At 41.7% G+C, this 72,089-nt stretch overlaps 1 long non-coding RNA gene across 2 annotated transcripts; it reads right to left on the minus strand.

Annotated features, from left to right (window-relative positions):
* Positions 1–38,361: 38,361 nt before the first annotated feature.
* On the minus strand, positions 38,362–54,277 carry LOC128853531 (uncharacterized). 2 transcript variants are annotated; one of them, XR_008452128.1, is made up of 5 exons: positions 51,396–54,277; positions 47,917–48,082; positions 43,101–43,285; positions 40,667–40,733; positions 38,362–38,851 (listed from the first exon to the last, which is right to left on the minus strand). It is a non-coding gene; the product is annotated as an uncharacterized LOC128853531 (long non-coding RNA). The 2 variants fall into 2 exon arrangements; XR_008452126.1 differs by having other exon boundaries at positions 40,296–40,733.
* Positions 54,278–72,089: the final 17,812 nt, after the last annotated feature.

Raw genomic sequence — 72,089 nt, forward strand, 5'->3', positions numbered from 1 at the left:
ACAGTATAGCATCATGGAATCGATCCTAATGATTTACTATTCATATCATCATAGTTCATAGGAATCTTAATCAAGGACCGGGACATCACCAGGTCGAGTATTGAATCGTTAAGAAAAAAAGATGGGGTCTGTGCTATAGAGCTTAGCACGAAAGCAGAAGCAAAATGAAATTACAAAGGAGGTGAAGAGAAAGGAAAGTAGAAGGAAAAGATGGAACAGCAGCATTTGGCAGATCAGAAATGAGCCCAGCACAGGGGCAGTCCACAGCAAAGATTTTCTAAGAGCATCCTGGAGGCTTTTCATGATGATTTTGACAGAAGACAACGGAGCAGTGGCTCAGGTGTTTGTGATGTGCCCATCTCATATCCAAGGAGTGGTGGGAGTAAACAGACAAAAGTACTTGTCTAAAAATCTATCAAGCAGGCAAACAAGGCTCATATTAAGGGCTAGCTAAAGGCAGAAATTACATCTGGTTAGTGAGTGATACACTGGAGGCCCTTGAGAAAAGAGGGAAGGGGCTTCTGCTGAATGTGCCAGAGCAAGGGAAGTGGGGCAGAAGCAGCAGCTGCAGAGCCAAAGCCACCCATGAGGAACGGATGCTCATAGCAGTGTTCAAGCTGGCTACAAGTTGGATGAGGCGATGTTTGTCAGGGCCAGAAAGAAAAGGAGGTGGGAGTAGCTAAGATTTGAAATGCCAGAAGCCTGCACAGGAATTTTAGCTGAAAGGAGATGAAAGGCCACAACGTAAAGATGGTATCCAGAAAAAAATAAAATCTCTGAGCATGTGAGAAGAAATCTGAGCCAAAGATACCTCCTAGGGGTGCCTGTGGGACAGGCATATGCTCCTGAGGCCAAGCAGTATGTCCCAGAGCTGTCAGCTGAGGAGCTCTGTTCCCACCATACTGGGCTTCAGCTGGAGGTGAAGCATCTTTCGAGTGGTGTAAGGGAAACAGACCACTGAGACAAGTGGAGTAGGGAAGCAGATCGGTAACTCACCAGGGATAGTAAAAGGGAATTTGAATTCATGCTTGTAGGTGAGAGAGCATGAAGACACAGAAGAGGAGCAGGAGAGACAAGCAGCTGGAAAAGTTCTTGGAAAGAGATGGGTGATAAGAAACATGTGCAGAAGGAAGACACAAGCAAGGAGGAGAAGCCAAAAAGCCACCAGTGCAGACGATGGCTTCATGAGTGCTTGGTCAGTGAAAGACTCAGGTGCTTTCTCCCAGGCTGTGCATATTTTCTTGTCATTGCACAAGCTGGTCTGCAGAGGTCTCTTGCTGTTCTCTGACTTTCTTCCTCTGACTTTAGCAACAAACACCGAAGAGACTGAGGAGAGGCTAGGATGTCTTGCATCATCTTCCAGTGTTCAGAACAAGAGAATTACTGAAACCCAGAAGAAATAGAGGTGCTGAAAGCTGCCAATATCAGGAAACCGTTCAGACAGATGCAACTGTATAGTACAAAGAGTTGGGACAGAAGAGGCAGTATAGCAACAGAGGGTTTCCTTGATCTAGTTAACATGTGATTTGCACAGCCACAGGGCTCATCATCACCCTACTCCCTCAATTTCAATTTTCATAGACAGCATAGTTAGTCCTTCATCATCCTGTCAGTTTGATCCAGATGGCAGGGACTCAGAGCAAAACAGTTATTCACCAGGAGATTGATTGGAAAAGGACAATCCCTGTCTAAGAACAACAGATACATTCAATGGAGAGCGTAACAATGGAGAGTGTAACATGTCTAAGAGCAGTAAGAGACTCGTGTAAGATGATAATGGTCCTTTGATTTTGGGTCTTCTTATGTCTACATTTAGTGTACAGCTTCCATAGGTGAAATTAATGCAATTTTTTTGTTTACCATAGGTTGTTGGTCTTCAAAAAGCATGGGTATGCCTCATCTGAACAATGCCTTTGCTAAAGCCAATTAAAAGTATTTCCCCGTTACTCTTTCTGTTAGTTCTTTCAGTCTGTAGGCTGAGAGACAGCAAGACACAGATGCTTTCCTGAGACTCCTCTGGATATGCAAGCTTCAATTCAATATGTGGTACCAACTTGAATTTTGGCCTGACCTGTCTGAGTGGCAGAGGTTGCTGATGAAAGTGAAACCCTTGCCTATCTATCTCGCCTCTGACACTGCAGCAGGCTATAACTCACACCTTAAATTGCCAATGAATTAACTTGGCAGTGAAAGACCAGGGGGATGATGCGATTGAGAGCAGCCCTGCAGAGAAGGACTTTGGGGTGCTGGTTGATGAGAAGCTCAACACAAGCCATCTATGTGTGCTCGCAGCCCAGAAGGCCAACTGTATCCTGGGCTGCATCAAAAGAAGCGTGGCCAGCTGGTAGAGGGAGGTGATTCTGCCCCTCTATTCCTCTCTTGTGAGACCCAACCTGGAGAATTGTGTCCAGTTCTGGAATCCTCAACTTAAGAATTATATGGAACTGTTGGAACGAGTCCAGAGAAGGGCTGAAAAGATGATCAGAGGGCTGGAGTACCTCCCATATGAAGACAGACTGAGATAGTTAGGGTTGTTCATCTTGGAGAAGAGAAGGCTCTGAGGAAACCTTATGGCTATCTTCCAGTACCTGAAGGGGCTACAAGAAAGCTGGGGAGGGACTTCTTATAAAGGCTGTAGTGACAGGGCTAGGGGCAGTGGCTATAAACTGGACTGGGGCAGGTTTAGACTAGACATAAGGAAGAATTTCTTCACCATGAGAGTGGTGAGGCACTGGCACAGGTTGCCCAGGGAAGTTGTGGCTGCCCCATCCCTGGAGGTGTTCAAGGCCAGGTTGGATGGGGCCTCGGGCAGCCTGGTCTGGTGGGAGGTGTCCCTGCCCATGACAGGGGGGATGGAGCCGTCTTTAAGGTCCCTTCCAACCCAAACTATTCTGTGATTCTATGCTTCTGTGAGCAAACCGTGCCAGTGCTTCACCACCCTCCTGGTGAAGAATTTCTTCCTAATGTCTAATCTAAATCTTCCCCTCTCCAATTCAAAGCCGTCCCCCCCTCGTCCTATCACTCCACGTCCTTGTAAAAAGTCCCTCCCCAGCTTTCCTGCAGCCCCTTCAGGTACTGGAAAGCTGCCGTAAGCTCTTCCCGGAGCCTTCTCTTCTCCGAGCTGCAGCACCCCAGCTCCCAGCCTGTGCTCAGGGCATATCTCCCGTTCCCGGCTGGAGCTGCGGGAGCGGCCGCCCGGGGGAGCGCAGGCACCGCCGAGCGCAGCGCGGGCTCCGCGGGCAGCAGCCGGCACAGCCCCAGCCGGCGCTTCCGAACCCCATTCAGAACGAAACGTTTCCCCCTTCTCCCCCGTGCGTTACGTAAATTTAAACTTTTCCATTATCGAAGCTCTCGGATATTCTGAGCGAGGAGTTACAAAATGTGTTTACTTACAAATTTGGAAGAAGCGACAAGACGCAATGCAGTGAATTTGTCATCTGCTCATGACTAGCAGATGGTCCTCCTTCTTTGCAAGCGAACTGCGTGAGTCACATCTTGCCTGGTTCATAGAATCGAACCTAGGAACCTCTTTGGCACCAAAGTGGACCGTGTCGCCAGTCGCTAATCGTGCCGCCTGCCTACACGGCAAATGGATTCGCCTGCGCTGGGCAGATTTCACTGTGCCTTTTGCAAAGGTTCCTTATCCCTCCTTCTTCCACATTAGATTAATTTGGGCACCACTCCTGTCTACAGAGACCGCTTCACGTGGCAGTGCAAAGGGAACTTTAAATGGGAACACGTTACATTAACATTTTACAGATGATCTGAAAGAGATAAAAGTGAGTTATGCTAAAACAGACTCGTTTTTTTTTAGCACTGGATGAAGCCAAAGTGGGAAAAAAGCCTTTTGAAACCCTTTTGCCTGGAATCAGAGCTACCACAAACAGTGCTGTGAAAACGCAGTTCCCTGCACCAAAGCACAGCACGTTGAAAGTGGCTCTGAACTGTGCTGATAGTCAGCAATGAAAAAAATACAAAATAGTGCAACTCTGCATTGGTTCAGCAGCCCGTGCACAGCTTGCAAGGTTGGAGTTGCTCGTCGTGATAGACAGACAAGGCTCAATTTATTGCAGGTACATTAGAGAGTTTTTTGACAAGGATAAAGTCACGTAACGCCCTCTCCTGCTCTCACTCTCTGTGTCTTGAGACAATTATCTGACCAGCAATACACAGGTTGATTTCTCTTTTTATTTTTTTCCTCTATTATAACGCATTCCTTGTTGTCTTATCGTGTAAAGCTGCACAGATAATTGGTGTTCCTCTGTAGTTTGGGGGGGGGATTTGTTTTTTTTTTTTGTTTGTTTGTTTTTTTGTTTTTATTTTTTAGTGGAATCTTCACAACAGAACAAGAGGAAGCAAGTTTAAGTGATAAAAAAATGAAATGCTAAGACTGATAGGGAAAATTCAGGGAAGATATCAACCTAAAAATGTTTTGAAATGCTTTTCTTGCAAAGTGGCTATGATTCAAGTTGACAGCCTCTTTTAAAATGAATTTATTCCAAAGCTGTCACTTATTTATACATGGTATGATACTTGTTGCTCTTTGCTGGATGCAAGACTTACACTCACTCACACCAGCAATGTGTAAGTTATGTGCTTCTGCCAGATGCTCACATGTTTGTACAATGTGAGGCACTTGAATTGAGCTTGACTGTCTTTAGGTAGCAGAATGCATGTGAATACTGTAAGGAAACAGTTCTGGTTTTCCTTGCTTTTCCTCTTCTTTGGAAATTTTTTCTTGCCTGGCTTTCATAGAAGAGCACTCCAGATAAAGGCACTTTTTCTTTTCATAGGTATTACCAGAAAAACAATGTTCTTGTTTCTGTAACAAATGCTGAAATCCATGGAGCACAGTGAGGAAACTCTCAATGATTTAATAATAAAACATAGCCTAGCACAAGCACGTGTGATTTGAAGTGCCAGGAGCTGGAACCAATCTGTGAGCACCATTGTTACCTGCTAGCATCCCACGGTGCTTTAGATGCTTGCCACAGCAGAAGGAACATGCTATGGATGAATACTAAGCTCTGTTTCTGTGCCTCAGGAGAGGAGAGCTTGGAGGTGTGGAGGTGTGTCTCTAAAATCAACAGAGCCACACACTAGCCCTGGGTCTTCTGTCCTGCTCCAGAAACGTCCCTCTCCACCCCCAGTAGCTTTCAACTTGCTACAGAGTAAAACGCTGGCAAATGCAGCTCATGGTTTTGCAGCTCCTCTGCTACATGGTATTAGAAAATGAAAGTTTATGGGGACCAGCAAAGTCCTTGAAATTAAATAAGGGTCTTTGGAAGCCATTATTTTTGGCTTCCCAGCTCTAGCAGCTGAGATTTGCTGGATCCCTGTGTGCCTCAGCCCCCAGCAGAGCGCAGTTGTAGTCCATCGTTTCCGTTTCTTCCAAAGTCTTAGTCTTCTGCCTCAGAGGTCAGATGCTGCCCTGTGAAATCACCTCCATGCAATGAGATAGAGTGAATATGGGCTGATTATTCTGCCTCAGTTCCTCATCAGTGGCCATGAGGGTGCTGCTGCTAAATTACCTTTCAGCACATGGGCATGAGGAAGGGAGCAGAACTGAGGGTTGGCTTGTACTGGAAACTTGAGGGAGGTTCTTTCAGAGGTGGATCATCTTCACGTTTGGGAAGGGTGGCATTCATGGGAGTCTGCAAGGACTCTAGTGCATCCAACCAGAAATAGAAGAGTCTTCTGAAGTGCCAAGAATACGCTTGTCCTCTTGGTTCCTGACAAGAGCTTCCTCTCTCCTCTCATTGCTGCCAATAAATCCAGGATTAGGAAGCTGACAGCTGCCTACACACTCTGGAGGTATGCAGTGACCACATCCAAAATTTACAGCCTGCAATATTGCTGTAGGTGGGAATATAAACTACTTTGACGGGGGTTTTAGGCTTGGGATTCCCCATGGATGCTGACAGTGACATACCTATCCTGATGTATTGTCCCTTCACAGCCAGACACACTGACAGGGAGGACCGGCAGTCCACTGTGCTCCGTGCCACCGCAGAGTCCCAGGGATGGACATTGACCTGTGCTAAGTCCCAGCCGCTCTAGCAAGGTGCACGTTACTTGTGCATGATGCATTTTGAGTCTGGCTTTTTCTCCACAGTCACCATTTGCCTCAGGTTAGTACTGTATTTTTTTTGCTCTGTCAAAATCCTAAAGCCCTGCCAGGGTGCCCTTCTAAGCAGGCTCATTTTCTAACTAGGATACTTCCTTTAGGGCCTCAGTAGCTTACTCTGTAGAAGGGCCTGCACAGACAGGCTGAGCCCTGAACTAACCTTTCTTCACAGAGCTCTGTTTGCCTGTGGACCTTATGCAATGCTTGTGGGACCAAGTGGAATAAAATGTCATGAAAGACTGGTGTTACCTTGCAGCTGCAGTTGCACCTCTGCCCTTGCTGCAGCATCCTCACTTGCTCACTGAACCTGGGAGTTTGAGGGAGAGCCTTACCAGCCCATATACAGCTGCCACTTGGGATTCCACTTGTAGGCATGGACAGGAGTTGAAAAACACTGTTTACTTCCATGCACTGATAGAACTCTGTGCTTTGCAGCTTTTGAGACCTTTAGCCTGTGCATAAATCCCATGGGTGATGAAGCCTTTCACCTCCGTTCTCCACATTCTGTACTGAAAAGTGACGGACTAGGAGAAAACAAAAGTGCAAGAATTCAACACAAGTGAACAGACAAGGATCTGTAAAGAGGATGCAGATGGGAAGCAGGACATATGCTTTCTAAAACATGAGCACCACAATCACCAGCCACCTGCTGTCAGAACTAGCTGTTGGCTTGTGCCTTGCTGACAACGCATACTGCTTGCCACTGGTCACTGCCACTTCAGCAGATTTGGTGACCTCATGTTCATGGAAGAGAAGGGGGCAAGGAGGGATTCCAGAAGTGTTTGTGGGACACCCAAATAAGCTAATATGAAGTCTGTAAGGGGAAAGTCAATTCAACAGAAATTGTGGATGAAAAGAAGTGGCATGGTGAGCTCACACAGACCTGGCAATTTTTGGCTTCTACAGTGTCTGAGATCCCAGTCTCAAAATCTTAAGTAAAATTGTAACCTGGGAGGATGAAGTGGTAAAGGCACTGACCAGTCTCACTTGTGTCTCCGTTGTTGCTGTTGGAAACATAGAGTTACAACGGTGAAATTTAGATGGTGTGAAGGGTTGCTAGCCAGCCAGCTGTGGGGTTTCACATCTGAGTTGAAACTCTTGTAGTGGAAAAGTTTCTCATTGCTTTGAGGTCCCTTTTGAGTCTGCTGGGATGAATACAAAATATGATTAATTCCTGAAAATAACTGCTGCATCTCCTTTGGAAACATTATGGGTAAGTGGGAGGTTCTGAGATATGTAGTCTGCAACTCTCAATGCAACTTTAAATGAGATACCCGAAGAAGGCAAAATCAGCTGCCACTGGAAAACCCATCACCTCGGTGCCAGATGGTTGGGAAAGCACAGAAAACCAGATTCAAAATCAACACAAATACCTTGTTATTTAGCTTAAAGCTAGCTCTGCGAGTGCCACACAAACCCACTACCCACTGAAACCAGATAAGCCTATAAATGAAATATTGAAGAATAACTTGCTGTTAGATAACTATAACAGAAAGTACATATCTCCTGATTCCACTAACCTGTGATAGTAGCCAATCTGTATAGATTCTCCATGCTGCAGCTTCCAGCATAAAAGAATGAGTAGTATTAACCTATTTCAAAAAGACCTTTCCAAGATCAGCTATTTTATGTTTAACGAGTCTTTTGTATATCTCAGGTGAAGAAAACACAATAGAAAAGTAAATGTTATCAGAAACAGAATAGTGTTTTTTGATTTCCAGACCTGTCTTAGCCTCAAGCAAAGGTGAAGTTTGTACAGCATTATTAATGTGACTAACCACGACTGAAGGCACATGTTTCCTAGACTGGAAGAACTGCTAAATCTCCAAATTTTGCCCAGTCATGTCACTGAAAGTGATACCATACACCTGAAGATGATTGCTACATCCAAATGTTTATTTTTCTGATGATACGAGTTGACCTAGTTTTACCTACCAAAGAAGGTACATGCTGTTCCTATTCAAATGTTCTGAGACCATCTTGGATGCATTAGCTCTCCTTCTTTCAAACCTGTTCAAAGTGAAATTATGTTCCGGGTCCAGCCTGGCATGGAGTTGAGTTCAATACCTCATGCTCCTCTTTCCGGTAGCATTTGAATGTGTGGCTGGGTGTCTGAAGAAATACGATTTCTCCCAACAAATAATCCAAGCATTTGACTTTTTCTGGGAAGAAGATATGACAAGAACATGGATATCATCCAGGACACATAAGGGAGAGCCACTGGCTCTGCTGCATGACAGGCCTGCTGCTGAGAATTCCCGCAACAGGAAGGAGCATGAGATTGTGGTACCAGTGCTCAGGGATTAATCCAGCATCTACTGCTGTGCTCTGACTGCTGAATAGCTGCTTGCAGCTATATCCAACTCTTTTTAGTATCCAGAAAAGACAACTGAAGTTTTTCTAAAGACAATCAAGCCTCTGGTCTCAGGGGACAGAAGACACATTTTCATTGTTAATTAGTATATTTGCCTTGCTGTGTGTGTCTTATAAAGCTGCAGAGGACGAATGTAGCTGGAGGCTTTTCCAAAATTCCTATTATTTGGGGTAGTTAGGTTCTGAAATAAATCTGAAAACCTTGGGGGGATGGAGGTTGTGTTTGAACCTTAAACCCATGATTGTGCCTCCCTGCTCCTTGGGCTCTAGCTACACAGCCCAACAAACATACCTTGGGCTCCCCAGATTTTCTCCTAAAGCAGCAGCATGTATTTAACTCCAAGACACAGTGATAAAGGTCCATGGGGCTTGTAACTTCTTCCTTAACTTTCTGACTATTGATGTTTTCTAACAAGAAATCCAACCTGTGACAAGTGCAAAAGAGAATTGAAATGGAAGACAATTCAAGTACCTGTGATTAGCCAATGGCTGTGAGCATTTATGAAACCTCCCAGCAGTGGTGATGAACTGCTGATTCTAGAGGAGCAGCTGCCCTCTTCCTCGATGTCTTTAATCCTTACAGTCCCAGCTGCTGTGGTTCAAGTGTTGGAAAACCCCACCCTCTTTCTGGCATCTGATCAAAATCAATATTTCAGAGGGAAACACAGAAGAGTAAAGGAGTTAAACAAAAGTTCAGATAAGCATAACAAATACTAGAAAGATGAGATCCTCCAAGCAAAGTGCTCTAGAAAGCACTCATGTTAATCTGGGCAAGGCTCTCATGAATTGCTGTGTGCAGGAAGAGCTGTTCTTGGACTCATAAGGAGGTAAGGGATTTATTTCCTCAGCTGCATGGAGTCATGATGCAAGATATCATTAAGTAAGAATAATTAGAGTCTGGGCTTTTAGCATACAAGATTTGTGTGTTTCCCTGTGTTTCTAGTCCTTTCCAAAAAGTCCTTTCCTAAGTGTAGTCAGGATTTCTACTCACATATCATTTCACTACATAATCGTTACAAGTAATCTCTTTGTGTCTATGTGATAAGTGGCTGTGTTGCTTTCCATTTGAGCATCTCTGGATGAGCTTGGTAATTAACACTTTGGTATGATAACACAATAAAAATTAAAGCGTATTTTGATTTTAACAGTTCAGCGGTGATCCACCAGTGTGGATTTCATTTACCTGGCAGTACCTTGGCTCCAGTTAAGACAAATCACAGGAAAAATGATGGTAAAATCCATAGTCACTTCAAGACATTTGGTTTCATGGCTGCAATGACAATATGAAGAACTTGCACTAACATACTGAACTGAATTTTCAGTGTGTGGGAAGCAAGTGTGTGAAGGGTCTGATGATTAACTTTCTGGAACCAGTTGCTTTCCTGCAACACCACAGTCATTACTTCAGGCAAAACCAAATTGCTCCATGACGTTTTGTTGCTTCATCAGCAGAAAAAACTGTTCAGCTTAATCTTCTGCCAAGCTTGATCCTTCTCTTCTTTTCAGTGCATATGGAGGGTCCCCAGGAGGCACGTGGAGGGTCTGCACTGGCTTTGTGTAAGAAATCAGAACAAAAGTGAGAGGAGTGCAAAGAGATCCCAAGTGGCCAGCTGAGGTTCTTGTGTTGGACAGTCTGTTTCATTGAAGCATTTGAGATCTACTGAAGTGCTTAGTTTTGCAGAACAACAAATGAATATCTGTTGTTTTCAGAGCTCCTGTCTTGATCTCTTGTAAAACTGAGTGTTATTCAGAACTGGACCATAGCCTGTCACTGCTAATTCTGATAGGGAATAGTTTAAATTCAATACTATTCCTTAAAGAAAACACAGATGCCTTACTGTGTGACCCAGTGTCAGAGATCCAAGGAAATTTAAACAGATGCAATGAAATTTCCAAAACTTAAAGAAAATGGCTGTCCCCTACTAGGTAAAGCCAAGTTAGAACACGGGCACTGCCACAGCGGCAGTGGGACGAAATTTGATTTGGATCCTACAACATCTAGCTTTTCCGACCCACCTTTTTACCCAATAATGACTGGGCTGACACTTATTTAGGTCTACAGTTGATGTCACTTCTACAGAACTCATTATCCTTTTAGCAGAACAATTGTCAAACACTTTCTGTTAATTTTTCTGTATCAGGAAGATATAATCATTAATGGGGGTGATTTATACAAAGGCACTTATTGGTGAGCTAGAAGAGCATAGAACTTCTTTCCTGACCAGCAATGTCAAACACATCATCTCATAAAGGAGGAATAATATCACTGTTCTAAGACAACTATTTTTAAGCTTGGTTGCTTTACTACCTTTCCTGGGGAACTAGTAGCTTGCGCTAATATAGTTTCATTAAACATTAATCCTCCACTGCAGTTTGGAGGGGTTTACTTCTGACTGTAAGGAGACAGGAGTTTACATCAGACAGCTAATGAGCTGAATGTCTGCACATGCTTGAGTGTAATAACTCATAACTGAGCTAAGATGTGCTCTGTTGTTGGTGTGCTGTGTGCTGCTTTGGTAAGCTTTTGGTAAGCTCTCTTGCTGGCAGTGCTCTCAAGCTCCACCCCAACAGGCACCGTAGAAGCTTTTTGGCTTTTTATCTTATTTGAGGTCATGGGTTGCCCTGCTAGTGTTCTCCATGGCACCTCATAGGGTAAGCCTACCTCTCCTGTATGCAAACAGAAGACACTAACACTGGGCTTGGGAGCATGGAAGGAGCGCCCTGGGAGTGGAAGGCAGAAGAAAGAACCCCTGTAGGAAGACAGATGTGGCACAGTGTGACAAGTGAGGTGGTGCGGAGCAGTCGTGGAAGTCCAGGGAACCACAGAAATGGGAAATCAAAGGAGGAAAAGGGCAGGATCAGTAATCACTTCAAGCAGATGAAGGTGCTGAAGAAGACTGCCCTTTACCTGAGTAATTCTGTGTCAAGGCACGATCCCAGCTACGCATCTTGAGGTCTGCTACAAAACCATAATTGCATATTTTTCCCAAAAGTGCTGTCCATTGCAATGATTGCAATGGTCCAGGATAATTAATTGCAACTATTATAAAAATGGTATGATTCTGTAACTCATCTGTAATCTTTAAATTCTGGCCATTCCAAATCCTTGCTGATTTCATCAGTTACATGCTCAGAAACATTTTTAACACACTGAAAAGAATGATAAAATCTATAAATCAGGTGTTTAAAGCCCCATAATCATGATATCTTGAAAGAAATTCAACATCCTAGGCAGAGAGCCAGGCTTTGATTTTACATAAAAATGTTCTTCTGTATTCTGCATGTGCTAAAGGATTAGATGTTCCTGACGTTCTAGGCATGTGCACTGTAGGTTTTACAATGATGATAAAATGCAAATTTTGCCCATTAGTCTTCCTGTTGACATGGAGGATAACACCGTAACTGTGTGTGGAGTGGGGGGTGTAGTGTGTGTGTTTAAAAATATTTTTTTTAAAATGACGAGGAATAGAGTATAGAGCAGCATGACTTTTCCAGAGTTTTTTTTCAATATTCATATACTGAATTATATTAAAAATATACCTAATTTTAAGTTATTTATAAATGCAATGTTTAGTATGCACTATGGACATGTAGCCTGTAGCTCATCAAGATGTAGTGAACATATCAACATATTGAGTGTTAGGTAACGAATAAATTTTGTAGGATCAGAAAAAGAGAAGCACCAAACAAAATAAAGTATACAAGTCAAATAACAGGAAAGGCATAACATCTATAATAGTTATGACTGATTTTCCATTGCCCTACGTCTTTAGTAGCAATTATATCGGAGGTCTTGTGGAGATGGTTATAAAATGCTGTTAAAAGAAAATGCTAAATGGAATAGGCACTTCGCACTGAAGACCTGCTTTGGGTTTGAGTCACTCATGGTGAATTAAGCTCTGGAGTCACAGTTGGATGAAGCTGCAAGGTGCAGCAAAATGCATTCAGATTTTAGTGAATCAAGGCAAGAAAACTGACTTTTGTGAGCTGATATTGCTGAAGTAGCCAGCCATAGGACAGCAGAATTCCAGAAGTCCCCTGACATTAAATAGTTCGCACCTGAACTGTTTTTTACAGGACACAATGCTGTCTTTCCAGTGGGGTTTTCATCATTGCTGGCAAGTGCTTTCTTAAAACCTCAGCCCTGAATATTCTGAAAGGCGATGTGCAAACAAAATCAATCCCGTTCCAGCAGTCTTAGTTCTCTGCCCTCACCTGTGGCTTTATCAAAAACTAACCAAGGCTTTAAAATCAGAGATTTTTAACCAGGGTTTAAAAAGATATTGTGAACTTCTGTCAGACAAACCAGAGGAGCCCCCAGAGCACTCTGCCCATCTGCCTGAAACCAGAGTTAAGCTCCACATGGTGAACTCCATCTGTACATGTATGGTTGAGACCCTATTTTCCTCCATGAAATGGTGTCTACTTGCTTCAGATTGAGATTTAGACCACTTTTAGTGAGAAGGTTCCTGCCGTGATGCTGGCTAAAGGGAAATCCGAAACAGAAGTGTTTCTCATAGATAGATTCTTCACTTTATGCAAAATGTGTTGTGACACATTATCTCTTCAACATGTAGCAAAGTGTACTTTGCAGCGATTGAAGAAATTCAGTTAAATCTAGCCTGTACTTGTGTTCTGGTTTGTTATTTATAGCAAGTGTGGGAGTGTGTTGGCCTCTTCTGACAGCATATCATGGCCATCTTAAATTCTGAAAGCACTTCTTAGTTGCCGCAGTAAATGTTTAAGAAGTTTACTCTTAGAGAGTGCTTTGGAGACCAATCTATTCATGGCACATTAAAAAAATTAGACCATGAAATGTGTGTGGAACGAACTCCTATGTATTTACAATGGGTGGGGTTTTGGGAAGTGCACTACCCCCTGTGCATGCTGCTAAGACATTGCCTCAATGGTGATGCCATGCAGATGTGTTTGCCCATGGTATTTCAAGAAAAAGGTGTTTAATTAACAGCCTAAGTGATTTAGGAAGCCAAATCCCAGGTTGTCATGGAGAGCACTTTATATGGTATGAATGGGAGTTTCTGCAGTAAGCATAGTCAGACACAAAAGAGTTAACTTTGCTTCAATAAGAAGACATGGAAATAATTCTTTTTCTTACTAATTAAATATGAAACTGACTAACTGTATGCAAGTGTAATTTTCTTATCTTATTAGCCATATTCATTTCTGAAGTGAATAACTACCAGCACTGGTACAGTATATGGGCAGAATAATAGTTGTACTGATTTTTACTCTAATCTCTGAATACAATTAGCATAATTTAAACCATTATAAGCTACAGCAGATAGAAATCACATTATAGAGACTGTAGGTGGAGAAGTGGGTGGTCACATGCAGAGGCAAAACTGGAAGAACACTTAAAATACAACCGAATAATAAGCATGCAGGGGAATGTAAAGCTACATGGAATTGAAAGGCACGTTATTTCTAGTGATGGGGGAAGAAAAGTGGATAATCAAGAGCAAGGTTCAAGGACTTCTCCTACTGCAGGGCCTGATCTCAAGAAATGTTCTATACCCCATTATACGTGCATTGTGTTCACTCAAGTCTTCTTTATGTCAATAGGGTTTTCAGGCAAGTGCCCTGTACACTTCAGGCAATGCAGGTCACAGGAGCTGTTTGGGGTGGCAGAAAGCGGTCAGCCACGGAGCAACCATGGGAGCTGATAAGGTGAAAAAGCAGAGAACATGGAGATAACAATTACACATAGAAGGAAAGTTGGCCCTACTCATGAGCATTTTTATTTATTTGTCCTTAGGAAATAACTCTGTGTTTTCTTTTTTAAGGCATTTTTTTATGTGAGTGGTTTTGATACAGGTAGTAGAGGACAACACCACCTCCCTTTCCCTTGCTAGGAAGTCATAGGTGCAGGACTTTATACAACTATTTGATGAGGCATAAACCCCAAATTGCATTTTCTGTCAGAAGAAATGGCCCAGTGGAGATGTACAGATCGCATCTTGTCTGACCGTGTGAAGAGGTGAAGAAGCCAACAGGTGATGGAGGAAGATAGGTCAGATGAGGAAACAGAGAGAGATACTTGGAACCACAAGTGTGAAGTGTGTATTTGAGTGGGCTGTGTGTGAGAGAGGGGAAAAGAAAAGACAAAGGATGGGCTGGAAATCATGAATTGTAAGCTAGGACTGACAGAATAAACAAAGGCAATGAAAGCAGGAAGAAAGTGCCAGCCATGGCAAGAAGAGATGGGGAAAAGTCGGCAAAGAAGGTGAGACCTGAGGGGAGTGAGAAGAAGGTGCTGCTGCCGTCGCCTGAACCCAAACCTAGGACAATGACACCATCTTATTCCCTACTGTCAGCAAATACTCGTAAAACCACCAACAAGCAATTATATATCACCTGATGCTGCAGCTGCTCCATGGAAAAAGAGGAAGAGATTACAATGAAAAACCCAGGAAAAGAACATCTTGAGCTCTTTCTGCTTTTAAAGACATGCCTACTTTCTTCATTTTCATCCTGTAGTAGTTTCTGCAGTGTTTTTGGAGAAAAAAAAAATTTAGCCCAGAAATCTAGCCTCTTTAACCAGTGATAATCTGAAGTTGGCCATAATTAAATTTCTCTCTGTGTCCCGCTTTTAATAGTTGCAAGAAATTCAATAAGATTTGGTCCTTAGCACAGGCATGTCTGAAATGTTACCAAAGGCTCAGCTGTGCTGAGCTGATATAACATATATTAATCATTAGGTAAATCTAATTTATATCCTGACAATTTATCCAGAGCATGTTGTTTGAAATGAACTAGAAATGTTCTTCATGATGTCATGACTGCAAGTATACTCTGGCCAGGCTTTACCGTTGAAAGACCACAACATGACTTTGACATATTTTTCACATCAAATTTATTGGTTTCCTATCAGAAAGACATTTCTGATGTACAGAACATGGACCTCACTCCTAAGTGGCCGTTCCATTATTGTTGTGCTCTCTGCTCTTTGAAGTATCTTCCAACAACAACAAAAAAAGAAACAATGTCCAAATGAAATTCTCTGCTACATGGCACTTGCAAAACCAGCCTTTCAGCTGGGGGAATGTCAGACTGGAAGTCCAGAGACTTGGATGGTGGCCCTAAGTTGCCCAGAGAGCTCCTTTCATACAGAGGTGAAAACATTCTGCTTTACAGATCAGCCCAACCTGCATTTTTATGATGAAATAGGGAAAGTTAAACTGAGCTATGGAGTGTACTCTGGTTGGGGGATGAGGGTGGAGATTGGCCAGAAGATCTGTAGAATCACAATTTAGATCAAGTTATATCACCTACAGAAATATGTTCACTGTGCAGTGTTTGTAGATGAGCAATACATATAACGATACATATCTATTGTGCTTTTATACTTCGGGCAACAGTGACAGATGATGATATCCCATGAGGATATTTTCAAGATCTGTTTCTGTTTATAAAATTAATGTGAGGTGTATTTAATGCACCAAGAAAAAGAGTTGCGATTGCACTGAAGCACTCTGTTGCAAGAATTTCGGCAAATCCAGTTCAGTAACTAATGAGTAGACATTTTTTTCCAGTTTTTCCTGTAAGTTTTGTGTTTTATAGATTTTTTATGAGATTAACCTCTTTAATGCAAGTGCCTATAAAACAGGTAGTGACATCTGTCTGAAAGAGACACACAAATATTTGTATTTTGTGTCAATGTATATTTATCACTCTCTAGTTCTGCTGTTTAATTTGGGAAAAAAAGTTACGAAAGAATATGAAATGATAACAAGGACAACTCTTGCCCAGCCCAAACTCTTAAGAAATAGCAGCAGTCCTGCAGCATTACATTTGTCTCTCAGTGCCAGGGCTTTATGTTTAACAAGCTTTCCCCAGCTCCCACACCCAGATGAATTCACTGGAATGCAGAGGAAAGCAGGAGCCCATCTGACTCATTAGGAGACTGACACACAATTATCATCAATTAAAAATGCCTTCTGGAGCCACTGTGTGAATTTAGGTGTGCTGAAATAAATGAAACCATCAGGATCTCCCTAAGCAGGACTTAAGCTTAGCGTTGTGCTCAGGACAAATGTAGATTTGATTAATCTGCAAAAATAATTTGTTGATGTGCTGATTAACATGCAAAAGGACCTTTAAAGAAGCAATGCCCAAAGAAGTTTTACATCTTGCACTTCACCATCTGTGACTTGCAAGCAATATACCCAAAGAAAAGCTCCTCTACATAGGGGATGTATTGGAAAAAAGACATATTGTAACAAAATATTTTGTTGATGTCAAATTATTTGCTCTCTTTCCATTCACCAGCCACCAGTGAGGGAAAAAATGAAGACAAGGAATTGTGACGACAAATGTTTTACAGATAGATTCCAGTTTCACTATATCCCAATTAAGATGGGTTTTAAACACTTACCTTTCTTATACCGAGATCCTTCTCAGAATCTCTTCTTAGGCTTAACTTGTTAGGTTTAGAATAAGCTATTCTAAAGACTCTGAGCAGCTTTTGAGCCAAACCAACAGAATTAATGTGCCTCTGTCATAAATGTGCCTTGAAATATTTTATCTCAACATGAACTTTTCCCATTCGTCTAATATTTTAACAAGCACTTTTGAATGTTTAAGTACCGTTGATTAAGCTTTTTATTACAACCTTTGAAAAAATACTATTGATCAATTAAACGTACATGTATACATAACTATACAAGCATTTTAAAATTATATACAATAAAATTAGTGTGTGCCTACACTATACTTATTTGTATTCACTAGTCAAGAGAAGCAGCTGGTCCTACCTTTGTTTGTAAAAAGGATAATACTTAGTTATCTAGGATTATTGTACTGTTTCTTCTTCAGTAAAAAAAAACCAAACCCACAAACTAACCATGGGCACTTCAGAGCAGGAAATGCCATTTCTGTTATTAATCTATATTCTAGTGGTGCCAAGAGGATCCCTATGTTTAGGCCTGTATAAGATTATACTAAAATTAAATTAGTCCCATGGGTGGAAAGCACACAGACCTTCACCAAAGCTCTAGGTAATGCGACCACACAAATAATAAATAAACCTAGATGTCAGACATTGATTTGGTATAAAGTTTTCAGGTACTTGCAGTTTTTAGTCCGGTGCAGAGGAATCTGCCACTCCCCAGGAGAGATTATTCCAGTGTTTAACTGTTCTCACGGTGAAAAATTTTCTTCTAGGATCTAATCAGCATCACCCCAGGAGAAACTTATGCCTATTACCCATTGCCTTTCCATGTACTCCTGGGTAATAAGATGTCCCCTAAGCCTTCTCCTCTCAAGGCTGAACAAATCCAGTTCTCTCAGACTTATTTCATAGGGTAGGTGAGTGTGGTCAGGATTCTCAAAAATCCCTAATGCTTTTTGCTGATTTTTAGGCATACACACATATTCAGTGTACTGAGGCCAAACTATTGCTAAACATCATGAAGGTCTCAAGGGAAAAATCAGAAGTTACCCTAATACAGAAGCACGTACGTTCTTACATGACCAAGAAAGAGGTTCTTGCAGTTGAAGAACAGGTCACATGTAACTCAATTTTACCTGTATATGTTATCCTTTTTCAGTATATAGGTTTTTGTTCCGTGAGTTATCTACAAATAAAAAAAACCTGACTTTGCTTTTACACAGAAACCTCTGCACTTAACAGGAGCAATCCAACTGAAATCCAGAAGTCAAAACCCTTGTTTCACTTACATAAATGAGATAAAACCTGAGATTTTTTCCTGGTGTTACCCTTTTTTAATTGTTTCTCAAAGGAGAGGGTGTTGTGCTATAAAATGAGAGTGTCAGTACAGTATAAAGGTGGTTTTATTAACAGCATGGATACTGGGTTTTTTAGAAAAATATCTAGAAGATATATTGGCTGCTGTCTTCCCTGAAGTTGTATGAATCAACGAAGAAGGTGGAGCCAAGGGGTGGGAAAGGAGCTGTTTATCAAAGAATATTTGAGAACAGCTACCAGGCTGAAAGAAACAGAAGACTAAAGATCCATTTCTTTAATCATCTTTGATTGTTTGCAGACTTTGTTTGAATGTGTTTATATCTGTACTTGCAAAACTGGAAAGTGTGCAAATGTGGTGCCAGGCAGAAAGGCTCTTTCCTCCCAGATCAATTTGATTGAATTTATATGAGAGAGAAAAGCAGTGTTTGAAGCTAAGAGCAGTGTGACACTGTTGATGTTCCAGTGGAAAATGAAGTCTGTCCTGCTACATCTATAAACTGAAAGTGTCTTGGGTCACAACATTAACAAATGAGACATTTGCAGCCAATACAGAAAAAAATCTCTGGAGCATTAGAAGAAAGAGTAAATTCCACAATGGTTTCCAGTACCTCCTGGAAGAACCAAATAGCAAATAAAATCATTGCCATCAGTGCTTCAACAGGGAGTTTCAGAGCAGAGAAACCTCTAGAAGTTTGGTTATTTCCCAGTATACTCTGCATGCTTCTGAGTAAAATTTGTACAAAGCTCTTCGTTTAAATTATGTTAATCTTCTTCACAGGGCACTGATAAGCAACTTTCTGACTGTAAAAACAAAATAAGAATATAATGGGATGAAGTCTCTGTGGACAAATCAGTGCAATAACCTTAAAGCCAACACACAACAGACAATTTCATTTGCTACCCAGCATGTTCTAAAATGCAGAAAGAATATTAAAATTCTTGGGTTTATGGCAAAATTAAATCTTGCAAATTTGCCATGGTAACTATTTCTTTCGGTTTTTGGGGTTTTTTTTCCCTCTCCTTTTCTCATTTGGATTATAGTGATTCTTTCAGAGATGGGAGATATGAGCATCGTGTTTTGTGTTGGGGGTTTTGGGGAGGTGTGTTGAAGAGAGAAATGGGGAGTTGTGGAAGGGGAGTTGTGGAAGGGGAGAGGGAGGAATACACTCATCCTCAAAAATGAGTTCACGTCCCTGAGCTCCCATCATCAAGAGCTGGCAAAGGCAGATGCTTCTAACAGTTGGAGAACTAAAGTACGGAGGAGGCAATCCTTCTGCAGAAGCTGAGAAATCACCTCGCAAAGCACGGAGGCCTAAGATGACCCACTTCAGCAAGTGCCTGTGTGGGTGCTGGTGGGAGGGGGAGTGGGGTTGGCAGGAGTCAGAGCTCCCCCGACCGCGTGAGCTGACTCATCAGACCAGTTTGATCACACCATTGCAACAACGGTGCGGAAGGAAACGCTGTGACAGCAGCCCTGAGTGTAAATAAGGCTGATGTTGCATGATAGGGATGGAGGACTGAGACCACGGCTACCCCAGCATGCCCAGTGTTCCCACAACCCTGCCTCAGTTGCACCAGCCCAGGGGTACCATGGAGGAGAACAGGGACCTGCTCGCCTATTGAGACATGGCCACAGAGCCAGGGTGGTTGAGCAGTCTGTGAGCTCCTTACAGGCATAGGTAGGGTCTGCCCATGCTTTTGTTTTGGAGGGAAATAGAAGGACTTTTGAGTCACATCTGAGTTGTTCTTTCAAGAGCATGTGTTGTGACTCCCTCTCCCCTATGTTTAAAGTCATCTGTTGTGGAGTACTTCAAGGGTAACTCAAAGTTTATGTCAAACTTTTAATTTTAAAAACTAAGAAGAAGTTAAAGGTAGACAAGGTGGGCATGATTCCCCATTGCTTCATTGAATATACAATTTTGCCTATGTTTCTCCTGCAAATTGGGGTTCCATTTTGCATTGGATGCAAAATTTGAATCAATCCCTCATTGTTTAAATTCAGTCAGGATCTGTAAATTTTATCTGACTGACAAGATTGCCATAGTCAAACCAGATCTGCTCTGTGCCAGCTCATTCTCTCTTTCCCATGCCTTGGTTATTCTAATTTTTCATCTGATTCCCCTCAGGTGGGCTTTCCATGTGCTTTTCTACTGATGGAGCATTTAATCAGCCTTCTGTTGGAATAATGTCGTGCCAGTTAGCTTATACTAAACATGAGAAATTTTTTATGGTGCCTCATCAACCACATTGAATTTTTAGGATGATTTTCTTCTTCCTACTTCTTTTGCTCCCTCATACAGTAGACTTGTTCATGACAGAATGAGGCATTTCAAGAATGATTAAATGCTATAGCAGCCTAACACAGAATTACATCTTTCTGCCTTGCTGTGTTTTTAATGTGTTACCTCACTAACTTCCACAGCCCTCAGCTGTTCACCCCTTTTTTTCTGTCCACAAAAGAGAAGATGAGGGTAAATTCATACTCAGACACAACCTCAGTGAAACTTCAGGGACTGAATGATCTAATCAGGGACAACAAGGCTGACAAAATTCAGGTTTTGTATGCTAGTAGGTCTGTATTTATTTTACACATTATTTATTTTCAACCCCTTTGATGTCCTGGAGCCTAAGTCATAGGTCTGGACCTTGCTATGGATTTCCTCCATATATAGACACATCTATTCATCAGAGATCATCGAGTTTCATGTAGTTTCAGAGCACAAAATTTCCATGTAGGAATGTCCTTTTCTCTCGACTGAGCAACAGAGGTGTTTCTAGGCCATATGCTGGGCACTGTGCAGTGCCTTGACGTGGAAGATGAGTTGTTTAAGTTTTGTCCGTTTTCTTCATATATTTACTGTCTCAAAGAACTTGCACTCTTACAGTGAGCATTTAATAGCTTCTCGTGTGCTGCTTTATATTTCTCATTCTTGCACAAGTGACTGTAAATGCACAAATGAACATGTTATTTTTCTCTGGTGAAATCCAGAACAAACAAAAGTCTCTACACAAACCTCCCAAAAAGTTAGCTCTGAAGTACTGGGCAGTTTTCCCACTTGCAAATGAGCTATCAATATTCTTCCAACAAAGCTTTCAGGTTCATCAAACTATTTGTTCTAGTACTTCCTCTCTCTTATTGCTGCTCATGTGAGTTGCACTGGTGTTAAGTTTTGTATATCTTTTTCTGTGAGTTCTGCACAGCATTGAAATGACTGCTGATTCAGAAGGTAAAGGGGATTTTTTTTTCCAGGTCAGCAAATACAAGCTTAGGATTCAGCATGCAGACAGTGGTGTTGAAATACCAGCTTTGCAGTTTCAAGCCTCAATAGAAAAGTCAGTCTGGTATCTAATAGAGGTAGAAAAGAGGGGACAGGAGGTAAAACAGTGGTCAGACATTCCTTCAGTAAAATTTTGAAGGACTCCTTTGCTTTTGGAGCATCGTAATTGGTATTTGGCATATTTCATTATTTCTGCTTTCTCAAGGACTTTGTTATGGTGAAGTCTGGAATAAAAATTATTGATATTTCCCATAATCAAAGAACTGTTTGGATTGTTTTCTCCTTCTGAAACTTAAAAAAAAAAAAAGATTATTGCACCCAGGCAGCTGCTGACTGTTAAGTGTTATAGGAAGATGCAGTATGTTTTCATAGCTCAGTTTGTAAGGGTTTATGCACATATTTAGGTACCCTTATAAATGTATAGACATATATATAAGTATGTATTACAGAAATGCAAGCTTTCCTTCTCATCTGCAAATGATTTAGACTTTGGCTTCACGACTGTAGATGGAGAGTTTGGAAGATTATTATACTCATGCTAAAGTAGAGATGAAGACGCACGACCATAGGATCCCTGCTGGCACATGCAGGAGACAAATTGTGTGGGGATGTAAAGCCTGGTAGCCACACTCCATAGCTACTCAAAAGGCACATTTTTGTCAAACCCATGATCTTCAGTTCATTTAAAGACTATCAAGCCCAAATGCTCATGTGCAACGCTTGGAAACCGCTAAGTTAGTTGTGCCCAGCGATAATTTTGTATCAGGGAAAGATTTCCCGCAAGTCCTTGTGACAAGCTTGCAGTTCTGTCTCTCCACAGCACTCAGTGTGACAGAAGAGCATCTTCAAGTCTGTCAGGATATTTTGTACTCCCAGAACCAGGGGGAATTGTGAAAAGGCTCTTATATTTCCTTTACACACATAGGGTTAAAACATGATGATGATGATGATGATGATGATGATGATGATGCACTCCGTCAGACACATGAGAAACCTGGGGTAAAACTGAGGTACATGCACATCTCTGAAGGTCTAAAATGTAGCTGTTACTACAGGAGCATCCTTCCTCTGCACAAATAAAAGGAACTTGTTGGAATAAAACTTCATGAGAAATGCAAATTTGTGAGAAACTGCCTGATTTCTGTGATGCTGAAGATTTCTGTGAGGTAGCACCAGATGCCAAAAATGAAGGAAGAGGAAAGTGTGAGTCCAAACCAATTTCTCGACAGCGAAGAGAGTGAGCCCATTCCTGATGCCATCTTGTGTGCAGGGGCAGCTTCAGTGCCAGGGAGAGTAGTGAGGGAAAAGCTGCACCACTGTCTCTGGGACACCCTCGTTTTCTCTCACACTCCCTAAATCTTCACAGAAACGGTGAGACCCCACTCACCATTAATAGGCAGAAACAGTGTCCCAAACCACTTTGGTTAATACAGAAAATAAAAGCACTCATGGCTCCTTCTTCATTTAACTTTTGTTGTGAGGGATTTCAGTAAAGACAAACTGAAGCAAGAAACCTGGAGGTCTCCGGAGAAATATGTATGTTACGAAGCTGTTGCTGCTGTTGTTCTGAATGGCCATTTCTGAGCTATTAACTTCCTATTTTGACCAATCATTCTGTTGCCACTGTGTCTGCCAACGTGCTTAGGCACAATGCACTATAACCTACAAGGAGCTGTGTCAAAACCAGGTGGATGAAACTGAGCAGAGTATGAACAGGGGAAGGCACATAACAGCACAGTGTACTCTCAGGTGATCACCACCACGACAGGGCATGTTTGCAAGAGAAACAGCTAACACGTTTACAGACTTCGGCAGCTTTGCTTAAATTGTATGCAAGGATCATCATGGCAAAATGTGAGTACTCAGATCAAGTATAGGAGTGTGAGGGGTTGGAAGGAACTGTTGCTGCTTCTGCGCTCCTCTCTGGGTAACGGTGCCAGAGCTGGACAGCAAAGCCTTGTGGAAGTAAGGAAAGTAAGTTGGACGTGGTGGAAGATGGTGAACCAAGAAGCTGGATGGATGAAGGAAATCAATACAATTACCTTCAAAACCAGAGGGAGGGCAGATTGCAAGCAGTGGAGGTGAGGAAGAGTAGTGGAGTCAGGAGGGGTCGAGAAAATTAATAATATTCTGGCATTGCTACTGGAGAAAGGCATTTGCTCCTTGAAATTTTACATAATAATGATATTAAACTATTGATATATAGATACAAAAGTAAATTTTTTTTGTACCTCTCTCCATCTTTATTAGCATTGATAATTGACCACAATTTAAAATTAAAAAGCAGGGAAGAGAGAAAAGTGAGGTTTTGGTGCGCTTGAGAACACTTATTTTAAAACAGTTTGCTTAAAATCTTGTAAGAGTGTTTGAAATCATGTTTTCATATTTCTAGGAGTGGTCTTTTTTGCGTATTTTAACAGGACATTCTAACAAAATCTGTGTGGACATTATTGGTATGTGTTATAGCATTTCCCACCCAAGATTAGTGGTGTGTGAAACCAATAGCTTCAGGGCTAAAATACGAGCACCTTCTACTTGAAACAAAAGAACAGCTCATGGCATTAGCTGCTGCAGTAAAACATTCATGTTAGCCACTTCCTTGAGCAAGATAAAGATCGATACAGTGCTAGCTAGGTTACTGCAGGGTAGCAGGTATTTCCATTATTGCCATGTGTTGTATAGTACCTGGCAGAAAGCTGGCATCCATGCAAAATAAGACACTTAAGATGATCATTAATGAATTATTAGTCATATTTTTTTTTTATTACTATAGTCATTCTATCATAGTCACTCATATGAATTAATACTGCCTCGGGGAGCACATGTGCTACCAGGAACTTCTCTTTCCTCTTTCTCTAACAGAAACATAGTCTCCCACAATATGTAAAGATGTCTGGTTACCTGAACTGCAGACTTCACTCTCTGTTGTGGCATAAACACGGTACCCTAAATTAATGTCTGAACAGATATGAAGATATAAAACCTGTTCTTTCCCCATCCCTTGTATAACTTCTTTCTTTAATTGTAGTCCAAAACAAGATTACTAGCTGCAGACTTTTTTTTTGTGCCCAATATACTTAGAGGAAATCCTTTCTATTAATCTTTCCTTCTGTATGCTAGCAGTCTTGAAGAACAGTTCAAAGAACACATGGGACAGATTTGAAAATGGATGTCCACTCATTCTAGGATAAAAAAAGACTTAGATCTCCCCTGCATGCCCCTTCTTCACAGCCTGCATGGAGCACTTCCTAATCCAGGAACTTCTGCGTTTTAAGAGATTTCATAATTCAGCATTTTTAAAACTGAAACCCACCTGGTTGGCAATTTGCATGCTTTAATGTTCACCGGTACTTATCTGGGCGGTTAGAGTGTAGGGACCTGAACAAACCTGAGAATTGCGCCCATTTGAACATCATGAGGTTTGACAAAGCCAAGTGCAAAGTCCTGCACATGTGTAGGGACAACTCCTGGTATCAATAGAGGCTGGGAGACTAAGGATTGAGAGCAGCCTGGAAGAGAAGGACCTGGCAGTACTGGTGGATGAAAAGCTGGACATGAGCCAGCAATGTGTGCTCGCAGCCCAGAAGGTCAACCATACACTACGCTGCATAAAAAGAAACGTAGCCAGGAGGTTGAGGGAGGTGATTCTGCCCCTTTACTTTGCTCTGGTGAGTCCCTACCTGGAGTACAGCACCCAGCTTTGCAATCCACAGCAGAGGGAAAACATAGACCAGCTCGAATCAGTCCGAAGGAGGGCCCCAAAAATGATTAGAGGGCTCGAACACCTCTCCTATGAGGAAAGGCTGAGAGAGTTGAAGTTGTTCATCCTGTAGAAGAGAAGGCCCCATGGGGGGGCAGCCTTCCAGGAAAGGAGGCACATAGGAAAAATGGGTACAGACATTTTAGCAGGGCCTGTTGCGATAGGACGAGGGGTAAGGGTTTTGAACTAAGGGAGGGTAGATTCAGACTAGATATAAGGAAGAAACATTTCACAATAAGGATGGTGAAACACAAGAACAGGTTGCCCAGAAAGGTGGTAGATGTCCCATTCCTGGGAACATCCAGGGTCAGGCTGGATGGGGCTCTGAGAAACCTGATCTAGCAGAAGATGTCCCTGTTTACTGCAGGGAAGGTTGGACCTTTAAAGGTCCCTTCCAACCCAAACTATTCTATGATTCTGTGAATAAAATAGGGGGGAAGGAGTTACTGAGCATGGAGTAAGAATAAATAAACAAATATAGTATTAATTTTGTAAAGAAAAGGTATGAAAATATCCACACTGACTGTTACAGAATTTGATCTTTTCTGCAAAAAGTAGGACTTTACATTTCACTTTGAATTGCTGAGTTGTTTTCAATTTGAATACCAAATACATTTTGGGAAAATCATTCCATAATCAAATGCTATGCTATGATAATGTACAGGATAAAGAACATTATGATAAATTATAGTGCATTTACTGAACGTCTGACATTTTACTTCTTTTTAAAATAATTGTGTTTATACTTTCTCTGTTGCAGCTAAAGATAAAAACATGCTAATTAAACACTCCTTTTTATAAAGAGCTACACAAATATTTTTTACTCTTCATACTGAATAGTCTACATGATAGAAGTGTGGTGATTTATAAGAAAAGGAAAGCTGACCTTTAAAGATGTGTTGACATCTTATGTAATCTGTTAAATTGTATCAAAAATTGTTCAGACTGGAATAAAACCTCTCAAAATATTATATATACCTTGGAAGTCATAAATGATTCAACTAAACCATAGAACTACATAAATTATTTTTCCATTTTATCAGGTAATGATGTCAAGAGCAGGGCTTTCCTATCAATGTAGGAAGCACTTATTTCTTCCTATCTGTCAAACCAACGAGTTATTAACGTATTTGCAATGCTCTAAAGAGATGGAAGAATAATTATATATTTTTATTGGTAGATTAAAGATTACTTTGCATTTTAAAATTTTCTTAGTATTTCATCGTCATATTTGTTGCGTGGGGTTTACACAGCTTTACAAGCTACCTAGTCATACTTTCTTGAAGTTACATTAAATGTTTAAAATCACGTGGTGAGGAGAACTGAACTTCTGTTTTATCATGATTGTGACAAAAGCACTATAATATCAAGATTTTCAGGTAGAATTCTAGAAGTATTTTTAGTGCTTGCAGTATTGTCTCTTGTTCTCCAGAACAGTGTCACGTGCTAACAAGAACAACACACTTGAAAATTATTCTGCAGTTGAAGTTCAAATACCTCTTTTCCTTACAGGTTACCAATTCATCATTTTTTGGAAGTATATTAAGCTCCAATTCTGCGAACACTTAAACCAGTACTGCAAATAATTTCAGACTCAGGGCTTTAAATACTTCTGAGGATGAATTAATGACTATGTCTGACCTGCAAGTATAAATGTGAGGGTGCAAAACCCAGGATCAAATATTTCATTCTTTTGTGATTGCAAATTGAATTCAGGTTGTATAGAGTTGACTGAAATAAGGGGTTTCAGGTTGTTACTTAGTTCAATTAGTGATATTGAAAAAAACAGTTTTCGGAGACTGATGAAGGGTTTGTCAATCCCGTCTTTTGGTTTGGTTTTTTTTTTTAATGACATGGTATATAAGAAAAAAACCTGCAAAGGAATAGGGAAAATCACTTCTTACAAAATCATCCTTTAATGGAAATTCTGCTAGAAATACTGTTTAGACATCTGTTATTCATGGGGTTTGTTGTATGGTCTTTTTCTGTGTTGTTTTTTTTTTAGTACAATTTGTTACACAACTTTTGAGGAAAAAGATACTTCTATTTCTGGAACTCCTTCAGATTTTTAGGAGGAGGGCAGTGGCGTATTTAATTTTTGGATTTTTTAAAAAGTTTCTGCCAGTTCTGAGGCCTTAGGTCTTTTGGCCATTATTCACAGGCAGAGAAAGCATATGAGCAAATCTGGAGTATTTCCTAACTTGTTCTTGAACTCTCAGTGAAGCTCTACTGCTTTCAACACCAATAATACTAAAATTCTCTTGCTCTTTAGAGAGCTTTCAGTCCAGGTCTCAGACCTCTTACTCAAGGCAGTGGCACTCCCCATCTTGCAGCTGCAGGGCCTGGAATGGGGCTTAGCTGAGACTGGGAGCAGGGCAGCAGAGGCATCCAGGGAGCCCAACTCACCCGCAGCCTCACACAGCTTAGACTTCATTGCTCTGTAGATATTTAATGGTCATGCATTTGCATTCTCACCCTGGTGCTAAGACAGTATTAGTCTAATCTGTTCTTCTGCTTCACTTCCAAATATGACTAGAATGACTTTCTTTTATATTATTTTTCTTCTTTGTAATTGGAAAATGGCTAAAAAGTTTTTCCTGACCTTTTTATCTTCCCAGCAGTGCCACTGCCTTTCTATTAATAACAGGCTTTGGGGAGTGTTTCGTCTGCACTAGCATCAGAACTGCTATTTCTTACACAGTTTGGTATCTGCAATTACAGTACTTTTCTGAAGCTCAAAAGACATCTGTAAAAATCAAATCCATTTTCCTGCTTAACATCAGACATAGAACAGTAGCTGCTCCTTCCAGCTTACATTACATTTTCTGTCTTTTTGTTGAAACTCTGTCTGCAGTGATTGTGGGCCACCATTTGCTATCAGTGAAGGTGAAGGACCCTCGCTGAAGTGGCAGGAATAATGTACTTCATCAAAGAGCATGTTAAGTTTGTTTGGCTTGAATGTTTGCTGATGTCTTGACTAAGAGCTTCAGCTCCTAACAATGTCCTGCATTGCCAAAGTGCCTTTATAGCAGGCATTGTCCTTGAAGGCAATACAGACAGGAGGATGGAGAAGGGAAGAGCTGGTTTTCATTTCCTAGGAAATCTTTATTTCTTCCTTCTGGATGGACCAGAGGCTACTTTCATGTACCTGCTCTTCACATGTTCTGCCAGGCTTCTGGGGGGTCACTTGAAATCCCTGGCTCTCCCAGAAAGAAATAATGGGGCTGCTTTAAAAGGAAGAAGCTGGTGTTGGTGCATCGGGGGGGGACGTGAGCATCTGCAGTTTCAGGGAATTCTCTGGGATGGCTGGTGATACTGTCACCAGTATCTCTTTGAATCAGGTTTAGAGAGGCTCCTGTGGGTTATTACCAACCAAATTTCTCAGCAGTAAGTGAGCTTCTTGCAAGTAGAGTCTCAGTTTACTTTGTCATCCAGCATCTTTCTCTTCCCAGAAGATTTCTCTTTCTTATGCCAAGGCAGCCATGGGGAACGTATCTACTAAGATTGTGTTGTGCCATTACGGCGTTACTTTGTATATGTAGGTCTGCAGTGGTTTTCACAGGAGCACAGAGGTCCTGGCCAGCCCTCCCCGACTGTGTTTTGTCCTCGTCCTCCACCCAGGCAGTCTCCTGGGGAGGAGTGGAGGTGCATTAGCAGGTCCCCAAGCATCCCTGGTCCTACCTGGACCATCATTTGACCTGGGATACAACACCCACCCCAGGTTCCCCACCAGCCCTCACAGTAATCCTCTTTCCCCGAGCCACAGAGCTGGTGGACCCTTTTGCCACCCCAGAGCTAGTTCAAGATCCAGTATGGCTGCAGCGTCCTTTTCCTTTAACCTCATTTGGGAGAGACTGGTGTCCACTGTGGGACTTGAACATCATGGCAAGAGTTCGGACAAGATGTCCCACCTGCCTGGGATCAATAGACAGGCCAAACCCCCCACATGGGAAGGGCTATGGATGCAATCACTGCAATAAGCAATGAATTGACTGTGAATCTGTAGTCATAGCTCCACAGCTGTTTTTCTTGGAGCTGTCTGCCTGGTGATAATCTGCACAGATAGTTGATTTAGGTTTTTTCCCCATGGGCTGCTTGTTTTCATCCATGAATTCTACATTGCCTCTTGTGTTTTACCTCTCCTGGCAAAACTGTTTCTCCTTATGACATGTAAATCTCCCCCAAGGCCAGTTATGTAAGGTACTGCTGCTCGGTACAGCCCTACATCTTGATCCCCCGTAGAGAGCACATTGTGTGTCCTACTGGCAGCAAACAAAAGCAGCTTCCTATACAAAATACACAAGTCTTGCTTCTGTGCCTACATTTTAAGGCAAACACCCTCTTGCATTTTGGGATGCTAAGGAAGAACACACTCAGTACCCACTGAGAAAATTCCTCCTAATAAGGAGAAAAGAGTCTGCTTCACTAGTTTGCATTACATATACATCTTTCACCCTTCACACAGTCATACCATTTTAAATGCAAACAGCTCTTCCAGCTAGCAGCATCACAGTAGTTTCAAAACCAAACATGTTTGTTTTGTCTTTAAATGAATGTGTTCATACTGAGTGGCAGTGGAGGGGCTACCCCTTTCTCAGGAGGCTCCTTAAGTTTTAGTTAGTGACATGGAGTCACACTTCATTTAAAAGGGAAAAGAACAGACAAAAATCCCACCTCCAAAAATCCAAGTTCTAGCCAATGTGGGTGTTTGACACTCCTGTTGTGGGTAAGTTGTAGGTGTTCTTGCAGGGGAAAAAAATTATAAATACCTACTTTCCTCATTATCTTCTCTGCCTCTGTGTACCTGGATGATTTGTGTCTTCCACTCTCCAGTCACTGCAGTTTCTTCATTACAGTTGATGGACCAAGCCACAGCAATTAAGCCAGAGCTACGTGTGTGTGTGTTTGTGTATGTGTCTGTGTGTGATTTCTTGGGCTGCCCGAGCACAGAGTTCATCTGCTTCTGGCTAAATCAGACTGACCTGATGAAGACTAGTCACAGAGCTCCCTGCTGCTGCTTCCTTCAATTTTCCAGGGCTAGCACAGGAAATAAATGGGTTTCGAAGCCCAGGTGGTGCAACGGATGGCAGGGATGTGAGGCTTTCATAGAATCATAGAATCACCAGGTTGGAAAGGAACCACTGGATCATCGAGTCCAACCATTCCTAACGCTCCCTTAAACATTGTCCCTAAGCACTTCATCCACCCGTTCCTTAAACACCTCCAGGGAAGGTGACTCGACCACCTCCCTGGGCAGCCTCTGCCAGTGCCCGATGACTCTTTCTGTGAAGAATTTTTTTTCTGATATCCAGCCTGAACCTCCCCTGGCAGAGCTTCAGGCCATTCCCCCTTGTCCTGTCCTCAGTCACTTGGAGGCGAAAGAGCTTGGGAAAGCTCTGAGCATGGAGGTAAGGCCAGGTCTGGCAAGGATGAGTGTAAAGGAAATAATTAATTCCTAACGAACATGTGAGTGGGAGGCATAAGGGGATGGCTGAAGAGGGATGGAACAATACCAGAGAAGGAGAGGTTGGGAACTGAATGAAACAGCAGAAGAGTTGCACTGAGTAAAAAACAAAACAAAATAAAACAAACGAAACAAAACTTTCCCTTGCAATTACTGCAGATTGCTCCATTTTTTGTACCCTGTCAAACTAACACACTCCCTGTAACAGCCTCCGGCTCCTCGCCTACTTCCAGTTTCTATCCTACAGCAATGTTTCCCAGACTGCAAGGTGCACCCCCACCTGAGCAGGAAGGGGCAGCCAAGCCTACAGAGAGAAAAAGAGATGCAAGAAGCGCATGAATGTTTGGCTGACTTCTGCAACGCCATTCAGGCTCCCTGTCCCGGAAACCAGGTCTCTCACAGGAAAAATTCCCAATCATTCATTTTTATTCCCTAAGTAAAACCGAATTCATAGCAAACAACATATAGAGTTTAATATAGGCAGAGACCCTTATGGCCAGCCTAGCGACTACACCTACTAACAGAATGTGTTCTGTTGCAGACCATCTAATGCCAAGCTATGAGTGCCTTTGAACCACACATCCATGGTGGTGGTGTAGCTCCTTGAGCATGGAGCTGTCAGCAGAGCACTGTCCCTTCCCAGCTGTGGTTCCTGACAGCTCAGCTGCTGGACAGCCTCTCCTGAAGGTGACATTGGCTCCCCTGACCACCCCCAAAGTTGGTTATCTTTGCATATTTAAATTTCAATCCCTGTCCAGCCCATATTACAAGATCACTCGTTAGACCAGTATCTACTTCTCCCTCATTCTGGTACCTTTGTGTTACAAATGAGTTACAAACCTCTTACATATTCCATGGTGATGGGAGAATGGGAATGCTAAATTTCTGCTGTCCTCCTCTGCCTGAGAAAACTGGAAACTGTTAAACACATCAAAGTTATCAGACCAAGTTACTGTCAGGAGCAAGATCTGTGTTCTTTTTCACTAGCACTCATTGCTTACAGACACAGAGTGAAGTATGGTTTACATTTCTCCCAGTTGTCTCCCATATTTGTAGAGTGTCAGATCTGATAGACCTTTTAGTCGCTCTGTTTTTCCACTTCTTATTTTCCTCTCCTTTAAATTCTGTGTAGTGCTGCTACTGTGAGATATTCAGTGGGTTTTATGGGACCACAGCACTCCAGAAACATCCTCTTACTTCAGTGCCTGCTTCCAGCCAACTTTGCTCAAAAGAAGAAAATGGACTTCCTCAGTCCTTCTACATGTCAATCACCTCCAATAAAACCATGTGAAGGAGGGGCACATCTTCCTGTGGATGCTGCTTGCTCTTACCCCCGCTGCCACGGCGCTTGAAGAGTAGCAGTGACTTGCAGACCAGCAGCTTTCAGCAGGCAGCTGCTGCTGTTTTGCAGTGCACTCCAGGGGAAGTTGGGCTGCTTTTTAAAAAAAAAAAATCTGCCTGGAGGAAAAAATCCACAACTTTGCAAAAGGACTGTTGGGAGCAAATCCAAAATGAAATCAACTAGCTCCGTTCCTTTGCTGATTTTTTTTTTAAATATATATAAATTTTCCACAGAGCCGTATGTGATCTCCCACCTGCTAATTACAGATTTCTTATGTGGGTGGGATGCAGATTTCAGTTATATCAGCGTTAACCTGGAGCAACTGTACTGAAGATCTTGCAATGAAGGTTGATTTGGGATATTTTTTTTTTGATAATGTCATTTTAAATGGAGAACTTCTTTGTATATTTAGGATTTTTTCAATAATTTTAAGACACTACTGCCTTTTTAAGTCCTCTTCTACTCAAATTCTAGTGCCTTCATTAGTGGTTTGTAACAATCTGTCGGTGAATTAATTTTCTAAAAGACAGTTTTCCCTTTTTCTCCTTGCCAGAAGTGAGACAGAGATGAAGTTTTGGTATAGAACAGCACTTGTAGTTGATCATGTGTCCACCTGCATTCAAACTTGATGACTGAGTGTGAAATGAGACTCCTCCACAGTCATGGAGAGCTTGGATGTAGATCAGGACTCTCAAGCTACCTACAATAAGGCTTATTAATTCTAGCACACGAAAACCCTGCCCCTGACAAGGAGCACAGAAGTAAGACTTCATGGCACAGGGTCCCTCACCTGCTCACCATTCGCACCAGTCACTATTGGATGGGCACCTCCCAAGGACATTCAGCTACCTGAGACATCCTTCTTCCACCCACCTTGCCTTTGGCCCACTTCTGCACATGCCAATATGGGCAAAAGCTGCTTCAGAGATCTGGAGTAATGGTGGTGGATTCATGAAAGCTGAGTATCAGTTTTCCTTTCCCAGACACTGGCAGCTTGGGCAGAAGTCAAAATGGACCAAAAGAGAAGAGATTTTCTCCCTGTGACCATCCTAAACAGGGAGCAATAAACATACATGTTGTTTTCTCACTCCTGGCATTGCTTACCTTCTTAAAGTTTCAAACCATTATTTGTTTCCTCTGCCAGTAGTGGTGGATGGGAAGCTGTGGAGCCACTGATGAACTACAAGAGCATTTCATTGATGTTCTGAGCCAATAACGGCTTTCTCTATCTTATGGTCCCATTTTTTTATCCTCTTTTAAAAACCCTTTTCTTTCTAGAATGCAATAAAGAACAGACAAATGAAAGAAAAAGAGTTCTCAAATCCAAAATTGAAGGCATGTTGTATTTTCTTGCAGTCTTGAGTATATCTTAGACAATTTGTGTGGCTATAGGAAGACCCGTGGACTCTAGGATCCCTGTTTTTAAAATGGGAGTTATAGTATTTAAACGGGTGAAAACATTGTGAGGAGCTTAGGGGGAAAGTGCTTTAAGGCATGTGCAATGGACAGCCGTTATACTTGCCTGAGGAAGAGACTATGTATTGTCCCCTCTGTCTCAGCACTGTGCATCTCTAGGCTTGGAAAAAAAATTGCAAGATCTTTTTTTCTGATTTTGTTTGACCCAGGATTAGTCCTGGTATTTTGAATGATCTTATGGGAAGTTCCAGTTTGAGAGACTCTATAAACAAGGGATACTCTGAGATTGAGACTTCAGAAGAATCAGTAACACAGAAACGAAGTGGAATAAAACCAATGTAAAATAAAACTCCAGTGGAAATCACAGGGCAGTACTGCTAAACTCAGGCACTCTGATATAGAGAGATAAACTCAGAATCACAAAAAAACTAATTAATTCTATTGAATTCTGATTTTTTTAAAGTGTAACTAGGTCATGTTTTCTTGGTTTTCTTTGTATGAAAATTAAATACTCAGTAGTTTCAAATGGGAGGTGCGGGGAAAGGCATTCTCCAATCTCCAGGGCTGGGGCTTCGAGACCTCCCCAGCAGACGTAAGGTTCTTGTTAAACCTGAGAGGTGACAGGAACACCTCTTTGAAGTGACATCCAGATAGAGGAGAAAGTGGTTGCCAGGGTGACAGTGAAAACAGAGCGTGGCCTACTCCATTCCCATCACAAGAGAGATCCTTCGGAATAGCTTCAACGGGAGAGGAATGTTGCGTACAGTGGGAATTAATGTGCTGTTACTACAAACACGTGCATTGGTGGCATTGTACACAGAAGAAAGCTTTTTAGGTTTTGATCTTAAATGCAGAAGCTTGAATTTTTGATTTGGAAAGTAAATGAAAGAGAAGCTTTTGTCCTCTCCTCTCATCCAGCAGACATTTGCATCCCATAGACCTATGTGGTCTCTGAGCAACTGAAACATTTGACTTCAAAAGTAAAAATGTGTTTCAAACTTCAAATCTGCAGGGATATTTAGATAATCATGTGCAATCTTAAGCAATTTAGTTAGTTTAAATACATCCCATAAAGATTTTCTTTGGAGTCTTTCTCCTGGGCAGCCATGTCACCAAGCCTTTATACACTTTGAATTAAACTAAAATGAAGGCTTTTGCCTTGTTATCCTTATTGTTTTCCCTCTCCGTCTTCTTTTTCTTTTTTTTAAGGAAGTGATAAATCTTAAGACATATTTTCCTTTTAAAAGTTATTTCTCTCTTCCTTGGCTTTTAACTCAGCATTTGTTGAAATTCCTTAGAAAAGGATCTGCCTTGCCTCTGAGGTGATTTACACTGAGAAGAATGTTAAAGAATTACAGATGCCTGTTGGTAACATACCTGTGTAACATTAAAATCAGGTTAATTGCTTACATTTCACTGGAAGTTATGGATTGCTGCAGAGCTTAGTACTTCAGCAGATACTGCTACGGCAGGGGGGTTTTATTGTTAGTTAAATAGCAGTAGAAGTTGTCTGTGTTCAGAAGGGACCTCTTTGAGGGAGGACAGAACATTTCTCAAAGCTTCATATTTTCCCAAAGGGATTTTTCTAGCAGAACATGCCTGCTGTTCAAAGGAAATATTCCCTATATGAGCAAATGAATAAAAAAGTTAGCTTTACAGTAGACACCCTATTAAACTTTAAGGGGGCTGATGTGAAGGACCCCAGCTCCACGTGTTTCCAGAAAACTAATAAAAACCAGAAAATTATCTGTGGTGTTCTGCAAGGCAGCATGTGTACAGAAGGCTGTTGCAAAACGTGCAGAAGGAAGCAGGACAGAGATATTGAAAGAACATAAGTAGGGAGTGATACAGCAAAAATCCAAGGTAGTGAATCTTTGCAGATTTAGTTGACAAATTTAAATGCCAATTTGTAATACTGTCTGTCTCTCTCTCTCCCACTCATTTTATTTTCAAGTGAGATTTCAAGTGGCAAACAGGGAGTCTGCCCCCTCCCATTAGCAAACCAGGGGATAGGAGTAGTATGTATGTGTGTGGAGAGGATGTTGCTGCTAACAAGAGCTGAAGCGGCACAGTGGGGAGGTTGGGCATAAACAGCAGCACCCCTGCTCACCTGCCATTCAGTCTCTGGCTCTGGTGAGGCAGACAGAGCAAGGGGAAGAGAATGCATTTTCTCAGGTTCCCTTTCCATTTGTCCCACCAAAGCAGCCATTTCCAGACTTGTACTGGATGCTTGGTGAAAGCAAAGGGAACTGGGGAGAGCTCTTAGCCCTCATGTCTGCTCATGCACATGTATATGTGGAGAAGGGTGACTTTCTTGGCCTGATCTGTTAGCACTGCAGGTATTCCTACAATAAAGACTCACGTTAATTACACAAGGCGTGCTGACTGGTTTATTGTACTGTAATTGCTGCTCTTGCAGGACACCCACTCGACTGTGAGCAGAGGCTCCAGGCTTTTCTCAACACATTTGAGTTTATAGCAAGTTTTAGAGTCTGATTTTTACAATATTTGCTGGTGCAGGATGTGAGGAAGCATTTCAGATTTCCCTTCCCTGCTCCAAATTCAGGCAGATTTTTTTTATGAACTATGGAAAACGATAAAAGAACCCATGAATACAAAACTGAACATTGTAATCAGAAAGAGGGACCAGCTCTCCTAATGAGGCTTTATTTAACCACTGACAATATGCTGAAAAAAACTAGAGGAAATAGGTCAGCTAAAAAAAACCTGATACTACAAATGTCTGGTGTAATTTCCCACTGCTAAAATGGATGTCCTTCTGAATGGGCTGATTCAGGAACTCTCCCCTGAAGTCCTGCATCTAATTTTCGAGCCATGGATGAAAAGACTGGAGCACTGGGACTCAAGACTGGTTATGTGACAGATTCACAATAAGATGGTTTCATAGAACGGAGTTTAATGAGGAAACACCTGAGCTGGCTCAGCAATGAGTAGAGTCAGTACCATACCTGTTTCAGCACTCAAAAGCTAGTTAACACTTCCTGAATGCCACCACATCGTGATTCCTTAAATTGGGAGTTATCCAGGGATCCTGTCAGGAGAAGTGATGCTTTCCAGTCCCAGCTGTAAGATTTTGCAGAATGCTATCTCATTCCTTAAGGACAAGTGTTGTGCCGCGAACTGAAGCAGAGCACCGGCCAGGTTTAAAATGGAGTATCTATATGAGTTAGTTTTGACTTTGTCACTTAACCAAACCACTTTGGTGCAAAGGTTTTTGCCAGTTCAAGCAAAAGAAAAGTATAGGGGAAGGAAGAACTGCTGGAGGATGGTGAGAGTGCTTTATTAGAGGCAGTGCTGATCTGTGTAGTCTGAAAGCATCTGTCAAATTGTGACCTGAGAAAGGGCTTCCTACCTCTGTGCAATGCTTTACAAGGAAAGTGAGGTACAGACATAGATGCATACCTTCTCAGATCTGATCCTGGAATCTTCATGCAGAAGTGTATTAAATCTCTCTGGGAGAAAGACTCATGGACCATGTTACTTCAGATCTGTTACTGCCTCAAAATTATTAGTTACTCTTGTATCTGGTCTGAGACAAAGTTGGGTTATATGCTTGCACTCATGATTCTCTATACAAAAGCAAAAATAAGGCTGTCAATGTACACATTCTTATGAGACATACGAATTGCATTAAAGGAAGATTTTGCTCTGAGTTCAGATACTGCTTTCCAAGTCCAGAGAGCATCTGCATCATCACAGAGTATAGCCAAGGATGAGATAGCACAACAATTATTTAACACTTGAGCCAATAAAAACTGCATCAGACCATCCCCAAGAAATATTTGTGTTGTTAAAATGGAGAGGACAAACAATGGTCTGGTAAAAGGAAGACCTAAACCTCTCTGATTAAAGATAATCTTCTGGACAAAAGAAAAATGTGAATAAATCTCCAGTGATGGATTTCAACTGCATAGGGAATACAGAGTTCCCAAGAGCTAGACTTCCTGTACTGCAGGCAGGACGAAAGCCTGACAATTGCATAAAAGCTCTTCAGCTAGAAAGATGGGGGAAAAAGTACTCTAAAACTAATGCCAGGCACAACATTTTATGCTTGAATTTCCAGTGGATTTGCATGGTGGATCTTTCTGAGCTTTGATATTTTCCTTTATCACCTTACAAATATTTCATCAGCAGTGTGTTGTTGCAACATGTCCAAAGACAGTGAGGTTTGTCTTCGTTTACGCAGAATGATCATCCTTTCAGAGAAAGGAGTGTCTTCTTGTGACCACTCTGTGCCAGAAAACCTCTCCAGCGTGTAGCAAATGAAGTGGGCAGGATCTTGGGATCCACACGTCCCAAAGAAGCCAGTGAGAGTGAACGGAGCAGCCTGTTTGGTACACAGCTGAGGATCTTGTTTGTGACCTCCATCATGCCCAGTCATCATGTCCTGAACAGCTGTGTGCCCACACTTGTGGAAGAAACCCTAGCTGAGCCACTGAACAACAGCACGAGAGATGACTTTATCGTAAGGAGTCACCAAAACAAGAAGCTTAGCAACTGGGGAGTTGTTAAAAGACAAACTAACAAACAATCTCTTTTGAAAAGTTAATCTGCTGAAGTCACTCCACATTATGGATGGCCAGGCTCAAGGACCTTCTATTTATTTATTTCAGCTAGTTCTCTTCAGTACATCATAGACTAAATCATGCAGGAGCAGCAACAGATGCTTAGATACCATGATGATAGGTGCTATAGAAAACCTTGCATAGCTATGGAAACCACAGTTGCATTTATCCATCAAAAATGAGTATCTGGCAGCCCATGTCTATCCTTCATGTTCTGGAAGATCATGAAAAAAATACTTATACAAGGCATTATATTTCACAGATTTCTTTTTACTTGGCAAAGCACACTTATCTCTATTTGATAATAATAATGGTACATGTATTTTTAGACTAACATTATGTGATGGTAATTTTACTGTTATCCAATGTACTACAAGCACACGGGGAAAAAGAAACCCTTACAGAGAATAATTGAGGAAATCGAATCAGATTTAAACTGGTGGCAGGTAGACAAGATTTATCTCAGGGTTTAAATAAACACTTTTTCATTAAAAAATAAAGAAAACAGCAGAATGCACATGTCTGGATTATTCGGTTTTTGTGTTTTAAGCATCTTCCTAATTGTCTGATTTTGCTATGCAGACTGTAAGAAAAAACATGTACTGTATCTGTCACGTCTTTGTAACCCGGAGGAATGAATACAAGACTAAGAGCAAGGCATTTCAGGGCTCCTCTCATGGGTCTGACAATGACTGTGTCATCAGGTACAGCTGACATTCCTTCTCTCCTCTCCTTTCTCATCTCCAGAATTAAGGCAATAGCACAAAGCTGTAGATATCTGCATTAGAAGAAAATAAAAAAAATGTCAAATGGAGATGATAAAGTTGCTTTTTACTAACAGTAATTGCCTGCATTCAAAGCCATGAGTAAAAGTGAAATAAGCTGTGAAAGCATCATAGTACCTTTTGCTTTTACCTGTCCTACTTCCACACAGGCAATCAGCTCAGACTGCAATCCCGGGCAGCCACCAGGGCTGAGCTAGCAGCAACATATTTCTGCTCTGGTCATTCATGCCGAGCAAATATGTTCCAAAAGCACTCAGTCCATGAGCCAGACAAGAGCCTGACAGACCACAGGTAAAATCCTGATCCCAGGTGAAATCTATGGCAATCTTTCTGTAAATTTAGGCATAATCGTTACTGTCCTGCAGTCTTTCTGGGTTAGCACAGCATCACCAGGAAATATGTACTTCTTCCCCTGTTGTTACTACGTCAGCTCTCAAGCCCAGCTGGGAGCAGAAGCGTATGAGCTGAAAGGCACTTGCAGAGGTGTTGGCTCTTCGTATGAGTGGTTCATACACACAGTGAGAAGAATTTCTATGTGCCTCTGTAAGCTAATTATCTGAAATAATCTGTATATCGAATCTGATCTAAAGTTCAGTAAAGATTTTTTAAAAAAAAATCTGGACTAAATAACAAGAATTGTGAAGGCTTACAAAGCCATGGGGGATAGACAAATGAAAGCAAATTGCACTTATCTTTTTTTAAGGAGATCAAAGTCATAGGGTCTTCTTGGCAAAACATGCTAAACTTTATTTACATCGTATTCCTTTGGTGCCTCTTACAGTTTGGTTTTGGTTTTTTAGATTCAAATCTCCATACTCTCTCCCCAAAGACTGTTGATCTCTACTGTTATTCAAGAGGCAGTTTCAACACCCCTTTCCACAGGTTATTGACAGCCCTCCTCTCTCCCAAAATATCAATTCCTTTTTCAGCTAACTAGGTGCCCTCAGACCGACTAGGCTGGACAATTAGCAAATCACTGATGTAGCAAGGAGTAAAGCTTCTCCTTTCCCCACCTAACCTATAATGGATCAGCAAATCTCAGCACGAAGCTGTTCAGTACTTAAACTTCATAACCTATCAACAAGAAAATGAACAGCAGCTCTTGCTACAGACATACAGGAGAGATTATAGATACAGCTTGTTACTGGCCCCTGGCTGAGACCAAATATAGCAACAAGGGTGTTGAGGCCACTGGACCTCAACCCCTAGTTTGAAGAGATGCTGTGACAAAGTGAATGGCAGAAAAGGAGCCAAGGTTTTCTCTAAAGTGTTAGTAGACCAGATCGGTGCTGAGGGTAAGAAGTAATATATTCCTTTTGATAAACCCCATCTAAGGTTATTACTTCCAAATGCAGGCCTTAATAATGATGTAACTCAGAATCTACTATGGCTTTTTGCAGATGTAGAAAAAAAACTAAAATAAAATTGTACAACTACCTATTCATCTTTGTTGGGGAAAAATCCTCAGTTGTAGACTTGAGCAGCGGAGATCATGTGTCTTTCACAGCTTGAAATCCTGGCAAAAAGGAACTTGAGGAATTTCAGCTATTCCACATGACACTGGGCTTGCCTTGCTACTTCCTTCTGAGTAATGTGCCCCCCCAAAGGAAAATCTGAAACAGCATGGCATTTGTACAGTAGTGACTTTTTTGCACCCAAGAGTTGCTCCCTGCTTACAGGACAAACGCCAGCTTTCCCAGCCATTGCTCCAGTCAAGCAGGACAGCACACAGCCTGCAGAGAAAGGGCATTACCTCGCGTTATTGTTTTCCCTGGGAAAACAGCATGACCAGGGTACACGCAACTTACTTTCTCTCCACAGTTATAGCTGCGTCCACAAATGTGGCCGTTCTGGTCCAAATCCAAGAGGTCTGGGCTGCAACATAAACAGAAAATGCCTCACAGCTTGAAGCATTTCACTTGGCTGCTCCCTACAACCACCAGAGACTTGATGGGGATTGAGGGCAGCCAGAGGTGAGGGAGGTCCCTGGCATGGTGCCAACTGCCATTTTCTCCTCAAAAGTTCAGAAATTCACCTGCCTTGATTTGCTGGTACGAAGTAGCAGAAGAAGAAGAAATCAGCAGGTAGAGATGGGGAAAGGCAAGCCAGACACAGGATAAATGACCCAGAGGACAGGGAAGAAATCTCTCGGAAACCAGGGAGGAATGATGCACAGCATAGAATCATAGAATCATAGAATCATAGAATCATAGAATCATAGAATAGTTTGGGTTGGAAGGGACCTTAAAGATCATCTAGTTCCAACCCCCATGCAATGGGCATCATCCTCTGCTTTCACGACAGGCCTCCCCACACAAAGGGGCTGGTGGCAACCCTCTCTGGGATTATTTCTCCCAGCAAATATATCTTTAAGTGATTTAAAACAGAACCATTTTCAGCCAGGTTCCCCTTACACCAGAAATGTCTATTCAGGAAACTACCCACTGCCTGATCCCCTCTGCCCGGCAGGACTCAGTGCTCGCTGGAGCCCAAGCCAACTTTATTTGAAGGCTTGCATCTGTCTCCACTCTATGTTGCCAGGTGCTGTCTCAAAGCCACTGAGCCAGACAAATCCGCGCTTGATTCTCATTCCTCAACATTTCCTCCGCAAAGCTGGCAGAGGCAGAAGGGACCAGCCACAGTCACAGTGGCTCCCAGCGAATGCACTGTGAACCTCCTGTTTCAGAGCAGGGATGCTTGCACACCCCTGCTCCTCTTGATCCTGCTACCAATGAACCAGTCCCAGAGACAAAGAAATCTGCAGAAGATATTATTTCTAGCTCTTCAAGAGTGATGTGTGACCTTGGGTACAACTAACGCCTACACACTACCCCGGAGCTGTGCTCAGGCAATGGCGCCATGGACAACCCTGCTGGGGTGACCACACACTCACACTTCCTCACTTCATCCACTTTGGCCTGGCCTCCTCTTTGGGGATTTCAGTGGTCAGCTAAGAGGAGATGTCTCAAGAAGGCTTGCACCTGCTGGCTGACGCCTGGGAAAGCAGGAGTATTTCTGCTGCTATGGGATGAACTGACCACTGAAACATGTCATCTTTCCCATCTGTCTCTGGATGCTTGTGCTGTCTTTCCTCTTAATGGTTTTCAAAATGGAGAAATGAGAATTGGAATACTGTGGCTGAAAAATGTCCTTTCTCTCTTTTTTTTCTGAAGATTTTAGGAAATAGAAAGAATAGAAAGATATTCTATTGATGGTCCCACCTCTAGGATGAATGGATACGCTTATTTTGCCAAGGTACCAACTAGAGTACCAAGAACTATTTGCCCAGCATCAAACAATGTCTTAGATGTGGCCGCTGCCAGCCCTGAGCTACACCCTGTGGGTGGGAAGGTGCCTGGGTAAATATAACTCAGCATAAAAATGCGCTCTTAAGAAAGAAAGAGATACTTGACTCTGCTGCAGGTCTGGTTCAAGGATTCTGATTTTGGAAAAGTTGCATCCTCCATCTATTCCCTCCCCTCCTCCAAAGACCCAGAGGCATTTTTCAGCCTTGTGATTTTCAAATGGAAGACACATGTTGGAAAACATGTGTCTAGGTGTAACGTGAATTAGGATTTGTAAAGAAGTGCTTTCAGTGGACATTTAAGGCAGATGAACATCTTAACTTTCGATGCTTCCACAGCCAGAGGGAGGCTCCTCTGGAGCTCCTCCGGAGAGTGAAGGAAAATACGACTGAGCCTGGGTGCTCTGAGGCTCAGAGATGCTTTTCCCAGATCACTGAGGACAGGCAGAACTGGACGTGGAGTTATTCTGTGATTCTTACAAGCACAAGGCAGAAGGCCTTTTTCCCTCTTTATTCCCACCAGTTCATCTGTTATATATAAGCCAAATGAATTCTTGCATGACCCAATTGTTCAAACTTATTTTGAAAACCATTCTTACTACTTTTAATGATGCTCCTTCAGTCACAGGAGATTCTTTGTGTTCTGAGAAATATCAGCTGCCTTAGGCCTGCTATGTTAACCTTTTTCCTGGAACAGTGAATTAAAGGGATTTTGTTCCATTTATTTACTAATAGGAACATAAAGCCCTATTCTGCCAATGTTTTGTGAAAGCAAGTTTCATAATTAGGACTAGATTTTCCCAATAACTAGGCTTCACTTTTCTCTGTTTCAGAGTCTCTGTGATCAAGTTGCCTAAGCCTCCTTTCCAAGAGTAATATCAACCTGTAGGAGCAATCTCAAGGTAAATCACTTAATTCATGGAGACAGAGTTACATACTTATCGCCAAGGGTGTACACAGTCCTGCCAAAGTCAGTGGCATTCCCTAGATGCATAAGATGAAGAGCGTACTTCAGTCCTTCATGGAACCAATGTCACTACAGAACCGCTGCTCTCATGCCATCAGTCAAAGTGGACATTGCCTGATCATCTCAAGTAATGATCATCTGAAACTGCCTTTCAGCCTGTTGATAGAAAGACAAAAATTTTAGAGTAAAAATATAGTCTTACTTAGAAGGGTCAAATGCGCAAAAAGTATATTTCTGAAGGAATGTCGGATGACCCCCAGAGCTTCTCATGGGCAATTTTAATGCCCCTGCACTGTTTAGAGTTGTAATTGCCTCTTTAGGGAGGTGCTAACAGCTTCTTGAAAGTGTAGTCACAATTTAGTGATTTGGCACACGACTCCCCCAAATATGGGAGCAATTAGTGAAAAGCGATATGGTGAATGGTAGCATAAGCACCGGATTCTGGACAGTATTCAGATGAGAAATCTAAACCAGAAGCGACAGAGCAGAGGGAAACCCAAACAAGCTTTCACAGACATAAAATGTATCAGCTATACTTAGATAATGAGATTCTAACATTAGAAGATTGAATTCAGAGTCACCACTGCACTCCCAAACCTTGCTGACTGGATGGGCTGTAGCACACAGTGCAAGTTCACAAAAGCAGCTTGTGAGAAAAAAACATCCAAATACTTAGTGGCAGTAGTTTTAAAGACTCCTGGTAGAATTCAGTGAGGCTGGATTGGATAAGGAGCACACCTTTTCTTAGTGAAAAGGAAAAACTATTTATTCTAAGCATTTGTTATTTATTTAAGACTGTAAATATTTGGATGTACTCACAGGCTCCGATTTTCTGTATAATTTTTTGCTATATTGTGCATAGAGCACTGTTTTCAGCAGCCTGCAGTATACCTCAAAATTATAACAGTAGATTTAAGACAGAAGCCCGTGAGCATTTTCTGTCTTAGGGACAAATCCCTAAGTCATTAAAACCTTCCCATTTCAAACAAGTGCAAGCTGCATTTGTCTTAAATCATGTCTCCCCGGTTCAACTGTGTTTGCCTTAATAACTGGAAAGGAACTGTTTGTAACCAGGAACAGTACCATCTCCAGGGACCGCTACACCTCTAGTAGTTTTGCCCTGTCAGTGAGGTCTCCACAGTCTCTCCAACAGTCAAACACAGTGCCTGGCCATGTCCTTTGTGTTTAGGGGTGGCGATTATGCCCCGGTGGAGGCTGGGCTGTCCCACTGCTGAGGCAGGTGAGTGTACGACACCAGGGAAAGGAAAAAAAGACAAACAGAACCTGGGAAGACACAGAAAAGGGAAGAGGGCTGATACAACAGAGTAGACGGTAAACATCATGGCTAGAAAAGCAAGACGAGGCACAAGCAGCTGATTGATGAATTAGCAGGGGATAATTAATTAGTGAGCAAATCCAGAAGGCAATGAAATTAAATAGTTAATTATGTAATGGAGCAAACAAACGGCAAATTAATTAAATGTGCGTGGATCTACCAGCTGCTTGGATTATTTAAGGCAAAACATGGTTAGTGAAACTACTTATTCTCTGGTATTTCAATTATTCATGGTATCTCTGGCCGTGGAGATTACCGACTGTTTAAATGGGAGATCTGACCACATGCACCTAAAAAGCATTTATCTTGATAGTGCAAGTGAGATGAGCAGAACAGAATTCATCAGAGATGAATTGTTACAGCTAAGGATGGAAGTTGGAAACACCAGGCTGCCCCTGAAAATGGAAACTCTACTGTGTCTGAAAAAAGGTAATTCAAGTAGATACAATTGCTTAATCTTTAGCTAACTTTAAACTTACTCTCTGTTAAGTAGGTTTTTATCTCAGGTATGATGGCATTAAATTAAAATAATTCATTTTCTGTCATAAAATGTTCCTGATGAACACAATCAGCCCATGCGACCATTCTTCAGAATGTTTATATTTGGTATGAACACTTTACTTGCATGAATAACCAGAGAGCACACACTGAATTCTTTGAGTACTCAGCTAGGCTCTCCACACTGCATTTAACAGCAGTTTTCTGAGTTGGGAGGTCATGGGCAGCAGCTTTCTTTGTTTGGAAAGGAATAGCAAAGGTAGTATTGCATGTATCATTCATTTATTCCTGTCACCTGCACTTAAATGTCTCCCTCACCTAATACTTCAGAGCTCTACAGGACACATTTATTGTCTTAGAAGTGAGAGCAGCAGAATAAGGGCTTAAATAAGCCATAAGTGTGAAAAATTTCAACTGCTAACTTCAAACTAAACACGATGAAGCATAAAAAGACACTTGTCAGAGCTGGAAGGAGCAGTTTGATTAAATCATTGCTTCAGCCCAGACATGTTGGGCCTAATTCTCCTCTCCCACCAGATGACTCATGTTAAGCGTGGGCAATTGCACTGCTGTAAGACTAGTATGGTGGCACTTGGACTCTGGAGCTCTAATTATGCCTGTCTGACACCACAGAGCTAAAATGTGCAGCTGAACAGATTTATGATGCTATGTTCATCTGAGGTGAAGGACTGCTCCTACTCGTGACCTGGGATCAGTAAACTAAAGCAGAGAGAATTTTAGTAGTCAACGTTGCCCCAGTGTTGAATGCAAAAACGCCTGGCTCAACTGCTGGTGAGGCAGACACCAAAAGATGGATCTTTTTTTAACTGTGTTTTTCTTGATGCCAGTTGCCAGGAAGGAGCCAGCATGGCATGTGTATGAAGCACTGCAGCTGAAATCTCTTCTGCCATCAAATTTTATGTCCCCGGCCTCTGCTCTTTGCCACTGCTGGTGTGTCCCCGCACCTAAAATCCTGGCAATAGTCTCTCATTGTTCACAGCAGTGCAGGGCAAGGTAGGTTGCAGAGCAAGCATCACCTGCCTGCATCTCCCTCTCTAGTTTTGGCTCCTTTAGGGAAGAGAAGCTATGGCAGCTGCATTAGACATACCAGGTATGTGAATCCAGTGAGTAGGCTGGAGAGCTGTGTCCTTCTCAGAGACACCTTTTAAAGACCACGGCAAGGAAGGGCAACCAGCACAGCCACCCTTTCCAGCCCCAGCTCTGATGCACAGTAGTGGCCAGCTGGAGAATGCAAATGTTGCGTTGCTGCCTAATTAGCATCAGGCCCAGGAAATGTAGGAAAAGAGGTTTTTTTTTTTAAAGTGTGAAAAGCACCAATGCAATACTACTAACTACTCTGAAAGGAATCAGCATGAATAGTTAGCATTACGTTACTTAAAATACTACTGAGAAAGGTGTTAGCCGCTGAGGCAATCTATGTTAGTTATTATGTTAGCCCCACAATCTATTTTGTTATTATGTTGACATTGCAGCTACAAGAGATGATTTGCAAATGCCTGGCTGTTTCATAAAAGCCAATGTACTTGGATTCACAGCAAGTACTAATTTTGTGTGCATTTGCTGAGCTGTGCATGGCATCAACCTGTTTTTAATTACATCTGCATGTCAGACACAAAATATGTCCATGAACAGGAAAGATGAAAGGTAGGCAGACTAGGATGTCATGTATTTCCCATTGCCTTTCACTGTCTGGCTGCCCACAGAAGTAAGAGGAAATACCCATCTTCCAGAGTGAAAATTTGAAGATTTATTATGCACTGCACTGCCAACAAGAAGGTGCAATCGCCCCTTCCTTAAGGAAACATCCATGTGTTAACAGGGGTAAGCAGGGGACCTCCAAATAGCTTTCCACACCTTCCCCACCACTGATCTGTAAAGGATTACAAGTTAGCTCTTGTTTTGTTATATTTTGCTTGCACCGAAATGTATAAGTTCATTGACTTTATATCCCCACTTCATTGTAAAATAAAATGTATGAAAGCAGGGGTGACTAGGTTGTTTTTATGCTTGGAGTAATAAAGAAAAAGTTAAACACTTCTCTTTTCTATCATTTCACCCAATTGCAGGAAAAAAAGTTTATACACAGTTATACAAATCAAATAATTCAAACTACAGCTAGGGGTGGCCAAGACATTTGAAACACTGGACAGAATGATTCAAAAGCTGCTAGACAGTCAGAAGAAATATCCTGAGGTATTTCCCTCTGAATGAAAAGTACTGAGCCATTTGTGATTGTCCCTTCAAGCCATTCCTTTAATGTATTCCTGTCATTTGAAATTGTTTCTTTTTCTAATTGCATTAAAAATTGTGCGCTGTAAAATCTGTGGTGTGTGCCAAGACTGTGTACTTGTAGTCAGTACATAATACACAAGAACAGGGGAAGAACAATTGCTTTTGTTCTGGAATTCAGTCAGACTTCAGTGCTACCTCAGCCACTTCGAATCAGAAAAAAGCACTTACAAATCAGTAATGGTATATACAAATCAAAAGATAAAGTAATTCATTAGCCCTTTCCAATTTAGTATAAATGGAAGTTGTTGAAGTATTTTGGTCCCGTTGCTTATTTCTATGATATTTTTGGGGTCTTTGAGGTCTTTTAGTAGAACCTGCATGAACTAACCAAGCAATAACTGAGTGATAAAAATCACCCATAAAACTAGCCTATCTGGCAGCCAGGGGCTTGAATTTGTGTGCAGGTAGTCTCGAGCCCCAACCTGTGATAACCTGGGCTGTGCTCTACGTAGTCCAGGTGGATGCAGGAGAGAATTTGCACCTTGTTCCAGGGGTGGTCACCCCTCTGGCAGCCCCCAGGGGCAGGGGCTGGAGGGCACTCCTGGTGCCAGCCAGAGTCAGAGGAGGAGATGGCACTGGGGCCAACGCACCTCACTGCTTAATAGTTGCGTCCAAGTTTTAATGAGTTTAGTCAGAGAACCTGGAGACCGTAGTCCTGAATTCCTGCTTTCCTCAGTCAGGCACTGATCCAGTAGAAGCTGTCGTCGTAGCTGCCCTGGCACCATCTTTGCTCTCCTGGACTGTGATATGAAAAAAAACAACTCTCACAGTAGAGGGAAGGGCTTCCAGTTTAGTTCAACCTTGAACTGAGAGAAAACAAATAAACAAAAAATGAGGTTGAGATCCAAAGACTCCTGAATGCCTCTGCCCCCAAGGTTTCCCTCCTTTGTAGCCCCATGATCCAAATATTCCCTGGATTTTTTGCATGCCTTTTCAATTTATGCTACGAGCTGTAATTTCAGTTTCATAGCAACCAGGCAAAATCACACCACTTCCAGCAGCACCCTGCCAGGTTCTACTCTTTATGAGCCCTAAGGTTTACAGAGGTGGTACCTTCACCTCGGCCTGTTGTTGCTGTGCAGACGCATTTTCTCCTGCAGGTTAAGAGCATATTGCTGTTCTTAAAGTTTTCTCTTCTTTACTTATTTCGTTTTTCTGCGGATGTAAGTCTTACATAACACTTTTTTTTCTTTTAGTTAAACTGCAATTTTCATACAGCACTTTCTTTGTCACCTGAATACATTTTTTGTGCACTTTTCCTCAGGCTGCAGGAATCCAGACAAACAAGTGTTAATTCCTCATGATCTTTTCCAGCTGACAGGCCTAATTGGTTTGATTTCCACTGTTTTCACAAGTGACCCCCTTCAACCTGTCATCAGCACTTCTTTTTGATACCTGAGCTTTACTTTCTACTCTCACATTCCACCTCAACAAATAACGAAGACCTTATTAGGAAGGAAAACCCCCTCATTATTTGTTTTCTAAACTGTGCTCCAAGCACAGCAGATTCAGCAGGTTATAACCCTGTATTATAAATCAATACAAAACATTTGCTTCTATTAGGTTACCAGTATCTTTTATCATCAGACTGAAGTTAGGAACCTGTGTCTTTGTGTTCTGCTACCCACGCTCCAGCTAGACTAGACAGAGATAAAAGACAGCTGAGTAATATTTTCCTGAGATCCCTGATGATGCACACAGATGGCCTGTAACAAATGAAATATGCAAGGTGATGGCTGGAGTTCTCCTCACTGCAAGTTCAACTTTTATGGCTTAGAGAGTATTCCAGTCTTTACACCACAGCCTGAAGGTAGAGAGAGATATTTATTTTTCTTATATGTAACAGGATTTGTGAAACTTTGCCTTCCGTGGCCATTAATGGTTGCAATTGCAAGTAGCCTAGTACTCTCTCCATACTTTTCCCTTCCTTCATTAAAAAGAAGCTGGAAAATATATTTTATAAAGCGCAAGAAGGCGATGTGTTTCTTGAGAAATCTAAAAAGAAACACTGGAGAAGGTTGTTATCTGCATGAAATGTATGACAAGTCTGAAGAATTCCATTAAGGGTTTTAGCATATGTAACAACAAGTAAACAAACAAAATCCACGTATATTAAAACGAGAGAAAGATTACATGTTGGTAACACAGAAAAAAAAAAAAAAAAGCCCTTTGGAATAAAGTAAACACAGATCTGTTTACAGTGCTGGAAAGAAACAAATATATTTGTTCTGGCCTTTTACTGTATCTTCTCTGAGACAGCCTTACCAGATCACAGTCCAGCTGGTGACTGTGTCCATCAAATTCTCTTTTCCTTATGTATTAAACAATCTGACTATAATGCCTGACTGTGGATCACAGTCTGGTGAGCAGGAATTCATCCAGTTTGAAATGAACATAGGTTTAAACACATTGTTTCTAGCCTTCGTAAAACCAGGTTTCTTAGCCTAGTGGCAAATCATCTTAAAACAACCTAAATATCTTCTGCAAGAAGATAGAGTAAAAAAGTGACTTAGGTCTGTGAAACTGCAGAACAGTTCTGGTAAAGCAGAGGTTCTTTAACTGCTTACACTGGCTCCAGCAAGCTGAGAGCAGCTCACCACTACGCGGAGGTCTATGTGCTCAGGAAACTGCAGGTGCAGAGAGAAAAAGATAGGAAAAAAACTCAAACAAAACCTAAGCTTCCACCAGGGAATGTCCCCCTCCCAGAAAAGTGATTTTATGTGTCACTCCACTGGGGAGAGGGTGGCCATGGACAGTATGTGCTCCTGCAGAAGACTGCTTTGCTATGGAGATGCAAGGCATCTTCTCCAGCTCTCAGGACAGAAAAGGACATTGGACAGCCCCAGCCAAAAGAGAAGCCGGGTATCTAGGGGGAATAGAACTGGGGACTCTCACATCCCTAAGAAAAATTGGGCCCCAGATCCAGCCCTGCTGGTTGCAGAGCCAGTTGCAGAGCCAGCTGCAGAGCCAGCAAAGAACTGGGACTCCAATAGAAGTGATGAGAGGAAGAGGAGGTTAGAAGATACACCTTTGAGAACACCTCATGAGAGCCAAGTACGGCCATCAGTTATGACACACAGATGCTGAACAGAGCAGATTTGGAGGCTCTGAGTGACTGATGAACAGCACATGACCTTTGCACCATGCATGTCACATCTTCAGAGGGTGATGGGAAGGAATGTCTCTTAAAATGTCCAGATTTGTCTTTTCTGTGCTGTAGCAAAGATTTATATAGGTGCATATCAATTTTGCAGCTTCAATCAATTATCCAGTGATAGATTTTAGTAAATCATTACATTATGCATGTGTATAAAATATACTGTATTTCTATATATAAACCTAAGCCATTTCCTGTCTATATGGAAAGTATGGGTATTGTCTGCTGTGTGAAAAAAGAGAAAAAAAGGATATGTTCCACTTTTTCCATTTATCGTCCAGAACATACCCTCATATCAAATGGTTTCTGATTGAAAACAGCCTCTTAATGCATTGCAAGTAAAAGTAACCCATTATTGTGTAATATATGATATAGCCTTTCCTCTTTAAGGCAAAGCATTGCTTGCAAATACGTCTAGACAGAGGGATGGAAAAGCACAAATTGGCCTCTAACTATTGCCGCCCACTTATCAGACAAACCTGGAATAGAATTTAAGATATTACAGTCTCACTCTTTGCGCAACATCTATAAGGGGGAGCATCTCTCTGAGGTGCAAAGGCTTCGTTGCTTACAGCAAAACAGAAGTATCAAAAACTTTGTTAATCAGAGCATGATTAACATGCATTCATGGCCTGATGAGAATTGCCAAGTGACTGAAGGATGCCAGTGATTTCTGTAAATAGTGGTATGTCCTATGTATGGACAGTGTTAAAAAGTCTTCTTTCCATGTTGCAAATGAATTAGTTACCTGCTGATGCTACAGACATGATCAGAATTCAGAATCTATTTGCCACATTTTGGAGGAATGCTTGTAAGCCCTGACCTCATCCTTCTATCCTGACCTAATCACTGTTTTAGAAGTTTTTTAACCCCCTGTCTTTGTGTCTGGTAATAAAGTTGCCTTTGACAGGGTTCTCTTTGTAAAAAGATAATTTTCCTCCTTTGGCGCACCTCCCTCCTACCTTGTCGTGGCAGGAAATGAACTTCGTTTGTCCTTGTGCTGAAGAGTCTCAGGATGCAATGTACATCTTGGATAATGACGTAGTTTTTCGTTGTTCTTCTATTCTTCTCTGCACCTTTAGACTATAATGATGGGGTAAAAATGGTAATGCAAAGAAAGAGCAGCAGAAGGACAAGAGAAATCAGTAGTTCAAACAAGACTTTTTGTCTGATGCCATTTCCCCACTTGTAAAATACTTTGTATTTATTATTCAGAAAATGTCAGTCTTGCCTGTGATGAAAAGAGAAATGGTGAATCAACAAAGAAGTGGGTGACTTCTGTATAAAAGGTCTCCTAGATGACGTTTATACAGTTTGCAAGCACTTGTATGTTTTTATCTGTGTATATATGAGGTGTTGGTGTGAAGGAAAAGTGAATGACCCTGGTCCCAGAGAAGTTGCAGAAGCTTTGTCACATTCTCATGAATGAATGCTCAAACACTGTAGTGGTGAAGACCACGTGTGGTTTGAGATGTACCAACCCTATTCAGGAACGGGATACTGGAATAACACACTGCCACCTGCTTTAGACCCTTTGCTTTAGTGTTTGGTCTTCGTATCATACATAGATGTATCCCTAGGGAGGTCAATGGACAGGTAACAACATTAAATTATGTTTTAGTCTAAACACCTACCAATGAATGAGTCAAACGAGTGGGAAGTTGAATTTGTTTGGGTGACAGAAGAACAAAATAACTTTGCAATCATCTGTAGCCTATGAGCCAGTACAGATTAAACTCCCATTTACTACTGAAGGGAAGTCTTTCCTATACATATATATGTGCACATACACCCACACAAATGTGCACACACATATGTACAACACCCATACATATGTACACATACATATGTACAGCTGAGATGTAACCTAAACAGAACATATTTTCCTTTTGTTTTGTTTTGGAAAGCCAGCACAAAGTTTCTTTGAATGAAGGACCAAGGAAAACAGCACATACAAATCTACTGTCTCTCTACATACAACCAAATAGTTGCTTCGCAAACATCACAGTAGTTTGGACACAGATGTCCCTGTAAATTGAGCCAGGAAACTGTTCACTATGCACCAGAAATGCACTTGTGTTTGAGTTCAGAATTCAGCCATTTTTGTAAGTGAGGTTGCAGCTGTGGCTTTGCTGCTGGGACAGGCAAAAAATCAACCCAGGGAATAATCCACAAGGCAATCATCAGGAAGAAGGACTTTCCAGTTGAGTTTTGAAGTTGAATGAGGTCTGCCAAAGTACTTTGGATTTGCTCTGCTATTTTTAAAACCATAAGACATGTCCAAGCTTCTGCCCAGCCCAAATGTTTGGTGCACTTATCATGGTTGGCCCCATGTCTGAGGCAGGAGATCAGTCAGGAAGTTAACCAGGGGTCCAGATGCTTGGATATGCTCATGCCAGAGCCAGGCTTCCATGCATTTCAACTGCCAAATTCCCTCCACACAAATGTCCATGGTTTCTGGCTCTTGTGCTGAGGTATTTAGAGGAAAAGCCTGAAGAAGAACATTTTCTACTCCACAATTAACAAGGAGGAGCAGTGCCAAGGGAGTAATACTGCTGACATACGCTGGCATGATTTGCAATACAATTTTCTGTTTCCAGCCAGAGAAAGTTCTTATTTGATGATGAAGATTTGCACAAGTGATGGGACAAGGCAGTACACTCGGCAAGATATGCCCCGAGGAAGGGAATTTGGATAGGCTGCTTTCCACTTACAGGTAACAGTGAGATATAATTGCCTACACACATTTATATCTTCATAGAAAAGATACTTATCTTACAATATGTGATTAGAATGTAGACAATGTTTGTTAAGAATATAGTAATTTATTTTCCTTCAGGCTCCTGAAATCCTGTCCTTTGGAAAGTTAGGACTGTATTTCAGGTTCTCTATGGTATCAGAAAACTTCACATTCTAGGAATGATTTTTTTTCTAATTGGAGCCTGGTTTTGCATAGACCTTGCTGTGAGGCTCTCGCTGATGCCTCTGCCATGTGGCAGACACCTGCTCCATGTTGGAAGTCCAGCTCTACAGGTACTGAAGGGGCTTTTCTTTAGACACAACGTTAGGGCTGTCACCCTAACCTATACTCTCTATTCTTAGTAAGAAAAAATCCAACTAAACCCCCAAATCTGAGTAGGTTTACCTTCACCTATCATGATTTCAAGACATGTTTAATCATCATGATTCAAATATCTTGTCCCCTGAATACCCTGACATGAAGGTTTATGAGACTCCAGGATTTAGAAACACCACCAGAATGGGGCATAATTTCTTTGGACCAAACCTAAGACATGCACACGGCCCTCTGGTACAACAAAGTATGAGATTTCAAACCCACAATCACATTAGCATTTTCCAGGACATCAGTGCTTTTAACATTCTGAATTGTGGATTTCTTTTCTTCCCATTTTAGAAACTCACTGAGATTTCTATTGCAGCCATGGACCTTGAGCCCTCAAAAGGTGGTTAGTAGACACTTACAGATTCAGTTATCATCTCAGGCCTGGCTTTGTTTCATAGGTCTCTTTCAGATCCCTCTGAAGTGTCCAGTTTGTTAGTTCTGAGCTGTACCAGGGATGCATTTCAAATTACAGCAAATGGATATCCAAATAATTAAAAAAGAAAAAGGTTATTCAATCTAACATCTTTTACCACAGAAGTATGAACAGTAAACATGACAATTGTAATCACAAAAGGCATTTCTTCTAGAAGCTTTGAGCAGCTAAATATGTGGCAGAGAGTAGAAGGACGTAGGGTAGGACAAAAGCTGGAATTCAACTTTAAGTACAACAATAAATATCTACACTTACTGTCATAAATATCTTCTCATCAAAAGTATGTGCTAAAAGCCCCAGTGCACACAGCAAACACTGCACTACTTTAACTGGCCTACTTAGAGCCTGTTTCACTCAGTGTAGCCATTGGTAAGACATGGTGGCCAGGACCTACTTCTGGCTCATATCTCTATATTCAGTGGCAGCACTTTTCAAAAATGCCAGTAAAGGCTAGGGCACTTCATCCAAGATTTTATCTTTTGTTTAGTGGCATTTTGGATTCAGTCTCACTACCCTGATGACAAAGAGTTTTTATTGATTCATAAATCTGGGCATTGAGGCTCATCTTTATAGTTCACCAAAAAGTAAATGTTTTAAAATGTAAAAATCCTCATATAGCTTTTAAACTTCATAGGCTGAACATCAAGTGCTGTAAAATGATTTTTTCAGTAATGGAAGCCCTGTTTTATAGAAATCAGTAACCAGTTTCTGCTTGCTAAGAGCGAATGAACAAAATCAGATCTGCTCTATGAAAAAGGAAGATTTGGTCATCATAATGAAAGTATATATTTTTCACATCCTCTTTTTTCACGAGGTCTACTCTTTCTTAACTCGTGGGTTTTACCATAAGTCATATGTTAACAAAGAAATGGGTTTGTGCATTTTAATGCTGCTGGAATGAAAAACGATACATAAGGAAATGGAAATGAATGAGGGACAATTTGGAAAAGTTTTTTCCTCTTCTTCACTCTAGTACTTACACCCTACCTGGAAAGAACTTGGGAGGTTATCCATAGCAGCATCAGCTATGCCCTTGTTCTTCCTAGTTGCTATTTTCCTAATCTTAAAGGCATGCAGTGTGGGAGACCAGAATTTCTCCAGGCAATCCATTACAGGGCTTCACAATCTTACTATCACAAAGGTAGGCTTTTTCTTCCCTTGGTGTTTAATAAGAATATTCCTTATTCCAGTTTAAGCCTCTCCCTACCTCTGCAGCTCACCACAAGCTAACACAAATTCACTTGCTGTTTCCAGTAACCTTTTAGATATTCGAAGACATTCTCACTATCCCTTCCATCACCTTTTCTTTACAGTAAGCAAATAGAATTTGTCCAATCTTCCCTCTGCAGGTAATATTTGCTGTAGCTGTTCTGACTGCTACAATGCTCTGGACACTCCCCAGATTACCTGCATCTTTCTTATCTGCTGTGACCAAACTGAACCAAATGGGGCCAGATTCATGGAAAGTCAAAATATCAGTGTTGCTGAGAATCTTCTGGCTCTTGAATTCCTTTCATGTCACTGATATTGGGCACACTGCAGTCCACAAACTCTATGATCCGCATCTAGCATCTGCATGACCTCAGACAGGCTTCAGCAGTTCCTAGTATATACATGGCACCCCTTCAAACAGGACTATAGGTGTCTTGCCTCTACTTTTTACCATTATCATGTTTCAGTGAGAATCTGGACCTAAATTAATCTTGCTTTCACCTCAATCAGACCATTTAGCTAATTTGCATGGTGGAGTGGGGATCAGGCATGTGCAGTCACTGGAGAAAGGTAAAGCAGTTGTGCACTGTTCTCTAATGACTGTTTTTCACATGTATCTATCCCTCAATCAATCAGTGTTCTCTCTCCTATAAAGCCTGATCACAGGAGTTGGATATGAAGGGCTGAAAGGAGGGTTGTGGTGGCTAAGAGAAGTGTTTGTGGGGGCAGCACGAACAGGGGGCAGCTGTTCTGGGTGGATGCAGCAACAGAAAGCTCAGGGTCCAGTACTTTGGGTGATGATGACCTAGACGCACATACAACTTCTCAGAGGGGAAGGGATAGGAGAAGGTAGACAATCATCTTTGGAGCATCTAGAAATAGTTGCATTTGTGAGGACCTGGGGTGGAGGCATGGCAGACAGGGTCTCAGGCTGCTTAGTCACAGGGTGCTCCAGAGTGCCTCCGCACAGGGTCAGCATTTTTGTAGCTGTACCTGCCAGTGACCGCTGAATGTCCTGAATTCAGGTTCTGTCCAATAGTCAGGCAGTTCCTCACCATGGCCATGGCCTAAAAGCATATCTAATTAGTTAAAACATCATTTAATTTTGCTCAAGGCTGAAGGTTAAAGCAGCAAGATAGTTAGAGAGCAGCCCATAGTGTGCTGACCACACAAGCAGAGATATGCAAGCAGACTAGAGAGCCATAACAGCATAGAGCTGGCACGGAAAGGGTTGGCAAAGTACTCATTCAACATGCTGGCAGGATTTTTCAGCCCTTGTCTGTGCTCTTGCAGACAAATTCAACGCTAGCTTACAAATTTCTTCCTAAGCAGTACTTAAAGCCATGAAGTAGAGATGTATTTTGGGAGAGAATAAGATACTTGGAGAAGTATCACTCTCTTTTTCGCTTGTGCTCTGCTAGCAACCTTCCGGCTCACCTTGGTCCTCTTTCCTGCTATGTAAACCTACCGGTTCTGCCCTGCAAAGTCCCAACTCTGCCACAGGAAGGGAAATCAAAGCAAATATTTTTCTCCCAGGATAACAGGGAAGAGAAGAGCGTTTCACCTTCTATTTAAACTCCCTAATATAAAGGTTAAATAAGCTTGAAAGAGACTGCCTGGTGTACGCGTGTCCATCTGGGAGTGGGGAGATGGTGGTGGGAGGTTTGACTGACACAAGTGTGCACCTCCCTTCCTCGTCTGACCTGGCGAGTCATTCTAGAGGATACCCCTATCCCGCTCCTCGGCGGGATGGCATTCTCCCGCAAAGGAGTGATCACATTACTCAGGCCCCTTGTGTAATTCTGGTTCCCAGCAATTGTTTTCTGGTGACCTTTTATTGTTAACAATTAGCACTGGAGCTGGAGCACAACTGGTGTAAGCATATTTTACATCCTCCCCAAGCAAACAAAAAAGCTGGGTGGGCACAGGCTTGTTTCCTGGTTCACACCCATGACTCCTTTGTGTCTCAGATCTCCTCCCACCATGTGTCAGTGTCAGCAAACCCACTCCCTTACCTTTTGGCTCCCAGATGGAGTGACGTCTTCGAGGGATGCGTAGGCATGCCCCGTGTATCCCATTCTCCTCTCACATTGTATAGGAACTCCGCCTCTCCTTGATACTCAGACTTTCCTTATCCATGTGGTCAGAAAGGTAAATCCCTGTGCAGCCGAGTGCAAAGAGCAAGTGTGAAGGATAGTTTCTATTTGTTTAAATGTACAAGCCATAAACATCACCCTCCAGCACTATGCTTTGGGTGCTTGTGTATAATTCTTTACAGTAAATATCTTAACAGTCAGTTCCCTCCGCTCTGCTTCAATAATATACATGTGCCTCTGGAGACATAAAGAAATCAACAGTCTGCTAATCGTCACATATAATAACAGATTTTTTTCTTGTCCCCACTTTATTAAACTACACCTGAGGAGAAAAGCCTTTGTTGGCTGCCTGCTCCAATATGAACAGTATTTCCCACCTGTGGTAGATCAAGAATATGCTAAGCTCCTGAACAGAGAACCCTTCCCAGATGTATAGCACATTACCAATAAGTCTTTCTCTTTCCTGTGAGGGAGAAAGGAAGATGAGGAGGCAAAAGAGCCATGGAAGACACTCCAGCCTAATCTTGTTTCCTGCAATTTTGGCATGTATGTATGGTGGGGGGAAGGAGGAGAGTGGGACACTACATTAATCACGTAGTGATTTTTTTAGGGTACAATAAGGGATTAAAAACAACAACCTGAATTTATCCTCCAGCCTGTTGGCAGCTAACACATAACTGGCTCTTTCTGCGGATAGCTTTACCTAGCAGGTCTGTACCATGACTAATGAAGCCATTTCTCCGCTACTGCGCTAATTCCAGACCCTTTGGGAAGGAGCCCAGCTTCAGCTCACTGCGTGGCCCTCCCTTTGCAGGCTCCTCATGGCTACCCTGCAGGTTCCTCCCACTGCCTGCACTGTACTCAGGAAAAGTGTGAGAAAATATTTCTCCCTTAGATCTCCTTTAGAAGGGCTCTGCTTTGCAATGACATTTAAGGGCAGATTTTCTGGGGCACTTCTCATTTTATCCAAAACATTTGAAAGCCACTTCCTTGGCATTCTTCTTGCCTGCTTCTCAGTGGCATGTAATCTGATCTTGTACCTACTGGCTGTGGGGAGGGGCACACATTTCACCAGTAAAGTCATAGTTAAACTAAACATTAAACTGTCCAAGAACTGACTTCCTCGACAGCTCTGATTCAGGCTCCCAAAAATGCTCTGCACAGTGAATCATGTTTCCTTCTGGAAATGACAGAACTTCCTCATCATGGTGTTCTAACTTGCCCTCTCCTCGTCTCCGGTGCTATCAGGAAAGGATTGAATTGCATGCCACACTTTTTCCATGGTCGACAGGGAGATGCATCCTTTTTGAAGAGGAAGAATTTCTATGAGTCAGAGGATGACAAACTGAAAATTAGTACCAGCCACAGAAATAAATGACAAATAAAAACATAAAGCCCCATAGAGGTGGCCAGTGGGTGTATATTGGATATTTGCCTTTCTGGCAACTTGAGTTGCCTAATTATTGCAAGACAAACTTGCTTGTCACCACTGAAAGTAGTAACAAAGTTGAAAATGGTAGTATTAGCTATCTGTCTTTCTTTCCTGCGCCTGGTTTGAGAAGTCTTATCTGATTGTAAATCAGGCAAAGCCGTGTTGTGCATAAAAGGTCCCAGCATTCAGCCCAGCTTTGAAGGATGATCACATTTGCCATCCACACAGCAAGGGTGTGGAGCAGGGAAAGAAAAAGGGCAGTGCTTCTGGTGGCTTGTTCCAATCAGCCTTACACAGCAGACTGGTTCACAGCCATTGTGATGACAGCAATTTACACAGTCAGTTTGCTGCACAGAACTTGGAAATCAAAACAACCACCCCCTTCCTTCCCCCCACACCTCACAAACCCCTATGATTTACTGAATAACGTGTAGTCGGGATAAACACCTTAACATATGGTAAATGATGACTTGCACTGCAAATCAAATTTTAAGCAGCTCTTTTTGTTCCATTGCACACAAATTTTTAACTCCCTCAGAGCTGGTGTAGGTGAAAATCCCAGGTGCATACGCTGTCTAGTCATTACTAGTTGCCAGGCTATGGGCTTTCCTGGGATGGAATCCTGTTCCGAATCAAATCAGTAGCAAAATAGGAGAAGTAGCAAAGTAGGAAAAGATTTAATGTAATGGGGCAGGTTGGACATCAAAAACTGGAGAGTAGTTGAATGGAAATATAGGGGCAATTACTGTGGCTTCCTTAGAGCAAACTTACCTTCTTTACCCAGCCAGATTCCATAGTCAGCAAAGCAATATGTGTATGTCATTGACAAGGGAGAAGTGTAAATAATACTAAATCTGTAACTTTTTGTGCATTTTCTGCAGAAGAAATGTACTTTTTCAAGTCTAATTTTGGGACACTCATTGCAGTTGAGACGTTTGTATTCCTGCTCTTTACATTGTCCTTGAGAAATGGTATTTTTTCTGTACTGACATTTTATTTTTCCAACATGGTTCACACTTGCTGCCAAAAGCAAATGAAGAACATTAGAGGCGCACATGAAGCAAAGGAGCAAAATAAATGCTTAGTCCATCTTAGCCCATTTTGAGTTCCCTGCTGCACAAAATAGGCTTAAAGCACACCTGAGGTGGAAGTCAGGGAACACAGTCTAGGCACAGGCAGTGCAAACACAGAGTGGTTTTTGTAAATAGGTCAAATTCTGTCCTGGAAAGAAGCAAGATGATTTGCTTTTTCTTGCAAGACTACACCAAATCTTACTCCTCCAAGTTATCTTTTTCTGATTTCCTCCACAATCTTCTCTGTGGCCAGGGTAATCTTTGAAGTGTTCATTTTAACTAAAAAACCTCCTAGTTACATCAATCCATTTTATAAATTTAATGCTTCTGTCTAGCAGTTGATTCAATCATAGGAGTAACAAATATTCTTAATAATGACTAACAGTCAGTCCCTAAAATGGATATTTGAGCCACAATTTACCTGCTTATTCATGACCCTGAGACCATGAATGTTTAGCAGACTGATCTGGAGATGCAAAGCATAAGGATAGGTATTGAATCCCAAGGTCTGACAATGCTCAGCAGTTTTGCAATCAGACAAGACCTTGCCAACTTGGTGACTCATTTCCTTTGGTCCCTCAGATGTAAAAATGAGAGGTCTAATCTCACAGCCACTGTACAGGGTATGCCTCATCGATGGTGTCCAAATCAAAGTATTCTGAATCTAATGGGAAAATTCACACACCAAAAGTATGTACACTCATGGAAACCTAATTGAAACAACACTCAATGAACATTTTCATTTTGTTGGTTTGAAAACTGTAGTCTTAATTCAGAAAGGCTTATTTTAAACCACAAAGAAAGAGCTGTGGGAATTAGAAATTATCTATTTTCAGCCGCAATGTCTGTTGCATTTTTTATTCATCTGTCTTTCAGATGAGAGTTCAAGCCAAATTTTTGTACAGCTGTTGACAAATCTCCCCTTGACTGCAGTGGAACAGGCTGGTTGTTCATCTTTGGAAGATATTTCAGATGTCTTCTATCACACAATAAGCACATGCGAAAAGAACTTGTTCAAATTGGACAGGCTGTAACAAGACCAAGGACTTGTTCCCATAAGAGGGAAGAATGGGTTTATGGGAGGGTGCAAGGCTTGCATGAACAGGAGGGGCACAGTAGGGTGAAAGGGCATTTTGAAGTGGGCAAAATGCAATAGATCAGTTGCAAGATCAGTTGCAAGACACTCTTGTCACTGCAGTTGCAACCGAAGATGAGGACCTGACAGCAGCAGTGGTGGCCAGAAGGAGCTTTGGAGCTGGGAAAGTGCTGGCTGGAATGAGGAGTGGAAGACATACTCTCGGCACCAAAATGTCTCCTTATACCTCTGATGGGTCATATAAAAATGCTCTGTGTTTGGGTAATGTTTGGTTGGTTATATAACATACAGTACTTATCAATGCTGACATTCATTAATGTAACTGCATACAGTAATTATGGATTTAGAGGGCCTGTTCACTCCCACCCCCTTAATATCTGTGAATACCACAGCAAGCAGAAAAATACCACAAAACTTCACAGAAAGGCTTTTCTCAGACTGCTACCCTGGAAAAGAAATACCCTGTGAACTGCTTAAGAAACAGTGAGCTATCTTCAGAAAAACTGTTGAAATCAAAATTGCTAAACTTTTCTATCACTTCTAGTGAACAAGCTGGTCTCTCTCTTGTCCTACAGATCCACATGTGTATGAACACACAGCCATGGTTATAAGCTGATTTTTTGCTTAGAAACAACTCCTCCCCATACACACCTCCTTCTCCTCCTGCCCTTTCCATATGTATTCAGGCTATTTGCTCTTCTGCTCACAAGCGGGCTGACTCTGTCCTTACACGCACACATGCAGGTATAAAATGAAGCGCAGTCCCAGGGCCAGTGGAGCTGCTGCTGCTGCCACCCAAGGAGCCTCAGGAAGAAGCTCCCTCCAAATCACATCTCTTCAAGGAGTGCTGCTGACTCCTTGACGTGGAGTCATCTGCTGCAGTCCCAGGGCACCCCACCAGCTATGCAGGGCTGGAGCAGGTCAGCACGTGGCTGAAATGCCTTCAGGGGGTTGTGCCCTGTACTCTTGGTGACTCATTAGGAGTACTCCAAATGAACCAGACCCTAAGCACTAAGCAACTCTGCACACCAGGTGCAAATGGAAGAAAAGGGATGGAAAAAGTTTTATTGTTGCTTTGTTTTTCATGGTGATTAATACTTAGTCCAAAAGAAGGGCTCCACAAAAAAAAAAAAAAAAAAAAAAAAAGGCAGGGAAATAAGAGAAATTAGAGAAATTGAATTTAAAAAAATAAACCCAGCTGTATGGGAGCTGGATCCACATGAGATGCCATGCTCTTTCACTGTAAAAAGGCGGTTGTGAGAAAACCAGAGAATGAAGTAACAAGTGGGTGGTGATAGTTTTCACTGCAAGAGTAAAGATGTCTGAACAGCAGTGCAGAGAGGTATGAAGAAAATAAGATGAAGTTGTGCAGAGAGGTACAGTAAGAACTGATGCCTGGTTTTGGAGGGACTAAGTGGCATAAGAGAGAACCACCATGCTAGTAAGTATGAGTTGTTGGGAATGGAAAGCAGGGACCTAAGTCATGAGCTGTCTGTACGTCTGGTTTGGTGTTCCCTTGGTCATATGTCAATTGTCTTACCCTGTTCTATGACATGGGAAGAGTAGCTGGGACAGGGATTTGCAGAGCATGGTATTGATCTGTTTGTCTTCCACACTGGCCTCTCACTAATCCATCCCACTATTCACTGAGGGGAGACAGAAGGAGAAGGCAACAGCTGGGCAGAACCAATCAAGTCTGCTCTCGGTAAGGAATGCTTCTGAAGTAAGGACGTTGATTTCCGCTGGCCTTCAGTAAGCTGTTCACAGTCATATGTACTGACATGATGCTGGTGGAGACTGCAGAGGCCCAAGGTGCTGACCAGAGTGTTCCCTGCATCAAGCAGAGCTAGACTGCAGGCTTTGGTGAACCTTCAGTCCTTTGCTGAGGTAAAATTGCCAGGTTTTACAGGTGAGAATCCAGGAAAAACAAATCTAGCATAGTATGGTAGTACTTCCAACAGCACGCTAACTGCTTTACTGGAAAAGTAAGCAATTGTTGCAAAAGAACCAGAAAGTTGCAGGCTACTTGGTTAGTCACATAGGGTGCAGGATGTGCTCATATTGTATAGGATATTCAGGAATTCTAATAGTACACTAAATAAGTGCCCAGAAGTTAGTTTTTGAGATGTTTGCAGTTTGGACAATAATTAATTCAAAATATTTTCTCAGGCAACCAGTAGCTTAGGATTGAAGAGTTTGTCTTGTTTAATTCTTGCTGTTCTAAAAGTAAAAAATTGTGGGGATCAGACGCTTAGCTGTTGTAAACTGGCACTGTTCCACCAATCCAAACGAACTTTTGACTTCATACACTGGCTAGAGAGTCTTGCCCTATTCTTCAACTACTTAATCCCACAGGTTTTCACTATATTGGCAAGAACTACGTCAGTTTGAATGAAAAAATTCTAGAAGTTTTTCAGCTCTATCTTTTGGTCAAGTTGCTAGCACCAATGCTTAAATACAAACACTGCTTACGATCCTCTGTACAAACAGTGTTGGACATCTAAGTGCTACAATGAATTTCTCAAGCAGATACATGAGATTGATGTAGAAATATTAATTTTTGTGTCTAAAGATGCCAATCACAAATACGTATTGAATAAACGTTCTGCTTCTGGGCAACAGCTGGTGAGAAGTGATGACTTTTGCTTGGCATTGTGTATCTTATCTGTGTATATTATTTTATGCACATTTTTCAAATCCATTAATAAGGTGGAAACTATAAGACCTTTGGTGCCAAATGTGTTGCTTCAATTGTGTTTCCTCTAGTTGCCAAAGAAAAGAGGAATAAAGAGTTGCTAGTAAAACAATTTCCAGGATTGCCTATTTTTCTTGCTTGCAAAAAGTTTCACTTCAATTTAATATTGGTTCCTAATGAATGCTTGGCATAAGGGACTAGTACTTTAATTTATGTTTCCTCATGACATGCTTTTGGCAACTGCCCAAATTGCTTTTTTTCCTCAGAGCATCATTGATTACTGCAAGGATGCAAACTGGTACACCTTAGTATCAAGACATCAGAAATGCCGAGTTTGGTGTATCCAGTTTACACATGTAAACTTGTATTCCCGAAATGCCTAATACTTTTGAAAGGCAACCTTGCTAAGCCTATATTTATGACTGTTAATTATCATGGAGGCATAACTCCTGACTTTATAGCCTATTGTGAACTTGGTGCTTAAAACAGGAATTAAACCATTTAATTATTTTTAAGCATATAAAGCAACGTCTCAATATTTATAGTATTTATTTATAATTTTTATGTACAAAATAATTTTTTCTGAAAATTGACATAGCAAAGCATGAAGCACTGTGATTTAAAAAAAAATTATTAAATACATTCTTTAAGGATTTTTTCCACCTTTGTCAGCCTATAAGGTTCTCACTTATCTTGTATAATTCAGCTTAGAATTACCATGTAGCTATAAGTCTCCAAAAATTCATTCTTTCTTTTACCTGAAGGTTCCTCTTCCAAAAGAATTAAATAATGCTATATTCCAGAGATTGCCACAAATAAACAACTTTCCTCATTATTACCAATGCCAGCACAGTGTAGGAAAAGATACCCTTGGTCACAATGATCCCTGCTCCAAGTCCAGTGGGTACGAAACCAAGACTGCTCTGAGATGACACTGCCATTAGAGACCACATTCTCGAAAAGACAAAAATGGTGTTGTCTTTGGGCGCTTTGAAAAATGAAGAAGTTGTGGACATTTTATGTACAGTCCCATATATGAGTGCATGTGCAGTTGTAGGGACAGCTGGCTAAGGAGATGCCTGTTTAGGCTGGAATGGAGTTCTGAAATTAATGTTACAAAAAATTGATAGCACAACTAGGGCAACACTAAAGTCCCAGGACACTGTTACATGATGATGTCCTTGGCAATGAGAACTGGGCATGAAGAAGCCTGCATTTGCAGATGCAGAAGTAGGGTATGTACTCTGAGATGCCTTGGCTCTTCACACTTTTGGTTTTGTTTTCAATTTTTACGCTAACTGTGGCACATATAGAACGATTTTAACATACAACATAAGAATTTTTATTTGTCTGAATTATAATACACCATATGTGAATGCATCTGTTCTTCACTGTGTTACATTTATTATTTGTACTGCGGTGGGGCCTCAAGTTTCTACCTCAGATCAGGGTTCCGACTTGCTAGGTAATGCACAAACACAAAATGGGAAACACTCCCTGCCTTCAGAAAGATATACTCTGAATTGACAAAAATAACTCAGGGTGGGAAAAGAAAACAGAGTACCATTCCACGGTAGCTTAACCTCATCTAAACTGAAGTTGCCATAGTCCCACAGCTCCAATCCAGACCGCTGAATGACTGTTCGGTAGCTTAAACTGGCCCATGGCTTCAATAACGGCATTCCAGGAAGAAGAGTAGGATACACCTGAAAGTTGTTGTCTTCTTTTTTTGGTAAGGTTAGTTTAGTAGAATTAGCTGCTTGAAGTGACTCACAGTATGAAAATACGAGCACCAATGCTAGCACAAGGGAAGGGCCATGGCAGGATGCAGAAGAGCAATAGCCCTGCCCTAGGCTGGCATAAACTGCCATGGAAGTTCACATGTAAGAAGGCTGCACCAGTTCCATCTCTACAAGTGCAGGGCTGAGCAGCAGAAAGCAGTGTGCAGTGTCACAGTTCCATGCCATCACATCATTCTCTGCACCATGGCCTTTGCTCTAAGGTGCTGCAAACTTCACCTGTCCTAACTGCCTGGTGATAGTAAAGCACCTTAGGAAGGATTCTGCAGGCAGGGTCAGACCCTTGACTACAACAACAAGTAGGATAGCCAGAAAGGGACAAGTTGCGCACAATAAATGCCCTGGCACGTGCCAGAAATTACAGTTTGTTCAGGAAACCATCTTGTCCCACTCCTTCTCCCCTGTGTATGCATGAATGCCTGCACACACACAAACACACACACGCTGGTGCAGAGGCTGGACAGTCACATAGGATGGTCAGCAGTTCTGGATTTTTGAACAGAAACTCAAAGCTTCTGGGGCTATGTTGAATTCATCAGGCCATGGTCAGTAGATAGTGTTTATGAACGCTTTGATATTAAGTGCTATGTTACTAACAAAAGACATGCATTACATACATTCATACCACTAAACAATGATCAGAATGGTTTCCGTCCTCAGACTTGTGTATGCTTTCTGCTCCTTTCATTTTCAATTTGCGCCCTTGTTTTTAAAAGTCCACTTGGACTTGCTCTATGTCAACATTCGGTTTCTTTCTTTGTCCTCCTACCACAATATGCTACCTCTTATTCCTTTATGTGCTCTTGCATGGTTGCTGCTGCCATTAGGTTCAGGCTGCCTGCCTCTGTGGGCATATATTTTTTATGTATTTATTTTTAAATTCTCATTTTAAAACACATGGTTTTCCTGTATTTATGATGCAAAATTGTTCTGTCCTTCTCTCCTATGGGCCATGAAGAAGGCTTGCTTTCATTTACCCTACATGCTGTGCTCTTGCATTCTTCTTGTCTGTAATTTATGCCACATACTCTGCACTCCCTTGTATTATGCAACATAAAGTTGCCAGATGGGTGAGTGCAATGCATGCTTTAAAATGAAGGCTTTAAGGCAACTGCTTAATCCAAAGCTGCAGAACGAGCCATCACCGAAACAGAGTGTTCAAAAATAAACCCAAATAGGTCAGTAGTTATTATGTGGGGCTAACATTCCCAGCAACACTTGCTAATTATCATAACATACTAATAACTTTTCGTTGAGATTTTTTTCTCTCTACTTGCTTTTCATGGTGTATGATGGCAAAAGATGGAGCCAACAATAGAGCATTAAGGAGAAAGCAGAATATTTGGTCCTAAACAAGGAGTAGGCACTTTTCAGAATGAATTGGTGCCCAGTGCTTGGAGATTTGTTTGGCTGCCGTTGGTGAGTCATTTTGGCAGCACACTTTGCCAAGCTATGGGGGAATCTGTAGAATATATTTCTCATACGGGGGTTTAGTTATTCTTATCTTCTCCTTTCCTTTCTCAGAAAAGGCCATATTTTATATGGCTAGAGTTTATTTTATGCTGCATGGGCAGAAGTTCTAGCTCTCAAACACCACTCCTCTGTGTATTACATGCTTCCTGGTGCATATGCTGTTGTAGCAGCTGCATAGCCCTCATCTTCCTTCTCTCGTGTCCTGTTAACAGGAGGGATACATCCAGCTGCTCATCTGTGAAATTCACTCTGCTATTTCTGCTCTAGACTCCACTACACAAGACTCAGCTATACCACTGTAGTGCATGCGGTCTAGCCTGGGCCTGGAGAAAGCTGAGGTGGCCACAGAGGAGTCCTACACTAATCAGTCCTATCACTCACCTTGGGGTTATATGTGTGCTTATGGAATACTCTATGGGAGGAGTGGGGATATCCTGGGTGAAATCTTGGCTCTGTAGAACCTGACAGAAATTCTGCAAGTGTTGGCTGTGAAACAAGACCTTCTCCCTACTGATGTATTCAGGGAGACCACAGCCACTGGCACCACCAAGAAGCAAGGTGGGTTGCTCAGCCAGCACTCCAGCAGAAGGAAAGGCAGGGAGTGGCCCTGCATTTCAGGTGGGCTATTGAAAACCAGACTGGGTTTGCTAAACAGACGGTGTCACACTAAACTTCAGCACCATCACTCCCTGCGATGAGAGTTTTCAAAGAAAAACATGAGGATGGGGGGAAAAATATGTTAGAACATGACAAAATCCTACTGCGTTATGGAAGGGCCAGTGGGAGGAAGGGAGATGTGGAAAGAATCTATCTGCATAGTAAAACAAAAGGACAGAACATCCATGCTAGCTAGCATTGGTAGCTGCAGCAGTGAAGATATACTAGCAGGGGTTTTCAATGCGCTGTTCACAATAAAAGTACAAGTTCTCAACATTATACTCTGGTGGCAGCCTGTGCTGAAGCTTGCTTGCATTGGCCTCATCTTGGTGCTCTTGCCACTTGCAGTAGCCAGCTCAAGCTAAGATCACCATGCAAGCACACAGTGCAGGAACACCTTAGCAGGCAAGGTGCAGGACAGAGCAAGAATGAGAAATTGCCGAGAGGGGCTAGAGTCTTTAAATGCAGACAAAAATTCAGCTGTGAGCTCAGAGCTTAGTAGTAATGTTGCAGGATGATGATTTGACTTCTGCCTTATTGGTCCCCTTTGATACCAAGGCTGAAGCTGATAAATGGACCTATTGCATCACCCATAGCTAGACCATAGTTTTCATAGTGTCCCTGCCATTCCATCTGGTGTAGACGGAATTGCTTTAACTAAGAAATTGGCACCAGGAAGACCAGGAATGAAAAACAATGTATTGCTCATGTTAAAAGAGCAAGTCTAGCAGAATGGGGTAAGGTTGGTGCTGGGAACACCTTTTGTGCTCTCCTACACTGAATGACATAAACGCAGTAATTTCTAAGGTCACAGAGGTGCTTGGAGATATTTCAAGACCATTCCATTACCATTTACATTCAGATGTTTTAATTGTATGTCATAGACTAGAATGTGCTAACCCAGGTATTTCAAGTTTCCACCTCAATTTTTTAAAATATTTTTCATCACTCTCAATGATGATGGATTATACTTCTGCTGCAGATTATGCTAAAAAAAAACATGAAGATCTTGTCTCTGATACAATGAATTGCCTATTGACACTAAACTGGCAGTGTAATGGAACTGATAAATACATTTCACACTTAGTTTAACATGCCTTTAAACAATCAGGTTAAAGAACTGAAAGTAAGTAAGAAACAACATCTAAAATAGCTGCTGATATTTTTCCTTTACTTTCTTTAAGGCTTGGCTTTTTAATAACCAACCCATTTCTCCCGTGCATTCTCATGTTGGACACAATCCAGGCATTGAGTGTGCTTTGCAGTACTTGCTAAATGTTCTTCCTCTAGAAGAAAAAGAAACTCAAAAAAAAAGAAACTTAGTGTGATAGTGTTTGAAAAAAAGTATTAGATCATAGGGCCTGAAAATAATGAGTATGTACCTGTTTGTCATGGCATACTTTCTGTATGACAGCCTTTAGATGAGATGTGTCAGCATAGTAGTACAGTACAGTACAGTACTACTGTACTGTGGTACAGTAGCTTCTTCTCTAAGGTATATATGCACGAGTGTATGCATATATGTAACTTCTGTTCAGGATCTGGTTGCCATCAGTACCTAACTTTTGGCTGCAACTCAATCCTGTTATTCTGGAAACAGATGTCACTGGACTGATTGATTGGTGAACCTCTGATTCTAGTCCCACAACACAGTGTTTCAAGAGTAAGAAATCAGAACAGTGCTTACCGAATCTCTAATTCAAAAACTCATTTTCTGAGCTTCTCTAAATACCTTTATTTACGACCTATTGCAGTCAAAAATTCTGCACTGGGTCAGGTGCTCTTGAATCAGTATTTCCTATGGGAGAGTATGCTTTAAGATCTTAGACACTCCAGGAGCTGAAAGGACAGAGGCTTTTCTTTGGAGGACTCGGCTCCCTTCATGAAGACTGGTCTGACATCTCATGCAACGTTTTGCTTCTCCGTTGTAGAGGTCTGAGAATAACGTAGGTCCTTCAAGCTTTTTGTTCTTTTGGTTTGGGTGTTTGCAGTGTCATCGAGAAGGGTTGAGGCTGATACATTAATTTTCATACCACTAGGACATAGTTTTCAAGGGAGAAACCTGGCATATTGTGAGAAAAGGAAGGAACACACACTGGCTTATTCAAGATGAAAAACTTCTGCTTACATGACTAAGACTTAGTCACATACCTGGGACAGGGTTCTGTATTGGCCTTAAAACTGATGTGAAGGGAACATCCTTAGTTTTGGCAGGGGTAGGAGTTCAGTGCATTTTTCAGGGATGAAACTCAGAAGAACAGAGAAGGTCAGTTTAACCTTGTGGTTGTGGTTACAAATGAGCAAGGAAGTTTAAATTACACTGGAGGACAGCTCCTTTAGTCACAGGAGCCCCTAGTGCACTCCAAATTATTTATAAATAAATATGAGCACTTTGTGTTTTTACAGCAATAAGCAGACTGCTAAGACACAATGACTAGGTTTTTCTTATTTAGCTTTGCTGATGGTAAAGTTCCTTATCGGATTGGTTGCTCAAGATTGCAGCTACAGAACGGTCTATAAACAGAACAGCCATGCATTTTTCACAAGTATAATACAGTAGTTTTTCAGTAGAGCACTCTCCTGCTTCCTCATCATTTTAAATGATAAGCATCAAGCAAAAGAGAAAGAGCTAATTACATTTGTGCTTAATCAATCCAACAGCTCATTCCAAATCTGATCGATTGGTTCACACGTCTGGCTGAATTCAGCAAAAGAATTGGTTTCCTTCATAAGCAACTCATACATCATGCACAGGATTACTTGGACATTGATCTCTGCAATTTTTCCTGAGAACTCTTCTATTTCAGAAGTGAATGCTGATGGCTAGGATTCCTTGCTGCACTGCTCCTGGTTCACCTTGGGATCAGCTGCACTTTTGGTTATTCCTGCTCCTTTCAAAATCTGCCCCTGTACCACATTCAACACTACAGCTGTGTCTTGTGAAATGCCTGTTGGCAGAAATCTCCAGATGTGGTTCTGTGCTCCTCCTTGCCACTCATGTGCCCTGGAGTTTTGCTGGCCAATGCCAGTAGACTGTACGTGCTTGCTCAGTGACTCTGAGTCCATCCAAAGACTCTCAGGTTCCAGGAGCAGTGGCCTCTGACTGACTCACTGAAGCCCTATCAACTGAATAATAGGACACTTCCCACTGCTTTGCTTGGCATCTACTTTCATTAAGAAACATTGAAGTTTTCATTAGTAACATAATCTGAAACAAATAAAAGCCTGAAGTCAGTAACACTCCTACTGATTTACGTCACTAGTTGCAAGAAAGATCTGAACCAGACCTTCAATCTTTCTTAGCCAGGTGATAAAATACAAAATGACTTTATAGGAGTGACAGCAGATGGTCAAAATATATTTACCAAACTTAGGTAGAAGATGCACTTGTGCTTCAAATGACACCTCTCATTATGAGGCATTTTCAAAAACACATAACTGCACAATGTTGAAATGATGGGACAGCACTTTAATAAATCATCTGCAAAAAAAAAAAAGGCCTTTTGTGAAGAGAAGCTGCACTTCAGGCATATTCTTATTACTTAAACCTAGAGTCAACCAAAAAGGAAAATTCTTACTGCCAACTGTGACAGACTGCAGCACTGCGCTAACAGGAAGGCTATTTTAGTTCTGAATTGGGAACTGGATTACTTATTCAAGCAGTAGTTTTCAAAACTGCAGAACTATGTTCTTGTTCCTTTTGCAGTATGTTCGTAACTGTATCCTTTTCACCGTGCAGTTTCAAAGGATTGGGCCTTTGCTATATACACACACAAGCTTAGTTTCTGAAATTTGTTTCCTCCAGTTTCTGGCTGGCTTGAACAACCATGACTTGTTTCCCATGCACCTATTTCAATTACATCCCAGTAGCTGAGAGCAGGCAGCTCAGACCAGGCTTCGCGTCAGCCTTCAGAACAGTTTCAGGGAAAAGGATATTTCTGAGGTACAGATGGGTACACTTGCCATAGGTGTTACAGTTTAGGTTCATGGCACTGCACCTACTGCTACCTGCAGGGATTTGCATGTGCTTTGTGTTTCATTCCAGGGTGTGCTGAAGTCAATGGGAGTTGTGCTACCAACTTTCTAACATGTGCTGTGTCTTTAACTGCCAGTACACGTGTCACTCTCTTTGTGGAGAATGGAAGTATTCTACTGCTGAAGAAAATCATTTTACTAAAGGAAATAAACAAAAAAAATTGCAATAATAAAATAATATAAAAATAATAAAATAATCACTAGACAAATAATTAAGATGATGCTTTGAAAGTCAAATGTTAAGGATGCTTTCTCCATCTGAGCTCCAGCTACTGGAATGGAAAGCCTCCTGAGGTATCTCGGTGTGAGGGTAGGGAAACTAATCTTTAAATGTCTCAGATAGGAATGGCAGCCAGCCAGTTCTTTCCAACTGCCAGAGAGCCGTAGATGCTTTTTCTCCATAGGGAGGATGTATTCTCCCACACCAGGAGTGCCCGTGAAGAGCAACAGAAGAGTGTCACCCATTGTTTCACAACATTCCCCAGTAAGGCGACTGTTACATGAATTTCAATATCACTAGTACAAACAGTG

This window comes from Cuculus canorus, chromosome 1 (genome assembly GCF_017976375.1).
Source record: "Cuculus canorus isolate bCucCan1 chromosome 1, bCucCan1.pri, whole genome shotgun sequence".
Classification (NCBI taxonomy): Eukaryota; Metazoa; Chordata; class Aves; order Cuculiformes; family Cuculidae; genus Cuculus; species Cuculus canorus.